The 72089-nt window shown below is 37.8% G+C and overlaps 1 protein-coding gene across 1 annotated transcript; it reads right to left on the bottom strand.

Moving 5' to 3' along the window:
* Positions 1-42676: 42676 nt before the first annotated feature.
* Positions 42677-63759, bottom strand: LOC118858334 (p53 apoptosis effector related to PMP22). The gene is made up of 3 exons (XM_036768830.1): positions 63345-63759; positions 47566-47706; positions 42677-44204 (listed from the first exon to the last, which is right to left on the bottom strand). The coding sequence occupies exons 1-3, from the start codon at positions 63535-63537 to the stop codon at positions 43981-43983; spliced, it is 558 nt and encodes a 185-aa protein (XP_036624725.1). The 5' UTR covers positions 63538-63759; the 3' UTR covers positions 42677-43980.
* Positions 63760-72089: the final 8330 nt, after the last annotated feature.

Raw genomic sequence — 72089 nt, 5'->3', positions numbered from 1 at the left:
AACAGATATTGAAATATAAAGGGGGAGTTCTCTCAGATGTAGAAGAAACCTCCCATACCTTAGAAAAGGTCAATTCCATGTGAAAAGGCCAGGGAGACAACGAACTTGCATTTAGGTAACAAACTATGAGCTCTGAAGTCAGGAAGGCTCATCTTCTTGAGTTCAAACCTGGCCGCAGACTAGTTGTGTGACGCTGGGAAAGTCATTTAACCCTGTTAAGTAAAATGATTTGGAAAAGGAAATGGCAAACCATTCTAAATCTTTGCCAAGTTGGACAAGAGTGAACAACAACAGAGGGGATTTGGACAGCAATGGGTCCCTGCCCAAGCACCACTTACTAGATATATTTTGGGCCCTCCTGGCTCAGGGTGAATGTAAATAATGACTGTGTCTCTTTTAGCCAGAAACCCTGAGGGTCTTCCCCTCCCAGGTTGATTTTTTTTTCTTTTAAATTCCAAGGCTTGCTTCCCCTGAGGGAGTCTTATGAAAGGCTATAGCAATCCAAAGTCATTGCTTTTGCTGAAACAGAACAGTATCCGTCTAATTGAATACTGTATAATACTGCAAAAATACTGTAACACTTTAGCTGAAGAGTGTACAGTATCATCCAACCAAGCAAGTGGTCCCTCAAAAGTGCACCTTAGGGAATTTAGCGGATTAACCCATCCAGTAGAGACCTCATGCCCTCTGAAGAACACAGCTCCTTATCCAGCTCAGTAGCTGCTTCCCAGTGGCCAAGTGACCTGCCTGGCTCACTCTAGTAGCAGTACAGCATCTGAGTGATCTACATCCCAGAGTGGAGTCAAACAAGCAACCAAACAACCAGCTTGACCCAGTCCAACAACAATAAACCTGGACAGCTAATATATTACAGTCTATGAGGACCTAACCCAGCAGAATTAACTCATCTATCACTGAAACCATACCCTACAGTAAACATCGTGAGAACCTTCCAGAAAAAGAAAGAACACTGAAGCTTTACAGTTCTGGAGCTGTGAATTGCCTAGGCCATGTGTCCCTCCATGAACATACCTCACTAGCATTGCAGTATAAGCTGACAGCCACTCTTTCCCCCATGGATTCTATATATATTTAGAGAAATATGCTATGACATTTGAGTAATTGCCCTAAGTAAAGAACTGATAGACTCTACTGACTGATTGTTAAGGAGAAGCATGCTAATGGTAATTCATGAGCCAAGAGCTTGCCTTGACAGAGTTACCCCTAGAATCTTGGAAGTAATAGTAGCCACCCTTCTGGGGAAACAGCCCTTCAGGGCCAATGCAGGTTAGGAGAGTGAGCCCAGAGGGATTATAAAAAGAATTTGGAGAAACATGAGAATGAACTGATGGAGAAAAATCTGTATGATGCCTACAATAATATGATATGAATAAAAAATATTAAAAGAAAATCAAATTCTGAATAACTTGAAAATCAATCCTGGTTCCAGCAAACAGATAATGAAACATATTGCCCTTCTCTTTGCAAAGAGATAGAAGATTATAGGAGTAGACTATCACAAAATTGTCAGATGCATTTACTTAACTTGTTTTTGTTTAACTGTTATTCTTTCCTACGAGAGGGTTCTATTTCAGGGGAATATATCGAAAATGGTAATGTTGTAAAAATAAAAGCTTATTAAGGAGAAAAAAAAGGAAGAAGGAGAAGGAAGAAAAAGGAGAAAGGAGGAAGGGGGCGAGTCTCCAATGAATGTGATATCCAAACATGTTTTTGCTACTTCAAAAAGTCATAAGGCTCCTGTGGCCAAGGGGTCAATGCATGCACTAGCCCAGTGAGTCACAACATTTTTGATTTATGAGAACTTCAGAATATTGCAGGGATTCTCACATAATAATAGATGGATAAGAAAATATATGATGACTAAATGCTATTGTGATTTCAGAAAAAATTATATTTTTTATTTTATAAACAGCAGCAAACACATAAAATTTTAAAAATAGCAATAAGTATATGTAAGACCTACATTTTCAGTATAATAATAATAATAATAGCTTACATTTATATAATACTTTAAAGTTTATGACATGCCTTCCAAACATTATCTGATTTGATCCTCCCAACGACCTACAACATTGGCACTATCTTTAGTTCCATTTTACAGATGTGGAACTGAGAGGGTCAGAGAGTTTAAGTGACTTGTTTATAGTAATAACACAACTGGCATTTACCTGGAGAAAGATTTGAACCCAAATTTTTCTGATTCCTTTTCACTATGGAACACAATGTATGTTTTTTACACTGAATCACACTGCATATTGAATTAGAATGAAATACAAATCACAGTGATAATGCGCGGTGACAGGTGACATTCAGAGACTTCTTGAAATCCCTTGGGTTCTGGACACACATATTGAAAACTGCTGTACTAGCCTGAAGGTTTCCAGGTTTTGCCATGAGATAACTCGTACCATGTCCTTATTCAAGTCAACTACATCATTTATGGAAGAGCACAGTGGAAAGAGTGATGGATTTAGAGCCAGAACACATAGGTATGAATTAGAGGTCTAGTAGTGTGATCTGGGGCAAGGCACTTCCTCCCCTTGAGCCTCAGTTTCTTCATCTGTAAAATGAGGGAGTTGAACCAGATTTCAAAGGTCCCCCTAAGTAAATAAACTCATATTAAATACCAGGAATGCAAGGGTGGTTCAATGTTATGAAAATTATTCTATTAAAACAATAGCAAGCATAGGAATAAATAGAGCTTTCCTTAGCTTTCCTTTCTCAGGTAGCATACCAAGATAAGGTCAAAATAGGTACAGGATTTAGATATAAAGGGTAATACCATAACCAAATTAGGAGAGCATGGAATAGTTTGCATGTCAGATCTGTGGATAAGGGAAGAATTTATGACCAAAAAAGAGATGGAGAGGATTATGAGATACAAAATGGATAATTTTGATTATATTAAATTTGAAAAGTTTTGCACAAACAAAACCAATGCAGCCAAGATTAGAAGGAAAGAAGAAAATTGGCAGCAGGTCAGGGTGGGGGAGATGTGAATTTTAAAGCAAATGTCTCTGATAAATGCCTAATTTCTCAAATATATAGGGAATTGAATCAGATATACAAGAATACAAATCATTCCCCAACTGACAAATGGTCAAAGGATAGAAATAGGCAGTTTTCAGATGAAGAAATCAAAGCTATATATAGTCATATGAAAAAATGCTCTAGAGAAATGCACATTAAAAAACTCTGAGGTACCACCTTACAATTATCTGATTAGCTAATATAATAGAAAATGAAAATGATAAATGGTGGAAAGGATGTTGGAAAACTAGGACACTAATACACAGTTGTGAACTGATCCAACCATTCTAGAGATCAATTTGAACTACAGCCTAAGGGCTCTAAATCTTTGCATATACTTTGACCCAAGAATACCACTACTAGGTCTATATCCCAAATACACACACACACACACACAAATAGCTTATGTACACAAAAATATTTATAGCAGGTCTTTTTGTGGTGGCAAAGAATTAGAAATTGAGGGGATGCCCATCAATTGAGGAATGACCGAAGAAGTTGTGGTATAAGATTGTGATAGAATGCTATTATGCTACAAGAAATGACGGACAGGATACTTTGAGAAAATCCTGGAAAGACTTATGTGAACTGATGTAATATGAAATGAGCAGACACCAGAACATTGTACACAGTAGCAGCAATATTGTAAGATGATCAACTGTGAATGGCTTATCTACTCTCAGCAATATAATGATCTACACCAGTTCTGAAAGACTTATAAAAAATGCTATCCACCTCTAGAGAAAGAACTGATAAAGTCTGAATACAGATTGAAGTATATTTTTTTTTTACTTTCTTTGTTTTCCTTGGGTCATTTGTTGGTTTTGTTTTGGTCTGTGTTTTCCTTTACAACATGACTAATATAGTAATGTGTTTTCAATTACTGCACATGTGTAATCTATTTCAAATTGCTTGCCTTCTCAATGAGGGGGTGCAGAGAAGAGAGGGAGAGAATTTGGAATGCAAATTTTTCAAAAACAAATGTTAAAAATTGTTTGTAAGTGTAATTGGAAAAAATAAAATATTAAAAAACTCTTTAAGTAGAAAACAACAGAGAGCATGAAAAAGATATAAAAATAAATGAGAAAAGTTCTCTGCCCTCAGGGAGCTTCCAATCCAATAAGCTTATTTTGTCTTTGTAACCCGGAGTTGCCAGAGTGGAGCTCCTGGATGGAGCTGTTGCTTTCTTTCTGACTTTGTTGGCACCTTTCAACACCTGAATATTTTCCAAGTATCTCCACCCACACACACTTAGTTTGATATTATCATCAAATGGAGATTGTTTTGAAAATAGTCTTCACTATTACTCTTTTCTTATGAATCAAACAAAACAAGAATGCAGATGATTCCCTAAAACCTAATTTTATTTCAGTACTTGTAGGTACTGTTTAGTCTGTGACATAATGAGGCTACAAACCTTGTTTCTTGTATTCTCTAGTTGAATTCCTATGGGTTAAAGACAAATACAGATGTATAGCAAGAAAAAGACTGTAATCAAAGCTAGGCAAGTTTATTAAGGGTATGAGTAATGAACAAGTTGGGACAGAAATTTCACAGAGTAGTGAAGAAACTGTTGTTAAAGTAATACTTCAAACAGAGCCCTGGGAAAAGAGGCAGAAAAGCAAGGGATCTGAACTCTCCAGTGTTCCTCTACAAATTGGGACTGAGGGGCTTTGCAAAAACCTAAGTCTAAAGATGGATTTTTACTATATAACAGCACTTTCAATGAGAGAGGAAAACCATAGACCTTACCTACAACTCAGCAAGAGGTTCTAAAGGTGGGGGGAGGGGGGAACATTTTCAAGTTTGTGTGGCTAACACAAAGATTTGATTTCAAGCAACATTTAGGTGCGTACTTAAAGGAGATATTTTAACAAAAGCAAGGTCTTGAGTAGACAGCTAGGTGGTTCAATGGATAGAACAATCTCCATCCAGGAGCTCAATATAATGCCTATCTGAGGCTGAAATTGAACTCAGGTCTTCCTGAATCAGTTCAATTTCAGCCTCAGATAGGCATTAGCTATGAGACTCTGGACAAGTCATTTAACCACTGCCTACCTCAGTTTCCTTAACTGTAAAATGGGGATCATAATGCCACCTACCTTCTAGGGATGTTGTGAGGATAGAATGATATAATATTTGAAAAGCACTTTGCAATCAAAATGGTCATCATTAATCTATTCTGAACCACTGGCTCCTGGTGTAACTATGAGGGCTTCTCACATGGTGAATAAAACAGCAACACAATTAGTAAATTTAGATTTAACTGGAAAGAAGACAGATGATATTAGATTTAACTGAAAGAAGACAGATGGTAGGAGAGTTCAAGGAAATATCTAGGAGAAAATATACCTCAGTATGAAACTCTTCCTATGAAGTCACCCAAAGCTGGAAGCAGAGACAAATTAACACCTCACTTAGAATTATCAAATCACAGGACAATAGATTGAGGGAAAGTTGGAAGAAACTTCGAAGGTTATGGAGTCCAGATTCTTCATTTTAAAGATGAATAAATTGAGGCTCAGGGAGATCAGCGACTTGCCCAAGGTTATACGTAGTTATATTGCATCAGAGATGGACTTTGAACCTAGGGCGACAGTGTGCTGCAACCACCTGAAATTGGCTCTCAAGAGATTATTCAGTTTTCAGTGTGAGCATTTACAGCTGGGAAATCAACATATGCTACAAAATAGGGCTCGATTTGTTGTTTTGTTGATTGTTTACACTTAAAGTGATGGAGAAAATGTTAATAATACAGATTAAACTTATAAGAAAGCCTGGTGCTAAACATTTACCAGCACAGTGTTGACCTAGGTACTCTGACTCCAGACTCTATTTTCTGTCACTATCCTACTTTCCATTCCTTAGTTTCAGAGTCACATAATTTCAGAACTGTTCTCAGACTTTCTCCTTCCTTCCTTCCTTCCTTCCTTCCTTCCTTCATTCCCTTCCTTCCTTCCTTCCTTCCGCCTTCCTGCCTTCCCTCCTTCCTTCCTTCCTTCTTCCTTCTTCTTCTTCTTTCTTCTTTCTTTCTTCTTCCTTTCCTTCCTTCCTTCCCCTTCCTTCCTTTCTTCCTGTCCTTCTTCCTTTCCTTCTTTCTTTCTTTCTTTCTTTCTTCTTCCTTCTTCTGCCTTCCTGCCTTCCTGCTTTCCTGCCTTCCTGCCTTCCTTTCCTTCCTTCTGCTTTCTGCCTTCCTTTCCTTCCTTCCTCTTCTCCTTCCTCCTTCCTTCCTTCCTTCCTTCCTTCCTTCCTTCTTCCTTCCTTCTTCTTCTTTCTTTCTTTCTTTCTTTCTTTCTTTCTTTCTTTCTTCTTTCTTTCTTCTTCTTCTCTTTCTTCTTCTTCCTTCCTTCTTCCTTTCTTTTCTTTTCTTTTCTTTTACTTTCTTTCTTTCTTCCTTCTTCTTCTTCTTCCTTCCTTCCTTTCTTCTCTTCCTTCCTTTCTTTCTTTTTCTTTCTTCTTTCTTTCTTTCTTTCTTTCTCTTTCTTTCTTTTTCTCTTTTTTTTTCTTTCTTTCTTTCTCTTCCTTCCTTCTTTCCTTTCTTTTCCTTTACTTTCTTTCTTTCCTTCTCCCTTCTTTCCTTCCTTTCTTCTTTCCTTTCTTTCTCAATTTCTTCCTTCCTTCCTTTCTTTCTCTTTTTTATTTCTTTCTTTCTTTCTCTCTTCCTTCCTTCTTTCCTTTCTTCTCCTTTACTTACTTTCTTTCTTTCCTTCTTCATTCCTTCCTTCCTTCCTTTTCCTTTCTTTCTTAATTTCTTCCTTCCTTCTTCCTTCCTTCCTCCCTTCCTTTCTTTCTTTCTCTTTCTTCCTTCCTTTCTTTCTCTCTTCCTTCCTTCTCTCCTTTCTTTTCTTTTACTTTCTTTCCTTCTTTCCTTCTTCCTTCTTTCTTCCTGTCTTTCTTAATTTTTTCCTTCCTTCCTTCTTCCTTTCTTTCTTCTCTTCTTTTCTTCTTTCTTTCTTCTTCCTTCCTTCCTTTCTTCCTGTCTTTCTTAATTCTTCCTTCCTCTTCCTTCTTCCTTTCTTCTTCTTCTTTCTTTCTTTCTTTCTTTCTTTCTTTCTTCTTCCTTCCTCATTCCTTCCTTCCTTCCTTCCTTTTCCTTCCTTCCTTCTTCTTTCTTCTTTCTTTCTTTCTTATTTCTTTCTTTCTTTCTCTCTTCCTTTCTTTTCTCTTCCTTCCTTCTCTCCTTTCTTTTCTTTACTTTTTTCCTTCCTTCCTTCCTTTCTTTCTTTCTTCCTTCCTTTCTTCTTCCTTCCTCCTTCCTTTCTTTCTTTCTTCTTTTTTCTTTTTCTTTCTTTCTTTCTTTCTTTCTTCTCCTTGTTTTCTTCCTTCCTTCCTTCCTTCCTTCCTTCTTCCTTCCTTTCTTCTTTCTTTCTTTCTTTCTTTCTTCTTCTTTCTATCTTTCTTTCCCTAGAACAGAGGATTATAGATTTAGATCTGAAAGAGACCCAAGTTCATTTAACATGACTCCCCCACCCCATTTTATAGATGATGAAATTTAGAGGTTTTAAAACATATGTATCATATTCAATTTTCTTGTAGTAATAACATTAGAGTCTCCATATTAGAGAACTAGAAGTTAGCATTGCATTGACCCATCTTAGACCCTGTCCAAAGTGAGATAATTGCTAAAAGCAACAGAAAGACTGACTGTAATGGCCATTTGCAGATCTCAGGAACAGGAGACAAGCAAATGATGTCTTGATTTTTGAAAATGGAAAGAAGATAGATATTTCAAATTATAGACTAGTATGCTTAATGTGTATTTGTGGTAAAAATTATATAACATATTTAAAGGAACAGTTTATGAGCACTTAGAAAAGAATACGATTACCGAGAGCCAGCACGGGTTCATTAACAATAAGTCATGCCAGAATAACTTTATTTCCTTTTTTTATAGTGTCATTATAATTTTAAAACTGTGAAATACCAAAGACAAAGTATATATGGATTTTTGTCAAGCTGTTTGACCCATCTATCACAATGTCCTTGTGGACAAGATGAGGGAGATATGGACTGGATTAGGGCTTCTTAAATTTTTTCCACTCATAATCCCTTTTTCACATTTTGGCAGCATCTATTGGTGTTACATGGCCTGAGGGTATGCACAGTGCAAAGTGCACATGCTTTGTGTTCAGAATCAAGACGGCAGTGAAGTTGCACAATGGAAGATGGGCAAGCACTGCCAGAAACACCTCAAATTCATTATGCATTTGATTTTAAACTAATTTTTGGTTGTTGCACATTCAGATAACTTTTACCCCATATGGGGTCCTGACCCAAGTTTAAGAAGTGCTGGACTAGATGACAGTTTTGTTCTTCAGTCATTTCAGTTGTGTCTAACTCTTTGTGATTCCATTTGAAGTTATCTTGGTGAAGATATTGGAATAATTTGCCATTTCCTTCTCCAGCTCATTTGACAGATGAGGAGGTTTAAGTGACTTGCCCTGGATCACATAGCTAGTGTCTGATGCCAAATTTGAACTGAGGTCTTTCTGACTCCAGCCCCAGTGTTTTATCCACTGTGCCACCTTGCTTTCCAAGATGACAGTACACTTTGGTAGATTCAGAACTTGATGCCCAGCTGGACCCAAAGAGAGTGGCTTAATAGATTACTATCAGACTAGAGGTAGATAATGATATTTCTGTCAATTAGAGTTAGGAACTAGATCTGTGATTTTAGTAATATAAAGAATTCTCAGGTGAAGAAAGTCTCTCCACCAATTCAGGTTGGCATCTTCTCTGTAACTTATAATCTTAAAATTGTCTAGATCATTGAGAGAAGTGACTTGCCCAAGGTCACATAGCCACTGTGTGTCAAAGGTAGAACTTGAACCCAGGTCTTCCAGACTTCAGGGACAGAGTTCTATCCACTATACAACCATGCCTATCTTCATCAGTTATTTGAATTAATGAAATTCCATTTAATAAACATTTATTAAGCCTACTCTGACGCTCACTGTGTAGATGGTACGCATATCAAATTGTCAAATGACACAAAATTGGGAAGGATGGTTAAACTATTGGATAGTAGAATTGAGATCCAAAAATTGAGATGGAAGAGTGGGTTGCGCTTAAGAAGATGAAATTTAATGGGGATTAATTTAAGTCATACACTTGATTTCAAAAATTAAGTTATGCAACTATAAGATGGTAGAATTGTGACTGGAAAGCAGTTAATGTAAAAAAAGTGTCTAGGTATTCTGAAAGACTGCAAGTAAGTTCAACATGAATCATATATGTGGTTCAGTTTTGAGCAGGCCATTTGAGAAGGGACAATGACAAGAAAGAGAGTTACCAGATTAGAGTGAATGGGATAGTAAGGGGAATCAAGACCATACCGTATGAAGACCAGCTAAAGGAAAGGAGATATTTAGACCAGAGAAGAGAATATTGCCCTGGTTGGTCCCAGAGAATGCATCAAAGACCACTGAGTTGAAGTTAGAGGGAGATAGATGGCTAATTTGTGGGTCTCATATACTCAAATAAACAATTGTATCTATGAACTAATTGATGTGGATATTCCCTCTAATTATGCAGATAGAAACCTGTTTAGACCTGGCAATTCTGTTTGACTCTTATTCATGTCCTCCTATGAGTTTCCCACAAGGGGTCCACCCAATGTATTGGGGGCCTTCTTTGTTTTCTCTTGACATTATGAAGAAACACATGGACCATCCATGTCCAATGGTCATCCCTCTCTATGTTCATATTATTTTTATTTCTTAGATTTCTTTATAGTTCCATTTTTCTCATGTGTTTCAGCCTGGTCACATGCACCTTATGCCTTGCCATTTTCCTCTGAGTATAATTCAATTTCAATTCTTTAGAAACTAGTATTCAATGAATAAATATGATATAATAGAATATTGATTATTTAAAAGATGACTTGGGGGGCAAACAAAATATTTTTAGGGCTTTCCCCCGAGAACTACATTACAAAAAGTTTTGTCTTCATTGTGATTGAAGAATTATCTCATGTGAGAAATTCAGTACAACTCAACAAATTTCTATTAAAAATAACTGCTGTCTGTGCTAGGTGTTGGGTAGATAAACATTAAAAATGTCAAACCTTCAAGGACTTAGGTTCTATTACACAAGAAATAGCATGTACACAGAAAGAATGATATAAGTTGACTTTTTGGTAAAGGCATGGGAAAGATCCAAATGAAGTGCTCTAGAAATATTTGAAGAGAGACAGAGCTCTTTTGGTCTTAGAGCACTCATGAATTAGGGCATCTTCTTAGAAAAGATGACACCTGACCTGAACCCTGAAGAAACAGAAGGATTTTGACAGAGATGATGGAGTACTGTAGTCTGGATATGGCCAGCCATCTAAAGACATACTGAGAGGTAAGAGATATCATCACCAATTTGGGGAACAGCTAATAGTCTGATATGGAGGGACAAAATATATATAGATACAAAATGAAAGCTGGAGAGATAATTGCTAGGAATGCATGTTATACTGTGAAGCATTTAAGTTAACAATAATGTTCCTTGTGTATTATCTTATTCAGGACAATTGATTTCAAGTTTTGTAGAGCAGCTAGTATTTGAATCGCCTCTCTTGACATCACCATTCTGTCATTCATTAACTATGCCTAAACTGCACTTCACACTAGACCCAAATTGTTTTCATTGTGCTGGACTTATTGTAATTGTAAACACTAGATGTCACTAGTGTTCAAAGTTGGCTGAGCACACCTTTTTTAGTCCAGCTCCCAACAGGGAAGAAAAGGGGGAGGAACTAATTCTTCCCAGACCCCACCTTTCTCCTCCCATCGGGTGGCTCCCTTTGGTTCTGTCCTCTACTCCACCCTTCCTTTTCACCGGGAGGCTGGAGTCTAGCCTGAGGCTTGCATAAATCAACCACACCTGGTTACACAACCACATAGACAGCCAGAAATTTCCCATATTGTAGTTTTTCAGCTCTCTCTCTCTCTCTCTCTCTCTGCCTCTGTCTCTCTCTCTCTGTCTTTCTAGTATCTTATCTTAAAAATTTCAATTGATGTTAATGTTTATTTTGTTCATTGTGTTGTTTTGAAGCCTTGTATCACCTTAACCTGTTGCTTTCACTGGCAGCTGTTGAGTGAGGGTGTCTAAAATTTCTCCTACGCTTTTGTTTTCTAAGTTTCATTCCACACATTTCTTTTTTGGTGCCGTTAGTCAAGTGATATGGCATTCAAATCTTTTAGTGCATGTGCCCTCTTACTATTGATGACATCTTCCAGTGTCTTTCTGAAGGTCTTCAATGGCTTTCTGAAATTACATCAGCTTTGCTGGTATTTGACACCTATCCTTCAGAGGATATCACCTTTCCTCCAGTTTTATTATCATTAATGTTAAAAATCATTATCAGGAAGGCACTGATCTGGGAATCAGTTCTTCCGACTCTAAACTTTTGGTGACATATAGATGGGTTGCTATAATAGTCTGGATTGGCCTCAGTTGTTACAAGAGCACTCACTACACCTCGAAAGCTAAGGAGTTGCTATATTTATTCCCCATACTTCGCAAAACCTCATCACTTTTGGAAAAATTGGGTCATATATTTAGAGTTGGAGGGGACCTCAAAGACCATCTAGTCTCGTTTTATAGATGAGGATACAAGGTCTCTCAAGTAGTAATCATCACAAGTGGGATATGAATGGAGGTCCTCTGGCCAATGAACAGACCACACTGTGCCTCACTGTCTGCCTTGGCATCACTGACAGCTGTCTCACTGCAATCCACACACTGGCCCAGATATTTGCTGTGGCAAATGGCCTAATCTTGAGTTATTAATGGCTAGTTACTAATGGCTAAGTTACTAATGGCTAGTTACTAATGGTTAAATTCTCTCAAATGTAATCCAGATCTCTTGTGGACCTTTTGAGATCTTTGCAGCAATATGCATCTTACCAAGTAAGAAAAATAAATATTAATTGCTTGGGTGTTTTTTTTTTCCTTTGGAACTTGTCTAAAGATTTGCAGATTATGGAGCAATGCCGTAAACCGAGAAGAAATACGACATAATAGATTGAGAGCTAGACTTGGAGTCAGGAAAACCTAGCTTTAAGTCTCCATTACAAATACCCTTAGTTAAATTACATAGTCTTGCCCCAAGCTACTCTCTAAGACTTTAAGTAGCTGACCAGGTGCTGACCTGCACTCATCATAGAACCATAGATTTAAAACTGGGAGGATTTAGAGGTCATTGAGTTCAACGTCCTCATCGTACAGATGAGGAAATCAAGACTCAGAAAGTTTAAGTGATTTGACCAAAATTAGACAACTAGTAATTTTGTGAGACAGGGTTTGAACATTACTTCCTTATTACAAGGTCAACAGTCACTCCATGCTTTTTTTAAAATAATTTTTAACCAATTACATATAAAAACAAGTTTTAGTACTTTTTAAACTTTGAGTTCCAAATTCTATGCCTCCTTCCCCTCCCCTGTCCCTGGGACAGCAATTTGATATGGGTTGTACATGTGCAGTCATGCAAAACACATTTCTATATTAGTCATATTGTAAAAGAAAACAGAACAAAACAAAACAAAAAGCCAACACCCCAAGAAAAACAAAGAAAGTTTAAAAAAAATTCTTCAATCTATATTAAGACTCCATCAGTTCTTTCTCTGGAAGTGGATAGCATTTTCCATCATGAGTTCATCCATTCACTCTTGATCATCATACAATATTGCTATTACTATGTGCCTGTTCTCCTGGTGATGCTACTTCCTTTTACATCAGTTCGTATAAGTCTTTCCAGCTCTTTCTGCAAGCATCCTGCTCATTTCTTATAGCACAATAGTATTATAGCACAATCCATTATAATCATATATCACAACTTGTTCAGCCATTCCCCAATTGATGGATATCCCTTCATTTTCCAATTTTTTGCCACCACTGAAAGAGCTACTATAAGCATCTTTATACAAAAATGTCCTCCCCCTCTTTTTATCTCTCTAGGATACAGACCTAGTAGTGGTATTTCTGGATCAAAGAGTGTACACAGATGTATAGCTTTTTAGGCATAGTTCCAAATTGATCTCCGGAATGGTTGGTTCAGTTCACAACTCCACCAACAATGCATTAGTGTCCTTATTTTCCCACATTCCCTCCGTTTACTATTTTCCTGTCCTATCTTATTAGCCAATCTGATAGATGTAAGGTGGTATCTCAGAGTTGAGTTTTTTAGTTTGTTTTAGTGTATATTTCTCTATTCAATAATGATTTGAGCATTTTTTCATATGACTATAGATAGCTTTGATTTCTTCATCTGAAAACTACTTATTCATATCCTTTGACCATTTATCAATTGGTGAATGGTTTGTATTCCTTTTAATTTTTTTTTATTTTCACATTAGTCATGTTGTAAAGAAGAATTAGAACCAATGGGAGGAACCACGAAAAAGATGAGAGAGAGAGCGCAAATAGTATGTGTTGATCTGCATTCAGACTCTGTAGTTCTTTTTCTGGATGTAGATGGCATTTTCCATCATTAGTCTTTTGGAGTTGTCTTAGATCCTTACATTGCTGAGAAGAGCTAAGTCTATCAAAGTTAGTCATTGAACAACGTTTCTGTTACTGTGTACAATGTTTTCCTCGTTCTGTTCACTTCACTCAGCGTCAGTTCATGTAAGTCTTTCCAGGTTTTTCTGAAGTCTATTCACTCATCATTTCTTATAGCACAATAGTATTCCATTACATTCATATACTACAACTTGTTCAGCCATTCCCCAATTGATGGGCATCCCCTCAATTTCCAAATCTTAACCACCACAAAAAGAGTCGCTATAAATATTTTTGTACATGTGGGTCCTTTTCCCATTTTTATGATATCTTTGGGATACAGAACTAGAAGTATTTTTTAATAGGAATGGATGTTGTATTTTGTTAAAAGTTTTTTCAGCATCTACTGAGATAATCATACAATTTCTGTTGGATTTGTTATTGATATGTTGATGTTATTGATTATGCTGACAGTTTTCCTAATATTGAGCCATCTCTGCATTCCTGGTATAAACCCCACCTGGTCATAGTGCATGATCTTTGTGATATATTACTATATCTTTGCTAGTATTTTTGTGTAAAATTTTAGCATCAATATTCATTGGGGAAATTGGTTTATGGTTTTCTTTCTCTGTTTTTGCTCTTCTTGATTTAGGTATCAGCCTCATACTTTGTTGTAAAAGAAATTTAGAAAAACTTAGTATTGGAATTAATTGATCTTTAAATATTTGCTAGAATTCACTTATGATTCCACCTGTTCCTGGGATTTTTTTTTAGGTAGTTCATTGATAGCTTGCTCAATTTCTTTTTCTGAGATAAGATTATTTAAATATTCTTCTTCCTCTTCTGTTAATCTGGAGAACTTATATTTTTGTCAATATTTATCTTTTTCTCTTAAATTGTAAGATTTATTGGCCTATAAATGGGCAAAATATCTCCTCATCATTGCTTTAATTTCAAATTCATTGGTGGTAAATTCATTCTTTATATTTTTTATGCTGGTAATTTGTTTTTCTTCTTTCCTTTTTTACAATTCAGATTAACCAATGGTTTATCTATTTTATTGGATTTTTTTTTATAGTAAACCAGCTCCTAGTTTTACTTTATTAGTTCAATGGTTGTCTTACTTTCAATTTAACTAATTTCTGCTTTGATTTTCAGGATTTCCAATTTGGTGTTTAACTGGGGATTTTTAATTTCCTTTTTTCTGGTTTGTTTTAACTTTTAATTCACTGATCTGCTCTTTCTCTGTTTTATTGATATAAGTGTTCAGAGATATAAATTTTCCCTGTTTGACCACATCTCATAAATTTTGGTATGTTGTCTCAATATTACCATTCTCTTTAATGAACTTATTATTTGTTTCTATGACTTGTTCTTTGACCTACTCATTCTTTAGGATTAGATTATTTAGTTTCCAATTAATTTTGAATGTATCTTTCTACTGCCCTTTACTGAATGTAATTTTTATTTCATTATGAGCTGAAAAGAATGCATTTAATATTTCTGCTCTTCTGCATTTGGTTGCGAGGTTTTTGTGCCTTAATAAGTGGTCAATTTTTGTGTAGGTGTTACGTGCCACTGAGAAAGGGCATATTCCTTTCTATTCCCATTCATTTTTCTCCAGAGGTCTATCATATGTAACTTTTCTAAAATTCTATTCACCTCCTTAACTTCTTTCTTGTTTATTTTTGGTTAAAATTATCTGTTTCTGAGAGGAGAAATTTGAGGTCCCCCACTAATATAATTTTACTTCCAGTTCCTCCTCCAACTCATTTAACTTCTTTAAAAATTTGGATGCTATGTGATTTGTTGCATATATATTTAGTATTGATATTATTTCATTATCCATGATACCTTTTATGCTTTTGCTTTGTCTGAGATCATAATCCTGACCCTCTTTTTTTTGAATTTCAGCCAAAGCATAATAGATTCTGCTTTAGTCCCTTACCTTTATTCCATGTGTGTTTCTGTGCTTCAAGAGTGTTTTTTGTAAACAACATATTGTAGTATTCTGGGTTTTAATCCACTTTGTTATCTGCTTCCATTTTATGGGTGTATTAATCCCATTCACCATCACAGTTATGATTACTATTTCCCTCCTTCCTATTCTTTCTCTCTCTCTCTCTCTCTGTCTCTCTCTCTCTTTCCCCCCACCTTTCCCCCCTTTTCACTCTGACCCTCCTCACAAGGGATTTGTTTCTGACCACTGCTTCCCCAATCCACTCTCCTGTCTATCAGTCCCACCACTTCTGTCATCCCCCTCCCCTCCTATTTCCCTGTAGGGTAAGATAGATTTCTATCCTCAACTGAGTGTGTATGTTATTCCCTCTTTGAGTCAATTCTGACGAGAGTAAGGTTCAAGCATTGCCTGTCACCCCTCCATCTCTTCCTCTACTGTAAAAGCTCTTTTGCCCCTCTTTTATTTACCCCATTCTACCTCTTCCCCCACCTTCTCCCATTGAATCCCTTTTTCTCATCTCTTAATTTTGTTTTTTTTTTATATATAATCCCATCATAGTCAATTCTTACCCCTGCGTTCTCTCTATATATATACATGTGTGTGTGTGTGTGTGTGTGTGTGTGTGTGTGTGTGTGTATGCCTAACTGCTCCAATAGTGATAAAGTTCTTGAATTATAAGTATCATCTTTCCATGTAGGAATGTAAACAGTTTAACCTTATTGAATCCCTTGTGATTTCTCTTTCCCTTTTTATGCTTTTCTTAGATCTTGTATTTTGAATCAAATTTTCTGGTCAGCTCTGGACTTTTCATCATGAACACTTCAAATTCCTCTACATTACATTAAATATTCACTTTTCTCCCTGAAGGATTATACTCAGTTTTTCTGAGTAGGTGATTCTTTTATACTCCAAGCCCTCAGATCCTTTAATGTAGAAGCTACTAAATCTTCTATTATTTTGACTTATGGCTCCACAATATTTAAATGGTTTCTTTCCAGCTGCTTGCAATATTTTCTCCTTGACGTGGGAGCTTTGGAATTTGACTATAATATTCCTGGGAGCTTTATTTGGGGGATATTTTTCAGGAGGTGATGGGTAGATTCTTTTAATTTGTATTTTACCCTCTGGTTCTAGAGTATTTAGGGGAGTTTTCCTTGATAATTTCTTGCAAGATGATGTCTAGTCTCTCTCTTTTTTCTTATCCTGACTTTCAGGTAGTCCAATGATTCTTAAATTATCTCTTAGTTTTTTTTTCCCAATGAGATATTTCATACTTTCTTCTTTTTTTCCATTCTTTTCACTTTGTTTTACTGTTTCTTGATGTTTCATGGAGTCATTTAGCTTCCACTTGCCCAATTCTAACTTTTAAGTAGTTATTTTTTTATTAAACTTTTGCACTACCTTTTGCATTTGGCCAATTGTACTTTTTAAAGGGCTGTTTTCTTGAGTGAATTTTTGTACATATTTTTTCCACTTTTTTGTGTTTCCCTTATCAAGCTGTTGAGCCTTTTTAAAAGATTCTCTTGCATCACTCTCATTTCTTAATTTTTTCTCTACCTCACTTATTTGATTTTAAAAATCCTTTTTGAGTGCTTCCAATATCTTTTTGGGCCTGAAACCAATTCATATTTTTCTTTGAGGCTTTGCCTGTAGTCATTTTGACATGGTTGTCATCTTCTGAGTTTATGTTTTGATCTTCCCTGTCCCCACAGCAAATTTCTATGGTCAGGTTCTTTTTTGTTATCGTTTGGTTTTTGCTCATTTTCCAAACTATTTTATGACTTTTAACTTTATGTTAAAGTTGGAATTTGCTCCTGGAATAGAGGGGGCACTGTCCCAAGCTTCAAGTGTTTTGTGCAGCTGTTTTCAGAGCTAATTCTGGGGGTCTCTAAGTTTTTAGTTCTTCCAAGGTAGTATGATCTAAGAAGAGGTGTGGTCATTGTTCTCCTGGCCTGTACTGTGATCTGTGAGCAACCACAAGCACTCTTTTCTGCCCTGGAACTGTGACCATGATCCCTGTTCCCCTGCAGTTGCAGGATCTAGTTCTCCTCCTCACCCTAGCATTGTAATTTGGGCCTGTGACTATAATCTCTGTATGGGCAATGCAACTGAAGCCTACTTCCAGTAACAATAAAGTGTCTCTTGCAATCTTCTTCTGACCAGTTGTCTGGCTCCCTTACTTTTTGTGGGCTGAGAGTTCTGAAAGTCACTGCTGCTGATTCAGTTGACCCCTAAGACCTGTGCTAGCTGGGGCAGGGACTCTCTGCTGGGTCTCACTGCTGGCTTGCTCTGGACTGCGGAGAGACCTGCTGCTCATTTACCTGGCTGCTGCCTGTTCTGGACTGTGCTCTAGTTTCACCCCAGTGAAATAGACCTTTTCTGTCAACCTTCTAAATTGTCTTGGGATGAAAAATTGTTTCATCCCATCCTTTTGTTGATTTTGCTTCTCTAGAATTCATTTGGAGGCATTATTTTACAGTTGTTTGGAAGAAAATTTGGGAAAGCTCAGGCAAGTTCCTGCCTTTACTCTGCCATCTTGGCTTTGCCTCCCAAACTGATATCTACTTGATGTTTTCTTACCAGGAGTATCTCATCACCCATAAAATTGCATATCTAGTAAAAAGACATGAATTTAGCTTAAATAGTAGCCCCTTAGAGATCAGAAACTGGATCTTTCTGAGTTAGCTATAAATATAATATCTAGCATAACACTATGTATAGGTGGGCTAAATTCTCCTGGAAATATAATTCACAGGTAGCATTTGAGGGGAGGCAGCATGGTGCAAGGAGCACTATACTAGGAGGCAAGAAACCTAAGTCAAAGATGCCTCCACCATCCCTTTTTCCTGCTAAACCCTTCCCCATATCACTTAGCAGGCATGGAAACAGAGGCAAATTATTCAACCTCCCTTGGCCTCAGTTACCTCATCTGAAAAATGGAATGGATAGAACTACAGATTTAAACTGGACAAAACCTCAGAAGCCTTCTAGTCCAACCCCTCATTTTGTAAATGAGGAACTGAGGCCTAATTCCTCAAATGAACTGTGAAGATATGTGTGTTTCATTTCATCCTGTTGGTTAAAAAAAAATAGGATAATGTTGGTGGAAAATATATATGAAGTTAGAAGTTGTTTTTTGGTTGGCCTTTGTAGTGTCTCCCAAACACACTCCCCTTTCTCCTCTGATATGGCCACTACTCTGATGCAGGTGCTCATCGTCACCTCCTGCCTGTACTATTGTAATACCCTATTGTTTTGTCTACCCACCATAAGTTTCTCCCTACTCTAGTCCACCTGCCACTCAAACACTAAAGTAGTTTTCCTAAAGTACAAGTATTACCATGTTATTCCCCTACTCAATAAACTCCAATGGCTCCCTGTCACCTTCAAGATCAAATATGAAATTCTCTGTTTGGCATTCAAAATCCTTCATAACCACTACCATCACCATCCACCTTCTTTACACCTTATACTCCTCAGCACTCTTGTAAGCACTCAAAGATCCAGAAACACTGGCCTCCTTACTGTTTCTCAAACAAGATCTTTCATCTCCCAACTCAGGCATTTTCACTGGCTGTCCTTGAGAGCCAAATGCTCTCCCTCCTCATCTCCTCCAAGCTCTGCTGGTTCCTATAGGAAGCCTTTCCCAATCCCTTTCCATTTAAGTACCTTCCCTCTGCTGATTAGTTCCTATTTATCTTGTATATAAGTTTTTTGTACATAATTGTTTATATGTTATCTCCCTCATGAGAACGTGAGCTCCTTAAGAGCATGAACCATCTTTTGCCTTTCTTTGAATCTCTAGCACTTAGCACACTGCTTATCACACAGTAGGTGTTTAACAAATTTATTAATTTGACTGACTAGCTGGTTTGTTTTTGAAAACACAGGGAAAATTAGGGGCAAGTAGGAGTAGTATATCAAGAAATGATTATAATTTTAAAAAAATTAACATGACAGCATGGGGGGGCGGTGCTTGGGGTGGGGGCGGGGAGAGGGAGGAGGAAGAGATAAGTGATTAGTTATGGACATGAGCATAGCCACCCAAGTATTTGGTTTTTTGCAAGGTTATAGGATAAGGCTGCTCTTTAAGTTATGATACCAGTTGTTATTACTTGAAATGACATTTGCCCTCAGCAGCCTACAGTACTCATGAGATCAGTTTCCAGCTAAAGGAGACACATAATTTTAGCCTGTGTGAATACTCCCAATGAGTGATTGTTGATTTCGTCTTTGAACTCAATTGATGGGGAAGAAGGCAACAAGACACACCGTGTCATACATTTTAAAGGTCTTTCAGTCATCACTCCTCCTGTACAATAAATGGGCACAAATGTTTTCATTAGAGGGAGTAAGTAGCATTTACTGTAATTGTGTGTACAGAAATAATGTATTCAGAAATATAACAATGAGGCACATAAACATTATACAGCATGCTTTAGCTTCTTCTTTAATGATGGCAACTTGAGGGCACCAATTATATAAATGACTTTGTATGAATTGACTTCAGCTAATGAGGTATCAAAGCCCCAGACCCTTTATAGAGAGATGCCACCTCATCTCATATAAATAGCACTTAACATAAGGGCTAAGCGAGTCATCTACCATTGCAGAAAGGAATAAACGGCTCAACCCCAATTAAAAACCCTTTTCTTATCTTTCAAAGAATGACAATAGTCACAATTCCCATGGGCAAAAATGTATTATTATTTGTTATCAAGCTATTTAGCCTCAATTTTGCAGATAAATTCTATCTTTTTAGGTCCGTTTATTATTAGTTTCATATTTCCATGTTTTCATATTTGCTGTCTGATGGGGGGGATGATCTATCTCAAAAAATGAAGTTTTGGAAATTTTGCCCTCATAAGAAAAAGTAAAATTATACCTCTTACTCATAAGATAGATTAATTTAATAATTAAATATCTGAAATTGGAAATTACAGAATCCTTTTGTTTCTCACACTTAGTCTTTCATTGTTTTAATTTGACGTTTACCTTATAAACATTAAGTGCTTTAGGACTTGGCATCAGGTTGGGAAGACCTGAGTTCAAATCCTGTCTCAGATATGAGCTGTATTAACCATGGTCAAATCTCTTTATCTCCCTGAGCCTTAGTTCCTTTGTTTGAATAGTAGTTGCTGCTGCTGCTGCTGCCTGGCTTAGTGGATAGAATCTTGAACCTCCAGTCAAGAAGACTCATCTCCCTGAGTTCAAATCTGGCTTTAGACACTTCCTAACTGTGACCCCTGGCAAGTCATTTAATCCTGTTTGCCTCAGTTTCCTCATCTGTAATATGAGCTGGAGAAGGAAATAGCAAACTGCTATAGTATCTTTGTCAAGAAAACCCCACAGACAGTATTGATATGCTATGGTCATGGAGAGTCAGACACTACTAAACAACAACTAATGATAACAAACTACTATTTCTGTAGTATTTTAATGTTTGCAAAATGTTTTATATATGTTATCTCATTGATCCTCACAATAACCCTGTCAAATACATGTAAAATGCGGGCAATAATTAAATTGCATATCTTTCAGGGTTGTTCGTGAAAGTCATTGGTCTCATTAGATCAGGCATATAAAACACTTTCCAAACCTTAGTATACTTAACATGTCAGTCAATAGACATGTCTTAAGCACCTACTATAAGTTCCAGGCACTGTGCTAAGTAGTGGGGATATAAAGAAAGGCGAGATGTCATGCAAACAACTACGTACGAAAAAGCCATATACAGGATAAATTGAAGACAATCAACAAAGAGGAGAGACTAGTATTGAGGCGATTCTGGAAAGACTTCTGGTAGAAGTTGGGCTTTTAGATAAGACTTAAAGGTAGCCAGGACGCAGAATTGAAAGGAAGAGCATTACAGGCATGGAGAGGGGTGGGGGGAGAGACAGCCAATGAAAATGCCTATAGGTGAGAGATGGAGTGTGTCTTCCTCAAGGAACAGCAAGTAGGCCAATATTACTGAATCTATGAGTATGTATGTTGTGGGTGTGGGGACAGGAGGAGAGTAAGGTGTAAGAAAACTAGAAAGGTAGGGGAAGGGGGGAGGAAAGGCAGGTTGTAAAGGGCTTTGAACACTACAAAGAGGATCTCACATCAGAGCCTGCAGGTGATAGGGAGCTAGTGGAATTTATTGAGTAGGAGGGGAATATGCATTAGGAAGATCCCTAACAGATGAGTGAAAAATGGACTACATTAATACCAGATGATCATCAACTTCATCTGGGGGAAATATATAGACTTAACCTATTACAAGGAATAGTGACTGAACCTGTGATTTCATTGGAACAGAGGACTCCTAGATGAGGATATAAGTCAGTACCTTTTCTGTAACTTACAGTCTTTGAGAGCTGCCTGGGAAGGGTCCATGATTTGTCCATACAGTCACTGTAACAGGAGGACTTAAATTCTGTCCAGCTTTCAGAGTGTCTCTCTATGTGTGCGGAAAATTACAGAACTATAATATGAAGCAATGCCATACAGCAAGTCTTTGCTAAGCATCCATCATATCCTGTGGGAGTATATAAGAATGTCCAGACTTTGTCTCTGCCCCCAAATAAAATGTCATCTTGGAGAGATAAGAGTTACATACATGAAAATTAAAGAACAATAGAAAGCAGTGTGTAATTAAGTTGTTAAATTACATATAGTCAAAAGTTCCAAATGCATGGTATATATAATTAGTTCTGTGGATCCTCAGAAAAGGGGGAAGTCAGTGTTGATTTGGGTAAGTCAATTAACCTTTCCGACCCTCTTTTTCATTATCTGAACAGGGTGGAGCTCAAAAAATGCTTGTTTTGTATTGAATTGTTTTACCTTTAAGAGGATCTATGGGACAGAGTTCTAAGGATCACTTGAGGGATTTTACGTCAAAGCTATTTGAAAAATATAGGGTACTATGCAAAAACTACCTCCTGTTGATTCATCTTCATACCAAGTCATCATGATGGTTAGGTTTCATCTTGGCTCATCCACTTTATGAACCTCAAAATCAGATGCAAATCAGAAGGAAGGAACAACATTTATTAAGCATTACTATATGTCAGGCATTGTGCTAGGGTCAGGGGGAACCTGTTGCCTTGAGGCCACCTGTGACTTACTAGGTCCTTGCATACAGCCTTTTGACTGAGTCCACATTTTATAGAACAAATCCTTTTATTAAGGTGATTTGTTCTGTGAAGTTTGATTCCGTCGAAGAGCCACACTTGAGGACCTAGAGGGCCACATGTTCCCCACCCCGGACTAGGTGCTTTATAAATATTTTGTCATTTGATCCTCACAGCAACTTTGGCAGATGCTATTATTATTCTCATTTTACTCTTGAGGAAACTGAGACTAACACAGGTTAAGTGACTTGCCCAGGGTTACTCAGCTAGAATCTAAAATAAAATTTGAACTCAGGCTTCCTGACTCCAGCTCCAGTATTCTAGCCACTGTCTCATTCAAACAGAAAAGGATAAAACTGTTCCTTGTGCAATAATGCAAAATATTCCTTGAACCTTCCCCTAGAAATTGGTGTATTTCAGCTGGGCCTTTTTTGTTTATTTTCATTTGCTTGTCCATAGGAGCCAGTCTGGTGGAAGGCACACAAGCTCTTAATGGGTTTTGGTCAATTGAGGAGATCAGTCTCTCAACTATATTGGATTACTTTACTGTATCTGTTCAGTTCCAGATCTCTAACAAGTCAACTTGGCAGCAATTTCAAGCTTTGATAAACACGAACAATGCTGTAACCTCACTACTGGGAGGATACAAGGTGAGAGAGACTCTAAACAAAGCTCCCTTTGAAGCTCCATGAATTTTCAAGTGGAAAATCCCCATCCCCCTGAAAATTCTACCAGAAGCCTAGAGAGGCAACAAGGCACATTGGATGGGAAGGTGGGTATGGAGTCTAGAAGATCTAGGTTTGAATCCAGTCTCAGACCCTTAGCTATGTGACTCTGAGTAAGTCACTTTATCTCCCTCTGCCTCCATTTCTCCATATGTAAAATGGGGTAGTTAGACTCAATGAAGGGAATAAGCATTTATTAAATGCCTACTACATGCCAGGTACTATGTTAGGCACTTTGGAAATATTATTTCATTTGATCCTCACAATAATCCTAGGAGATAGCTGCTGCTAACCACATTTTACAGATGGAGAAACTGAGGCAAACAGAGGTTAAATGACTTGCCCAGGATCACATCCTAGTAATTGTCTGAGGCTAGATCAGAACTCAGGATCTTCTTTAGTCCAGGCTCTACACTCTATCCATCACCCAGCTGCCTCTAAGATTCCTTGTAGCTCCAAATCTATGATTCTGTGAAGAGCTTGGATCCTCCTCCCTCTACATCTCTCTTATTCCCAAGGCTGTGGCCCCTTAATACCAGTGTATTAAAGATTAACCCCATTGTACATTATTGTGGCCCTGTCTCTGTCCAAATCCAAAGGGGTAGGGTGGGGGAGGAGACTTGGAGGAGAGAATTGGCCTTTAGAAAAGGTAGTAACCTAGATGTCTAGTTCTGCTCTTTACTTGACCTTGGGGAGGTAAAGGTAGCCTTAGGGTAGGGGCAAAAAACAACAACAAAAAACCAAGCAAGCAGCAGGTGAGAAAAAGCAGGAGGCCATTGTAAGATACACCAAAGCAGAGAGTACAGAACAGAGGACAAGCTAACCCAAGAGGCTTCAACAAGTCTGGCAGCCTGGCCAAGGGACAGCCCAAGTGCCAACTAGGACTTAGATGAAACCTGCAGTGGTGGTCAAACACTGGCCCTCGATCCACATTATATGATTTCGTGTCCATTTCATGTCCCTTCTCTAGTTGTTAGGTTCCATATGGGCAGGTATTGTTTTACCTAAACTTTATAATTCTCCCAGCCCTAATAATGAGTTCTCCATATCCAGAACACATTTCTTCCTCACCTCCAAGGAGCCTGGTTTCATTCAAAACTAGGCTTTAGCATCCTCTTCTATAGGAAGCCTTTCCAAGTCCCCCGGCTGCTAGTGTTTTCACCATAAAATCACTTGGCATCTATTTTATATATAATTTTTTTATATGAAGAGAGCCAGTGTGGTTTAATGGTTACAGATCTGATCACAAAGACACAGATTCGAGTTTTACCTCTGACACACAGAGGCCGTGTGAACCGTGTGAGCCTTTGAGAAAGTCACTTAATGTCTCAATTTCCTAGGCTGTATTATGGAGAAGATGCTGACCTACACTAGTAAAGGCAGTTTTCTCCTCCAGGAGTTCCTTCTGTCAGTGAAATCACTGGTTTCAGTTTTATCCCCTAGTACATATGTATATTTTGTCTCCTCTGATAGAAAGAGTCCCTTGAGAAAAGTTTCACTTCTGTCTTTTGTTCCCCAATGTTTAGCACTATGCCTGATACATATGAGGTCCTTAATAAATACTTATTCATTGACAAATGTTATTTGATTGAACTGATTTGAATTCTAGCATAATCCCATTGACCACCTACCTGCTTGGAATTATATCTACTAGGACTGCCAGAGACCCTTGATGCTTTGCTTCACCTTTTACTCCCACAAGGGGCCATCCCTTGATTAACTTCTTAAAGAGGCCTATTCAACTGAATGGGCATTAGGTCACTCAAAGTGAGAACCTGAAAAGACCTCAGCCTGGAAGAGCCAGGGTCTCCCGATGCATCCTGGGCCATCTCCAGGCATCCTGGTGAATATCAGGCCACTGGACCCAGATGGCTCTGGAGGAGAAAGTGAGGCTGGTAAACTTGCACAGCTGTCTCTCACTCAAATCAAAGTCAACTGCAAGTCATGTCATCATTTCCCTGATGTCATGGTCCTCTTTGAGAACAAAGGACAAACACAACCTACCATTACAGACATCTGCTGCCCTTGACAAACCTCTTTGATGCCATCCACCTGCCTGTCTGGACCTCCACCTATTGCCCTTTGCTGTTCTGTCCTGGTACTCCACCCTTGTGTCAGACTCCTACAGCCCACTGCTGGGAACCTTCCCTGATCACCTACCATGTTCTAAACAGGTTTATCTAGTCTCTGGACCCAGCCCTCTGTTGAATGACGGGCTCCAACCCTGTCTGAAGCCTACAGTATTAACAAAGGCCCCAAGGGATAGGTGGACCTAGAACCCTTAAAGGCAGGGTAGGCTTTGGATGGGTAGGGTATAGAGGAGAAGGTCTTCTAAGAAAAGGGAAGAGTGTGAGCCAATGTGCTGGGGCAGAAGTAAGCACAGAGCTTTTGAGAACCTATGAAGAATTAGTTTCTTCACAGTTTAGTTTAGAATGACAACACTTGACTAGACAACAGCAAAGTTGGATAGGTTGAATAGCAAGATGAGGAATTTGGGTTTGATACCTTGAGAAATGGGGAGTCCTTGTAGCTTCTTACTTACATGACTAACATGGGGGATGTTTTAGGAAGACGGAATGCCTATCATGTGCTAGGAATTATGCTAGATGCTAGGATACAAATGCAGAAAGAAAATAGGTTTTGTCCTCAGAGAGGATACATTCTACCAAGGTAATCCTTCAAATACACAGAAGTGGGGGGGGGTTGTGTTTTTTTCTCTAAATTTAGATAAAAAGAAGGAAGAGTTTATTAAAAACTAGGGCAACAGAGAATGCTTCCCTGAAGGACTGATACTTAAACTGTTGCTGTTCTTCCTTTGTTTTAAAAGAGGACCAACAGACATCAGGAGGGCAATGTCTTGACTTGCAGGTGAATTGGATTTAAGTGAGGCAGGGCTGGGCAAAGTCATCAGCTCCACTCTCTCCTCCACAGTCATCAGAGCCCTTTGGCAAGATAGAGATCAGGACAACCGGAGATGGCCCTGGATGCAGTGAGAACTTTGACCTTTTCAAGCTAAGGTCTTTCCCAGGTCTCAGTTTGTCTGAGGCAACACCCATTCAGTGATCAAAAGTTAGGTAAGAGGAGGCAAAAGATGGCCTAATTTGCCTTCACAAAAGAATCAATTTAGGAGGGGAAGACCCTTAGAGTTTCTTGATACTTGAGCTAAACCTTGAAGAAAGAGAATAATTCTCAGAGGTGCAGAGGAGGACCAGTGTATTCTGGGCACAAGGCATGGCCTGAACAAATGTTCAGAGGTGGGAGTTTGCTTGGAATATAGATTGCATGGAGTCATATAAAATAAGACCAGAAAGGTAGGTTATAATCAGATTCTAAATGGTCTTAAGCTCTATACTGTGAAGGATTTTATATATTTTATCTTTTATCTTAAATGCAGTATGGGAAGGAAAGAGCAGGGAATAAGTATTTATATATATAGCACCTATTATGTGACAGGCACTTTGTAAAGATCTTTTTTACAAATATCATCTCATTTGATCCCCACAACAACTCTAAGAGGGAGGTACAATTGCTTGTCAACTAAGCCAGGTAGATGGCAGATCTACTCCCTTTCCAGGAGATTTCCCTGCGTTAGAAAAGCTTCCTGAAAATGGCTTCTTGGCTTCATGGTGATAATTAATTTGCCTAGAGTAACTTATTGAGTAAGGGACTGGAGCAGGAGCTGGTGAGGGAAAGGGGAAAAATAATGCTAAAACTCTAAGGAATTTTTGATTTCTTATCCTATGCTCAGTTACTTAATCACATCCAACTCTTCAGGACCCCATTTAGGGTTTTCTTGGCAGAGACACCAGAATGGCTTGCTGTTTCCTTCTCCAGCTCATTTTATAGATGAGGAAACTGAGGCCAACAGGGTCACACAGCTGATGTCTGAGGTCAGATTTAAACTCAGGTCCTCCTGACTCCAAGACCAGTGCTCTCTCCTCTGTGCCATCTAGCAAACTATCATTCTATAAGGTGGCATTACACTTAAAAATCATAGAAGCAGTAGCTGTAAGAGACCCTAGTGATCATCTAGTCCAATCCCTCCATATTTTAGATGAGGAAATTACCTCAAAGAGGTGAGGTCTCACAGAACAAGTAGCAGAGTCAGGAGGATTTGAACCCAGGTTTTCTGGCATCAAATCCAATGTGGTATTTTCCCCCTCTACCTAGAGCAAAGTCAAAAGAAAGAAAAGACACATAAAGGTCAGACCTTGTAAATAAGCTTGAGTATATAATAGCCTTTGTAGCTTTCATTTAGAATGATCATTTTTGCAATTGAATTCCATTTTTGCAATTAAATAAGAATAATTGTTTTTATTTTTCTCTTCATTTTTTAGTTAACTTTCTAAGCAAAATGGTGTTTCAAGAGAAAAAAAAAGGCCCCAGTGAGCTGTCTATGCTTCATGTGCAGGATCCACCCAACATTTTAATGACTCACTCATCCTCCAGGGAGTTTTCATTGCTCAGTTACCAAGATAAACAAATAAAACTCTTCCAGCACCTACCTCATATACCAATGGAAGAAGGAGTATCAAAAAGAGTAACAGAAGCAAATTCTATTTGTGTTTCACATACTTGGGGGCCTCATTTACCAAATAAAATATCATCTACATATCTTTCCAAAACTAAGGGAAAAAATTCCTTTTCTCCACTTTGCTTAAATATATTGAAAATCACTCCAGACTCTTCTTAGAAATAAGCACCCTTGCCTGAAGAAGAGTCATAGCTTACACTGATCTGAAAAACTCTTTAAGGTTTGCAAAGAAGTTTACACACTGATATCATTTAATCAAAAACCCTATCCTATAGACAATATTCTAACTCCCATTTTACAGGAGAAAAAAATGAATAATAATTACTAGTCCAGTGTCATACGTAGTGTGTAAAATGAGATTTGAATACTAGCCTTTTTCATTGTCAGGTAAGATACCCCACCTACCACCACCATGCTCTCCGTCATATGAAACCTGTATGTCACACCGTAAATACCAATGAATTTAAATTGTGGTGGCTCAGACAGGTAATTTCTGTCCAAAATGTGTTTTCTCTACAAATTCAGCATCACTGAATTCTTCATAATTATCATAAAGAATTACTCCACTGTCCACAGATCCTTCACTAAACAGGGAGGGACCATTTAGGATGAGACAGATAATTAGCCAGTTGCAAATGGAAGCCAGTCATCTACAGCCCCAAGCAGAGGGGGAAAAAAGGATTCAGGACAATAGAACATTTGGTGCATTGTAGTTTATAAATTTAGAACTGAAAGGAACCTTAGAAGCCATGTCCAAGTCTTATTTTTACACAATGCAGGATTATAATAAGCTTATTCAGTTTCTGAGGATATACAGGATGTGTGTGAATAAGAAAGGAAAAGTATTATTTAACCCAGCCCTAGTTAATGGGTTTTAGTCTAGGAATCCTCTGAATGTACTCTAAAACAGGAAGTCTTGTGTGTGTGTGTGTGTGTGTGTGTGTGTGTGTGATAGACTCCTTTGACACTCTGGTGAAGCCTTTGGAATCCTTCTCAGGATAATATTTTCAAATGCAAAAAAAAAATACATAGGAGTTACAAGGAAACTAATTGTATTGTGTTATCAAAATATATATGTATTTTAACTCCAAGTTCACAGAGACCATAGGTTAAGAACCCACCTTCTTTGGAATACACATGCGGATTGTGTGTGTCAGAATCCCTGATGCTGGAGATGAGACAGAAATTCCTAAGATTCTGAAACTGATAAGGAGAATGGGGAGGGAGAGAGGGGAGGATATGGAGTCCATCACTTAAGTGTGTAGAGATATCTGTTTATCTTCAAAAGTGCTCCTTTCTTCTGTTCCTTGAGAATTTATTTTAAAAAATATCCAAGGTTTACCTCGGGGTTTTAAAAATCTTCGTGAGGGGACAAAAGTGATAATGAAGACAAACACAGTTATTTTTGCAACAACAACAAAAAAATTACAGAAAGAACAACTCTCTCCCTTCTTCCCTTTCCCTCCTACCTTCTCTCTCCCTCTCCCTTTCCCTCCCAACTTTTCTCTCCCCTTCTCCTTTTCTGTCCCACCTTCTCTTTCCCTTTGCTTCTCATATTCTCTTTCTTTCTCCCACCCAGTCTCTCCCTCTTCCTCTTCCTCTCCTTTTCCCTCCCATTCTCTCCTCCCTCTTCCTCTCCCACTCCTTCCCTCTCCCTAAACCTCCCTTCTTCTTCTTCCTTTCTCCTCTCCCTTTCCATCTGTCTCTTCCCCCCCCCTTCCCCTTTCCCTCTACATCTCCGACCTCTTATGATTTCTTGTATCTCCTCCTCATTCAGCTCCTCTTTATCTCATTCCTTCCCCACCCCCACCCCGCTTCCTCAGCTAGAAACCGGTATTGCTAGGAAACAGCCAGAGGCTCAAAGATAAGCAGAGACAAGGAACAGACATCTCGGAGGTGGAGCCATACCTTGATACTTGAACAAACATGTACTGCCTTCACTCTCCCCTCCCTGGTAGCCACCAAGACCTGTTAAAGTATCTGGTTACTGTCATCAGAGTGAAAAGGGCTAGAGGAACCCATATGATAGAATTTGGTGAAACATAACCAACCCTCTTTTTGGTTTTCATTGATTTTAGGGAAGAAGGGGTTTAACCAATAGAAAGAACAACTTCGATAAAATGAATTTTTTTCCCTTTATTCAAACTTGATTTGTGGGAATGTGGAAGAGACCATCTGGTTAATTTGTTCAACTTTCATCTTTTTTTAAAGCTTATGACAATTTCTTTTTTCTTTTTTTTTTGTTTCTTTTTTTCTTTTTCTTTTTTTGTCCATTTGATTTCTCTGGGAATAGGAAGTGGTCCCACCTCCCTATATTAACTGCTCTCATAGCTAAATTGTCCAGGAAGTTCATTAAATCTCTTACTTTCAGTTTTTTCTTTTCTTCAGAAGGGATTAAGCCATGAGGTGTTGCTTTCTTGACTTCAGAATGCAGGTGGGGGTGACATTTAGAAGTAAAAATTGCTACTGAATCATAACCTACAGAGAGAAAAACCATGCAATGACTGAATATTGAGTAGTGTGGATGAACAATTAGAAACAGAGGAGCATTATGTGGGACTTGTTTTCAAAATTTCATAGGGTAAAGTAATTTTTTTTTCCAGAACTAAATCTTTCAACACTTAGGTCTTCATGCTCAACAATAACTTCTTTGACTAACCATAGGTATTAGCAAATTAATTACCTCAGCTCTTTACACAGGAAAAACTTGCTAGGCAAACCATTATATGACATGCCTATTATTGTTGTAAGTGACTCATTATCATTAAGACAATCTCCTGCCACTCATGTCAGCCGGGAATCTAGTTTCTTTAGCTGGGTACTAAGTTTGAAGACTCAAGGAGTTCCATTTGCTTGAGTTAATTCTTCAGTTAAGCAAATTCTTGAGGCTCTTAAGGATAGAGCCAAAGGAAGGAACATCGCTAGGTTGAAATGGGGATCCCTATGATCCCTAGAAATTTTTCTTTGGCTCTTTCCTTTCCCAGCCCTGGGTTTTTTGGGTTTGTTTGTTTTTTGTTTTTTTTAACACCCTTCACTGCCACACCCAGGGAATGCTCACAAAATGATTTCTTGCCAAAGTTGCAAAATTCAGCTTACCTGATTACTGCTAATCCAAGTTTCTCAATTCTTTACAGGAAAAGCATACAGTACATCAGGACAAGCCTTAGCACAGTGCCTGGCACATAGTAGGTACTTAACAAATGTTTATCGACTGACTGATTGACAAGACAGACCCACCCAAGACAGCCTGAAAGAAAAGAGCTCACAGGTCTTGAGGCAGGCTACTGACAGCCATGCCATATGAACATCTATGTCTTTCAGAATTTTTCCAATGTGAAAATCCAATACGCAGAGTTAGGGTAAAAGAACTGACAAACTGAAGAAAGCTAGGATTCAAATTCTCTAATAATCACAACAATAATAGCTTTATATGGAGCAGGAAAGTTTGCAAAGAACTTTACATATATTATCTCATTTGAACTTTACAACTGTGAGGCAGGTGTCATACTTTTTTTATTTAAAAAAGATCTTTATTGACATCTTTTATTTTTGTATCATCTAGATTTCCCCCTTTTCCTCCTTCCTGAGAGCCATCTTTTATAATGCAAACTTTTTTAAAGAAAAAGAAAAAAATTCAATAAAATCAATCAATGCAATGACTAAATCTGACGTCACGTCACGTACAATGCCCTGCACCTGTGGATCTCTCACCTCTGCCAAGAGCGGGGCAGATGCTATTATCTTCCTCATTTCCTCCATTCTACTCAGATGGGGACCAGGCTGAAACAGGTTAAGTGACTTGCCCAGGGTTACATAGGTATTAAGCCTCTAAAATAGGATCCTAAAGCAGGTTTTCCAGAGTCCATGTAGATCACTTTCTGCATGACTCCGCCTACCAAAGGCATTCCAGAGAAGAGAACAATGAGCTAGCTTCTAGGTGTTTCTGGTTTAATCACCGAATGGGTGTTGCCTCAGTCAAACTGAGACCTATTAAAAACCTTAGCTTAAAAAGGCCAAGGTCTCCCATTGCACGGGACTTGATCTATACCTTGCCACTGGAGCCAGATGGCTGCAGAGGAGAAAGTGAGGCTGGTGACTTTGCACAGCCCTCCCTCACTTAAATCCAATTCACTTGCACGTCATGGTATCACCTCCCTGAAGTCATGATCCTCTTCCGGAACATAGGACAAACAAAAATAATAACAACAAGGAAGGACTGCTGGGCTGTGAGCCTGTTGGGTTCACTGGGAATTGGTTTTCTCCTTCCTATCTTTCCATCCAGCAAATGGGTTATGTCCTGAGGCTTGCAATTTGGCTGTTAAACACATGTATACCAGCAAAGTTGCACAAAGCCAACTTATGTAGACCTATGTCATTCATATTAATGAATATTTCAATGTGAGTCCCAGATACAGATTTATATGGAAGATACCTTGGAGTTCTCTCTTTAGAAGAGAATTTTAAAACTAGAGGGTTATAAAAAAGCCATCTCTGACTTAAATAATTGTGTTATTGACTTCAGTTAAAACTCAGTATCTTCCTTTTATTTGCTTTTATTTAATGTTTAAATCACTATCCTAGACAGTATGCTCTAAAATTCATATACACACTCATATCAATTTAACCATTCAAAAAGGAGGGAAACATACATTTTTGCATCCTATACATCATGTACTTCTGGTCTTCCCAGGTTTCTCTGAAATCGTATCATTCTCCCTCTTTTTTTCCCCCTCCCATAATACGGACTGGTTCGGTATAGGGTTGGAGAGTAGAAAAGGAACCCCACTCGGTGGAAGAAATGGCACTACAGAATCACAAATGGGGCATTAAAGGTCATCTAGTCCAGTACTGTCTTTTACAGATGAGGAAACTGAGGCACAGTTTGATCAAAGTAGGGATATAAAGTAGGGATATCCGAAGACATGGATATAAATAAAACTCAAAAGCCATCTAGTATAACCCTCTCATTTTATAGATGAAAAGTACAGAGGCTCAGGTAAGTGACATAACTTCTCATGGGCAAGTCACTTAACCTCTATTTGCCTCCATTATAAAATGGGGAGAATAATTAGAATAGCACCAACCTTTCAGCATTGTTGTAAGGATCACATGAGATAGTAATTGTAAAAGAGCATAACACAGTGTCTGGAATATAGTAAGCATTTCATAAATATTAGTATATGTGTATGTGTCTGTATGTATATATGTGTACGTATGTATAAAAACTGAGTTAAAACTTGAATACAGCCTATAATTAGGTTGTTGAGTTTTTTCAGAGTATACATATATGTATGTATATATATTATATATACATACAAATATATATTACATATATACATACACAAATATGTGTGTGTATTCTTCTCAAAGAGACAACATTTTTAGGGTTGCAGCCTCTGAGTGGGGGAGGGAATGAGAGGAAGGTCCTATATATGTATCAATAGAAGATATCCTCACAGCACTGTTGATTAGAGGCCTCATGGTCTTCCATACTCTTTCCCCAGAAAGTTGAATAGAAGAAAAGGAAAAATAAGAAATATGACTTTTGGGGCAGAAGAAAGGGGTGGTGAACTGGGTGAATCATGGGACTTGCCTCAAGTGGTACAAGGCTATCGCTGTCCCAAGCTAGGCCCCTCAGAGTGATTCTCTGCTCCATAGCCATTGGCTGCCCCACTTCAGGGCTCTGATAACACTAATCTTCAACCCTGCTGCTGTGCTTAACACCAGGCTTGGCCTGGTTTCTAACAAGCCTGATCATTACATAGCAATGCCTGCATATGAGCCCACATCAGATAAGGAAAGGGAAAGAATTCCTTTCCCAGTCCTGTTTATATCTCTGACCTTTTATTTCTCTTCTGTGATGTAACACAACCCTGAGAAGAAGATTTAACTAATACCTTGTTTTTATATTTTTCCTCTCTATGACTCAGGCAGTCTTTTTTCTAACAATACCTAAGCCTCATAATATCCATGAAAAACATATAAAGGACGTACAATATATGGAGAATGGGAAGCCCCATAGATTGACTAACACCAGAAAAGTCAACTCTTAGAATTCTACATGGGCTGCCCTTTTTACAAAGCATTCAACTTGCCTATAATAGATAAACTTCTGTGATATTCTCATCAGAATCTAGCAAAGGTAACTGCAAGGGCTCAATTCTAGATGTAAAAAGCATATCTCTTTTATTGTCCACACTATGGCTTACACATCCTGAATGCAATTTTGGAGACAGCAACTCCAAATCATAAACTCTTCAGATCATTTTGCTGCCACCAGAAGTTGCCTCTGGAAATTTTCAGAATACAGCTATACAACTCAAATATTTCTGGTGTCTAAGTTTCCACAGACATAGATGAAAGGATCTCTATATCTCATACAAGCGAGCAGTTTAACAACACACATTGGATATAGGGTAGTCTTTAGTCTGCCCTACAAAAAATGCAGGATTTATAGAGCCCATTAAAATGTAGGGAATATATAAAAGATTTGTAGTAGTTAGTAATTTGTCATTAAAATTTCTCTTCCCTCTCTAGATTATGCCCACTGTGGATTGAACTTCCCTTTCAAAGGGAAATGAAGTAGGAGTTACTAGTAGGACAGCTCTCTGGCACCCTCGTGAACCTAACTTTTCACTATAGACAGGAACCCAGCCTTTGCTACTCTGAGGGCCTGGACTTCCCTCAGAAGAGAAATCCATTTGAGGTTACTAGATCCCCCTACATTAAGTCCAACTTTTCATCCCAGAGAATCCTATAGGGATTTAGTTTTATGGTATAAAAACTTGAACTCCTTCAGAGGGAAATATATGTGTGGTTGCAATCCCCTTCTCATTTGACTTAAATTGATTAGATAACTCACAGTAACAACAGAAGGCATATTGGTCACTTGCTCTACCATACCATGATGTTAATATCTAACTATAATTCTTCTCTTCTTTGTGCTATCCAAAAACTATATCTTGCTAATATTCCAGCTTTGGAAACCATATACCCAATCCTTTTCTCCCTCTAATGGCTGATACTCCCTAGCAATTTCCTTTTCTGTTGCTGAATTCTGGGACTCTTAAACTTGTTGTTGTCAGTGAAGTAATCCCCAAGCCTTGTGCTGTCCAGCAAGTTTTCCCTTCCTGGAAACAGGAGGCTAAGTTCAAGAACTCTTAACACTTGCCCATGTGGACCCCTCTCTATGGCCTTTATCTTTCAGGCTGAGAAAGGATGCTGCCTATCCAAAGTTGATGCCAAGACCTTGGGATCCAGAAATGCTTGGGCTATGTGGAGAAGAGCACATGTAGGTCTTGTGTCCCTCTGCCCCAATGCAATGATTAATGGCTGACCCTGGTGAGAGTGGAGTGAGGAGGGCGGATCTCCCTATCTGCTCTTAGCTCTATTGTTCTCTCAGATAAAAAGGCAAAAAGATCTGAGCTTTGGGTTGGCACATAGTAGGCACTTACTAAATGTTTACTAAATGAATGAATGAATAAATGAATGAATTAAGACTTTTTTAAAGGCCAGAACAAAGGGTGGCTCTTCTTTGACAGTCTATCACACAACACCATGAGCACTGAACAAAACTTAATCAAGATATTGGTTTCGTTTCTTCTTTCTCATGATTCATTCCATTGGTTATAATTCTTCTTTACAACTGGACTATTATGTAAATTAGTTCAGTGTGAAGGTATATGTAGAGTCTACATTGGATTACATGCTGTCTTGGTGGGGAGGGGGGAGGAGAGGGAGGGAGAGAAAATTTGGAACCCCAAAACTTGTGGCACTGAGTGTTGTAAACTAAAAATAAAAAATAAACCTATAATTTAAAAAAAAGAGATGTCTATCCTAAGTCTTCTCAACAAGGAGCCAGTGGGCATATCTATACATTCCACAGGGAGATGCTTTCAAAATACCAAACAAAATCTGACCATTGTGAAACCTCATTAGTTTGACCATGTAGCTTCCTGATCAACCTTCCAAACCTTGATATACAGTCTGTTATTGTCCAGACTGTAACAAGCAAGTAGATGGAAAAAAACAGAGCTCATTAATGGCTCCATGTATCTCAGATACTCCCAATGGGCAATTACCTAGGCATAGAATTAAACAAAAGAAAGAAGGCCAGATCACAGGAGAGAACTGCATTGTTCTCAATTACCCCTAAATTTCTCCCTACAGTGAAATCCCATCCTTTTAACATGAATATTGTTATGGATACTGGAATAAATTGAATATTCTTCTGATGCTGAGAGGTATGAAGCACCATAGTCTTCAAAGATGTCAGATAAAATATACACTACTTGGGTTGACATTTTGTTGTTGTTTAGTTATTTCAGTTGTGTTTGACTCTTTCTGACCCCATTTGGGGTTTTATTGGCAAAGATACTGGAGTGGCTTGCCATTTCCTTCTACAGTTCATTTTACAGATAAGGAACTGAGATCAAACAGAGCTAAGTGACTTGCCCAGGGTCACACAGTTAGTAAGGGTTTGAGGTCACATTTGAACTCAGGTCTTCCTGATTCCAGGCCCACCACCTAGCCTCCCTTTCCTGCTGTTGAGGGATCAGAAATTAAAGCCATTTGTTGGGTTCTAGATGAGTTAATGTCTCTGTGCAAATGAAGAGCTGTACTTAAAAATTTTCTCCTTTCAAGAACATTTTTACATATTTACATTCTCTTTAATTAAGCTTCATGTCTACATTGTCAGCATAAACTGTTTTATATTTCTTTTAATTCTCTCTTCTTTTTTTGTTACTGACTGATAAACCCAAACCAATTCTTACAAGAGACAGAATTGCATTTCACTTTATAGTGATTTAGTATTTCACTTTCCTTCTACTATTGTTCATTTCTTAATCTTACACTTCTCTTTTAAATTATGTTTAAAATTGCATTCCCAGATCTAGTTTTATTTTTCTTTATTGAAAATGTCTTTTGCAAATGAACAATTTTCTTACGCATATCAATGCCATTGCATAATTTGCAGTCCCCTCCCCTCCACCCTCTCTGCTCCTTTTCCCTCTCTTCTACTTATCCTCTCTCTTAGCTCTACCCAATGGAAAACATTTCCAATCTGATTTCTTACTTAATAACTTTCAAATATATGGTCTACTCTAATTCCTTTTATGTAATTTAGTTTCTTATTTACTAAGCAATTAAATTCTGCCATATCATGCACAGAAGCCTTCTGTGGTCAGACAAATATAACACTTCCTACGGAATGAGATATTTTGCCTTCTTGCTACTTTTCTGAGGCAATGTTTTTTCTCAAGAAGACTTAAAGCCAAGCTTTTTTCTCCAAGTTGGAGAGAAGAGAAATGTTAAAAGGGTATTACCTCCAGGACAGGGCTCTTTGGCATCAAATAAGGCTGGAAGCTGAAAACTGCTAAACAGCTTTAGAAGGTTCTTCCCCCCCCTCCCCCTTGACTTTTAGGGGTACTGAAGAGAAAAAAAAATTTTAATCTGGCTTCTATCCTATTAAGGACTAAGCATCTTTATTACTGAACAAATATCAACGCAGAACTCACAGAAAAGATAAGAGCACATTTTGTAGCTATATATTCATATCTCACAAGAATCAATTGGCCCATGTGAAATATCAGCTCCATATCCAGGGTGACTGATCCAGGGAGACCCTTGTGGTGAACAGGAGGATGGCTATACTCATTCACTCCTTCACTCTCCTAGCTCCAAAAGGGTGTTGAATTAAAATTATGTCTATCTACTACACGTTGGATATTTGCAGCCTGGAGGTATGATGCTCTTTAGGACGAGGGTAGAGGGTTTTGGATTAAAGCCACTTTTCATGGTTCCTCCAGGTAGAAAGTAGCCCTGCCCCATACTGGGAGAGCAGCAGCTTAAATTGAGCCAGATTCCTACCAAAAGACATTCATGGATAGTGAGCAAACATATTTAGCCAAGCAAAGAGTAAAACAGTAGTCTAGAAAGTCACTCAGATTAATTTGGTGATGAAATACCTGAAAACAAAATGATTATGTAGCTCTTCTATGAGATGAAATATCAGCTCAGCTAAGAGTCCATTCTTAGCAGTTTCTCAGAGTGCAGGTGCTGAGAATCAAAGGGCATGTTGGTGTGCTTATACCATTTAAAGTCCGTGCCTCACTCTCTCACCCCATCCCTCTTTTTCTCCCTTCTCTCTCCTTAGCCTCTCCACCAATCCTAAGTCATGTCTCCTTCCATGTATGATGCATAATTCACACAGCATCATAGGGCTGTCCTTCAAGGAGCCAACCCAAGCCCGTCTGGGAGGCAATAGGAATACACACACAACTACACACTAATTGATGGTGGTCTTTTTAAAAAATATTTTTATTGCTATCTTTTGTTTTTATATCACCTAGATTTCTCCTTGTAACTCTCCCTCTCTCTTCTAGAGAGTCATTCCACTATCACAAACACTTTTTAAAAGAAAGAAAAAGAGATTGAAGAAAAAAATTAATCAAACTCAATCAACACATGTAAAAAATCTGACATTATATGCAATATTCCATATCCATGAACCCTGAATTCTGCAAAGGAGATTGTTCTTTATAACTTTATATTCTTCAGTTTCAATTGTCTTATAGCTGTTCCTTCCATTTATTGCTGTTGTCATTGTGTAGATTCTTCTTCTGACTCATTTCAGTTTGTATCAGTTCATAAAAGCCTGCTTCTCTGTATTCATCATAGTTTTTTTTTTTCCCTCATGGCACAACGATATTCCATTACTTTCATGTACTACACCTTGTTTAGCCATCCTCCAATGAAATATACATGTACTTTGTTTCCAGGGCTTTACTACCTCCAGAAGTGTGGCTATCAATATTTTGATGTATATGGAGATTTTCTTTTTTGTCAATGACCACCTTGGGGGATATATCCATCTAGCAGTTCATTCTTTGGGTCAAGGTATATGGACATTTTAGCCACTTTATCTGCAAAATTCCAAATTGCTTTCCAGAATGATCATACCAATTTATAGCTCCACCAACAATGCATGAGTGTTCCTAGTTTTTCACACTTCCTCCAAAAATGACTACTCCTATCATCTTATCACTTTTGCCAATTTACTGGGCATTGGGTGAAACTTTAGAAGTCTTTTGACGTGCATTTTTCTTATCATTAGTGATTTAGGATAGTCTTTAATATGATTTTTAACAGCTTAAAAATGTCCCTTCGAGAATTGCTTGTTCATTTCTTTTCACAACGTAATTACTGTAGTGTGGCTTTTGATCTTTTATATTTTTGTTGTCTATATCTCAGCTATTAAGCCCTCACCAGAAATAATTGATACAAAGTTTTTTCCCAGTCAAACACTTGTCATAGATGCATTTTGTTTGTACAAAGCTTTTGAATTTTATGTAACCATAATTAGTTATTTTTCTTTTGCAATTTTCCTCTATCTCTTGTTTGGTTGAGAGTTCATCCCTTACCCTTAACTGTGAAAGGCATGTGATCTACTTTTTACTGTTTTTGTTAAAATTTTAAATATTCAGGTTATGTGTCCATTTAGAATTTATCTTAGAAAATGATATAAGATGTTTTTCTAAAGTTAATTTCTGCCAGACCAAAAAAAAAAATTAATTGGGCAAAATTGGGTTTCCTCCCACCAAGTTTCAGTGATACATACCAAGTCAAATTTGCTTAGTGCTTTAGACCTCCATTTCCTCTTGCTTGTTGCTTAATCTCTAGGAATTTGTGAATAGATGCTTGAGGCCATGGGTTTTACTATTGATTCTTTTCTTGGATTTTGCTTATTATGAGTTTCTGGGTATCTTAGCTGCTATTCTTCCAGATTAAGACCTTTTCTGTTCCCCAGTTGTTCTCCTTCTTTGTGTACATATTGTATTTCCCCTCCCCATCAGCAGAATGTAAACTCCTTGAAGGCAGGGACTGTTTCTTTTCTTTTTTTTTTTTAAATCCCCAGTGCCTTGTAAAGACTAGGCACTTAATAAACACTTGCTAAATTTATTTGAATTTCTTCTGCTACCTTCACTTGGGTCCAAACCTAAGAAACAGAATATATACTTGAATTGTATTTTTCTTTCTTGAAGACTGAAAAAGTAATGTAATTTCTATAATTGTGACTCCCTCTTAATTCTCAAGGAAATGAGTCAAACCTTTATCACCAAGGTATAATTTGAGGGGGCAAATAAGGTCCCTACTGTTCCAAACTTCTTTTCCTGACATACCTAACATTTTTGAGACTTTAAACCTTCACAATAGTACTTGAATGACAGAATGAATGAATAAAACATTTATTAGGCATTTACTATGTGGAACTAGGTAGAGTACCAGGTCTAGAGTCAGGAAGACTCATCTTCATGAGTTCAAATCTGGCCTCAGAAACTTACTAGCTGTGTAAGCCTAGGCAAATCACTTAACCCTGTTTGCCTCAGTCTCCTCACCTATAAAATGAGCTGGAGAAGGAAATGGCAAACCACTCCAATATCTTTGCCAAGAAAATCCCAAAAATGGGGTCACAAAGAGTTGGACATAACTAAATGACAACAAAAACATGTGCAAAACATTATGCTAAGTGCTGGGGATACAAATAGAAAATATGACAGTCCCTGCTCTCAAGGGTCTCATATTCTAATGGAAGAGACAACACATATTGAAGGTTTCAGCTGCAAGTCAAATGGAAAGGCCCCATGGACCTTAGGCTGCAACAGCCAAGCAGATGGCGATGTGTCTTCTTTAATGTCATTTCTATGGTTAAATCATATTAGTTTCTGATGAACTGTTAGATAGTGCCAAGGACTTTGGTGAAAAAAAAACATTTTTTCTGGTTCTTTAGTGGCTGTGAGTATAGCATCTGCAAAAGCAGTTGCCAGGTTAGATCTCTACAGGGGATTTTTCCCAAGATATAGCAAAAACAAAAATAATATAATTAAAGTTATTATACTAATGTTCTCTCTTTGTTTTGATTCTTAAAAAAATCAAACAATGTCATCACATTTAACTGTCATCCTTGCTGTATATGGTTTTTAAAGTTAAGGTTAATTACACCATAGAATTCTATTGTGTGACGACAGAAAAGTTTGACATATTTTTTCTTTGTTCCATTCATGGTAAATAGCACCAAACATACTGGACCATTTAACAGCTTGAGCGTGAGATAATTGTTTGGGAAACCATACCTGCTTATTGAAAGAAAATAAAGGGAAGAGGGTGGGGACTTGTACAGTAATGACAGTGTTACTGGCAGCTCAACTTTACCATGGGAAAATTACGTGAATATATTCTTAGTCTTGAGATGGCTTCTCAGCTAAGTACTTTATTTCCCTCAGGCTGTTTCCAGGTTATTTCCCTGGATTTGACATAGGAGTATCTACTCTACTGAGTCTTGCCCATCAAGGTGTGGAGGACCCCAGCCCTTGCTTTGGGCTAAAAGAGCTTCCAGCCAAAGAGATGATGATTTGTGTGTCACCATCCCTGGAGTGTCTGGTTGGAAGGTTTCAGACTCATCAGCTCATAAGGAACATGAGAGTTCTATTTGTCAAACCTTGTGCTCCCATTATCTCATGGAGCTATATTAGTTCAGAAGAGGTGTGGTCAAATTGGTCATTGCCCACATTGCAGGTCCTACCAACAATAGAAGAGTAGTTGTTTATTTTGTTTTCAACAAGATTCACTTTGCTCACATTCCTTTGAGCTTATTCTAGGAAGCACAGGACATATTGGGATACAAAGCAAAGTAACCAGCAAGGTTTGAGGTCCAAGGCACATAGCTTTGGACAAAAAATGTCTCCATTCTCTCCCTCTCACCACTATACAGTTAATCCAATTCAGTTTGATTCAACCAATATTTACTAAGCTATTATTTTTGACCCACTAATATCTGATGACCTACATTAGACTATTTCCTTATATGTAGTAATTGAGTCTAATTCAGTGAGGATAATTTGAGTTCAAGTACATTTACAGGATGGAGAGGAAGGGGAAATACACTAACATAAAGGAAGGAAAAGGGCAAAAGAAGTGAGGAAAGATAGTTCAGGTAAAATAAAGGGAGTGAGAATAGCAAGGTGTTGAAAGCTTCATTTATCTTTATGTCTAGTACAGCAGCAATTCTCAAGGTGTGATCCAGGGATCCCTGAGGGTCTTCAAGGTTAAAATTATTTTCATAATTAATACCACCAAGATAGTTTAATTTCTAATACCAATAGATATAATCTACATAGATCAACGTTCATTGGAGCAAATGAAGACATTTTCACAAAGAGGAAATGTAGTATAGTACATAAAGGACTTGACAGAGTCAGAAAGACTGAGGTTCAAATCCCACCTCAGACATTAGGCCAATGTGTAACCCTCAGCAAGTCGCTTATTCCAATTCAGTTTCCTCATCTCGAGAACGGAGAGAATTCTTTCATGTGTTCCCCAAGGTTGTTGTGTACATGTAAAGTACTTTGCCAGTCCTATATAGATTTCAGCTATTATTATTATGAAATGTCTTTGCATAGAGCAGAACCCTGATGTATTTCCCTTTGTGGCAAAACAACATGGAAATGATCCCATATTTATGACTGTCAGTAAATCTTTTAATCTCTCCATGCCGCAGTTTTCTCAACTCCAAAGAGAGGATGGGGTCAGATGATCTCTAACATGCCTCTCATAAATCTATGAGTTAAGCAAAAGGAATTCTGAGTGAGTCATTAGAAGAGATCCAAGTTTGTGAGAAAACCAGTAATAATAGAGCAACTTTTCACCTTATGCAAAGTTTGCCCTAATATCTCCAAACAAATATTTATTCATAAGGTTTCTTTTTTTTTTTTTGGAAGTAAACACAACAATCATACTAGAAACAAGTAACAGGCGGCCTGGTTTATTAGGAAGAATTCATAATGAAAACATTTGCATTTGCTTATTCTGCAATATACAAAAAGGACAATTTGATAAATACAGTTTTTATTTTCAATCTGTTGGCTAATATAAATGGTAAAAAACCAAATACATCATGGTGTGGTCATCTGTAGAAATAGCATTTCTTATAATACTCTTCTATTCAGTGCATTGTAATTTTTTTAACTTAAAATTTTAAACCTATATATTACTTACCAAGCACCACCAGACTTTTTGCTGCGTTTTAGGCTTTAAGGCACAATCTTTAGACTATTTTAGGCAATAGCAATAAGAATGCAGCCAAATCAGACTGGAACTGAAAAATTCAATCCAATTCATGGGGGCTGTGTGCATGGTATATGCAGCACAAGTAAAAATAACCCCCATTTTTCAATCTGGTCTAATCTGGCCAGAGTCATATAGACAAAGAAATAATACAGACCAATGAGCATAGTGCTTTTACCTTAGCCCAACCCAAAGTACTACTTAAAGGAAAAAAAAAATCTTAACATTTTACTCCAAAATGAGAGTTTCAACTGCAATAGGCCTGTTGGCCCACTAGGAAGAATAACATTGATCGTCTTCTGTTTTGTTTCCCTAAATGATATTTTAAACACAACATTGCATTTGATAAAATTCATGGATTTGTAAGGTTAATGAGAAATCATGAATAATATTAGGGATGCGGGTTATCACCATGCTTTTTAAAGAGACAAAAAGGTGAATTGGAAAAAAAAATACTTTGCATATCTTAAAATATTCAGCTGAGAACAATTATTGCTAACTTAAAAAAGTATCTTCTCCTCTTCCCTTGGTCCACCTTAGGAAACCCAGTCCATTAAATAAAGACAAACAGAAACTTGACCTGTCTAAAGCAATTCCAGTTTCTATTTTATACAACAATTACTTTAGGTTTATAATTAGGTTTTTACAAACTGCATACTAATTTTAAAGGCATTTTTTTTTTAGAACTTTGGCATGTTGTCAGCAATGAATTAAAAGGAACAAGGCATATTTAATACAATAATTCCCTTGAAACATGAATATAAAAATATAAAACCATTTAAGGTACTTAAGGTAATCTCAAATTTTTATGACATTTAAAAAATTTGCTCAAAAACAGCTGAATCCTTTGCATATCACCATAAGTTCAACAGAAGACATATAAGTTCAGTATGGTCTGGGAAGAAATGAGTGTCTTTCTGTCTCTGGAACCCAGTTGTCAAAGTAGTATCCATATTCCTTTGCTTTTGCTCTCTCTTAGGATGAAGTGTAGAAATACCTGGGTTTAGCATTGCCCAGGAGATCATCTTCATAGTTGGGGAGGCAGCAGAAGAAGAAGGAGCAGCCTATGAGGATAATGGTAGCTGCCCAGCCAAAACCATAAGCCCAGTTGTAATAATACCTGGTAGTAATATCACCTTGAAGGAATTGGCGAGTGTACATCACTGGATAAATAACCAGAGAGATGATCTGAAACACAGCTAAAGGCAGGGGAAAAACAGAAAAAATGAATAAAAACAAATACACTTTTTTATCTTTAATATTTCTTTCTCTATATAAATATAAATTCCATTCTAGGGAGAATATTAATCACTCAATCGTCCTTGATTGAACATATCACATGCCTAGCACTAAGTGATAGAGTACAAAAGAATTATTGGAGAACAGTGCTTTATACATAATAGGAACTCAGTGAATGTTTGTTGAATTGAATGACATGCAGACATGAAACAATAAACATGAAATGATTGGAGGGATACTTATGAGTTCATGTAGTACATCAGAACTTTCTCATATACTATATACTATTTTCTAATTTTCTATACCTAAGGTCCAAACTTTTTTGATCAATCACTCCTATTTGTTAAAAAAAATTTAGAACATAGAATCATTTCTAAATTACATACATGTACATATGTCTAAGTTTAGTTTTAATGTCTCTCATAGCTGAAAAATATATAGACTTAAATATGGAAACACATCATTGGCTTCACTTATCAAATCATGATTATCATTATTTAGTCTCATCTACCAATTATTTTTGGATGGATACATAGAATACAGAGAAGCATGAGAAGACTTTTATAAACTGATGCAAAGTGAAGTAGACAGAACCAGGAAAACAATATACATATATAATGTCTACAACAGTGTAAATGGAAAAAAGTAACAAAATGAAATGAAATACTCTATAATTGTAATGACCAAATCTGGTCCCAAAGAACAGACAGGAGAACATACATATCTGTCTTCCTTCCTTGTTGAATCAAGGCATAGATAATTGTATATAATGTCAATTTTTAGATATATTGGCTAGTTTTGCTAAGCCATCTTTCTTTCTCACTTTTTATACTTTGTTACATGGGATGGCTCTCTGGGTAAGGTAGAAAAGAAGGAATATGGTAGGAAATTAAGGTGGTATTAAAAAAAATCAATAAAAATTCGACCTTTACCTCGAAGGGACAGATTCAGTGTGTTTATTTATTTATTTTTTAAATATCTGCTAGGTAGAATATTTCCAACAGCTACTTCTCACAGAATAGCTCAGCAAATATGAGACACTTGCAAAAGAAAAATGGATAACATCTTTAATTTTGATAATTCCTATAAGTATTTTGCCAGGAGAATACTAGATTTTGGCATATGAAATTCTTTTGGGACAAAGTCTTTTTGGAGGCTTTTTGTTTGTTTTGGAAACTCTTGTCAAATAAATGCTTCCTGAAGGGATGTTTGTACTTTTCCAGTACCTGAGACTAGAACTGTGCAAATATTTTTGTGGATTATTACGTATCTTTCCATATGTATAGATATCTATATATGGAAATAGAAATAGATGGATCGATCTATAGATAGATTGATAGATGTCTATATCTATATATTTTTTTCTTGTACCATGAATTTGGGTATTCAGCTAAGTTTTTAGATGATAAAACTAAGTAGGTAAATCTCTCAAATACTGAAATATATCTGTGATCTTGAGAACTTTTCTCAAATACTAAAATATATCTGTGATCTCTAGATCACAATGATAAATTTACAAGCATGTATCAAATAACGACCATGTGACAGGTTTTCTAAGTATTGGAGATACAGTCAAAATTATATAGTCCCTCTCCTCAAGGAGCTTATATTCTACTGGAGAGATAACATGTACATAAATATGTTTAGAATACTCACACAGAAATAAAAAAGGAACCTGGGGAGGGAAGCAAGTTTGAGATGGGGGATCAAGAATGACTTCATGTAGAAGATGGTACTTGAGTTGAGCTAAGTCAGGAAGGAAACTAGGGATTCTAAGAGGCAGAGGAGGAGGCAGTATGTGGAGCAAGAATACTCAGAAATAGGAGGTGGAATATCATCTATAGGGAACAGTAAGAAGGCCAATATGTCTTGTCTGTGGAGTGCTTGAAGGCAAGTAATACGTAATAAAGCTGGAAAGGTAAGCTAAAACTAAGTTGCAAGTTTTAAAATCAGTTTTACTGAATAGTGGAGTGATATGGTTTTTAAAAAATAGCTTTATAGAAAAACCAGCTTAGCAGCTGTATGGAAGGTATGTTGGAAAGAGAAGAGACTTGAGGCAAGGAAAGAAAGTAGGAGGCTTTCAATGGTACAGGTGAGAAGTGATGGGGGCCTAGACTAGAGTATTGGCTAGATGAAAAAAGAGGAGGGGATAGAAGCAAGAGATGTTGAATAGGTAAACCTAACAAGATTGGCAGCTGATTGGGTATGTGTGGTCACTGAGGGTGAAGAGTCAAGGATGACACCAAGGTTGCAAACATGGATGACTAGAACCATGACAGTGCCTTAGACAGAAATAGGAAGTCAGGAGAAGTGTAGGTTTGAGGGAAAACCTCTCATTTTCCATATCTGGAAAATGGGGATGATTAGACATTCCTTACTTCACTGGGTTGTTCAATTAATTCACTCTTGAATAAATTTAATATAAATTAAATTAAATCTACTATGTGCCAAGCACGTAGGCCAGTGGGATGATGCAATGGATAGAATGCAGGGCTTGGAGTCAGGAAGACTCATCTTCATGAATTTAAATCTCAGCACTTACTAGTGGTGTGACCCTGGGCAAGTCATTTAACACTGTTTGCCTCAGTTTCCTCATCTGTAAAATGAGCTAGGGAAGAAAATGGTAAACCACTCCAGTATCTTTGCCAAGAAAACCTCCAAATGAGGTCATGAAGAGTCAGATGTGACTGATATGACTGAACAAGAACAAATAGGCCAAGCACTGTCCTAGAAACTGGAAATATAAAGACAAAAACAAAAGCCTCTTCTTTCCAGAAGGACCTCATGTTCTACAAAGTGAAATAATACATACATAAGTAAATATAAACTATACGCCAAGAAAATAGCAAACAGTTGGGGAGGAAAGGCACTAGTACCTGGGGGATTCAGGAAATGTCTCATGTCACTGCTGCCATTTGGGCTACTTTTTAAAGAAATTCAGCATTCTAAGAGGCAGAGGTGAAAAACAAGTATATTGGGAAATCATTTTGTAAACCCCAAAGTGCTATATAAATGTGTGACTATTCCCATGCCCCCCATGTTTTTTCCAAAAACAAAATCGTAGATTTAGAGCTGGAAGAGACCTTAGAGGTCATCTAGTCCAACCCTTTTATCTTACAGATGAGGGAACTGAGGACCCAAGAGGTTAAAGAAGCACAGGGCCTATGTGGCAACTGGCAGAACTGTGACGTTCTGGCTCCACAGCCAGAATACTCTCCATTGCACCACCCCACTGGCCTATGTGCTTGGTCAAGAGACACATTGTGTTGTTGATGCTCACAGATGTTAGGGAAGAAAATGACTTTTCAAACACGGTCTTACCAGCAAGGGCCAGCAGTCCTCCAATCACTCGCAGGAAAACAAGCATTTGCGGTCCACAAAGAGCAAAGAAGGAGAGGATGAAGCAGATCACCAGGATGATGCAGCCGCACATGAGCATGGCAGCCGCTGCTCTTCCCCAGGCTACCCAAAAAGAGAAAGAGAGACAATATTAAATAACAATTAAAGTTGAAAGAATATCAAGGACAGCTTGTTGAAGCACTGGCAGTAATGTATGTTCTTTCATTAGATTTTTTTTTGGAGAGCAAAGGGGTTATTTTCCTTTATTTCTTCATTGTCATTCCCACACCTCCCCATGCCTCCTTTAAGGAGAATAAGATTATCTTCACGCTGGTTAGAAATGTAAACACAACAATGAAAAGCAGTCTAGGAAAATGGCATTTCCTGTAGTTCCAATCCCTTGTGTTGGACCTGTACTCTATTGCCAGAGATCATAGCCACACCCCTTGGGAATCCAGAGCCAAGAAAGAGAATATTGCAACCTTTGTTTCGTTGAGCTGGCAGGGTCTAATAGAACAACCTGCGGCCCCATCTGTCCCAACCTCAACAGGTGAAGGCTCAATGATTTCATCAGTGTGGGGAACAAGGGCATTGAAGCTTCCTTTATTCCTTTATATCCTTTGTCCTCAGACCCTAACCTGTCTATGACTCAGTAGAGGTGGACTAGGGAGTTGCCCGAGGCACAAATAAGTTAAGTGATTTGCTGGTGGTGACACCTGTCCTCCCCATTCTAAGCCTTGCACTCTATTCATTCTACCCTGCTTTCGTTTATTGCTCCCTACCTCCTTTGTCCCACCCACCGCCCTCAATACTTATGATATACCAGCTCTCCCTTTTAAAGATTTCCTAACCTACCATAGGTCTAGTTAATAAGGTCAAACAAATACTAGGTTCTTAATCTGCATAGGCCCTGTGCTTCATAAGCTGGATTTACAGAGCCACAAAGGGAAACAATCTTAAGGACTTTGAGGAAACTCTGTGGAAAAAACCACACGTGAAAGTGATATTAGGACGGAGTTGGCACTAGCAGCTGGCAGATCAGGCAAAGTCTAATGGAAGAGGTGGCACATCACTGAGTTTTAAATGAAGCTAGATGTGAGGTGAAGGAGTACATAGATACATGTACATATACATGTATATGAGGTGAGGATGGAAACATATGATCTGTGCTAAAGCATGGAGATAGGAGATGAAATATTGTGTGAGTTACTAACACAAAATGAAAACCACTTTTTTTTTCATTATGAGTCAATTTAAAATGGAGTTGGACTAATTTTTTTTTTTAAATTATCTTCACATGCATAGAAGCCCAAGTGTCTTCAACATGTAAGCTGCCTTTCTCTGCTTCCTTTTAGACTGTTTTATCTTTCTGGAGGTTTAATAACCAGAACAGTATTCAGTATTCTAAGTTAAGATATTCTTGGGTTTGGGATAATGCTTCTGGTTGTACACACCTTTAGTGAGGACTCATATGGTGTGTATGTTGCAAACTGTACCCTAAGTCTTGCTATTCCAGCTGGCATTTCCTAGGGCAGGCTCTACGGCTACAGTTGGTAATAAATAGAAACTTACTGGCCTCATTTCCATTTTTAAAGTAACACCAGCTTACAAGAATGGATATAAAAGCCATTAACACTTTGAAATAAATAACATTGGATTTCCAGCAATAACCCCAGCAATTGTTATCATTTCCTATGCGCTTTATCAAATTATCAATTTTTCCCGCAGTAGAAGTGTGGAGTGCATCATGTATAAAGGCCAATGAACTCCCCCTTCCATCTTTGATTTTTACAAGGCCCTCTATATCCAAAGAGAAGGAGAGAAGTGGTGAGGATATAGCAAGCCACAGAAATTGTTAAAGTGATAACTAATAAATCCTTCAATAAAGCGACAATGAATTATGGCTATTGAATGTGAAATAGGTGAGCCAAAGAGGTCACTGATGATTGACTTTGCTTGCCAGGCATTCAGCATAGTGCAGCAGAAAGCAAGCTGGATTTGAAGTTAAAAGATCTAGCTAAGTTCAAGCTCTGTCTGTGCCACTTACTACCTATGTGACCCTACATAAGATATTTCTCCTCTCTGGGCCACAGTTTCCTCATCTACAAAATGAGGGGTTGGACTCAATGACTTCCAAGGATCCATTTAGTTCTATTCCTATGAACCTCCGAATACTTACTTAGGGAATCCTGAACTTAAAGAATTCATGCATCATCATATACTTACTCTAAGGAATAATACTCTAAATTTAGGCTAGTGGGGAGTCCTGTGACCGCACTCTGTCCCTACCCACTGCTGTTAGTTGTAATATTGCACACAAATTCTGCCAACTGTTTAATATCCTAACATTATGAATACATTTTGAGGCTCCCAAACCCCCATTTTGGTTTGCTAATATTTCCAAGGAAGGCATTCCCAACTTTGGGGTTGGGAATAGATACAATTTATTAATTTTCTGACCATTGTCAGATAGACTAATGTCAACCAACCACATATTCCGACATACATGGCTTCCATTGCTGAGCAAGAGCCAGACATTCCAATCTGCAAAGTTTTACTTGATGCTCTTTGGCCCCAAGGAAAGCAAAACAAACTACACAGGAGTTACCAGGCAACGATATCTGAATAGAAGACAAAATTAATCCATGGAAAAGTGTAAAGAGCTACCATTTTATAGTGGAAAAACATTCAGAGTCAGAGGATCTGGGTTCAAATCCTAGCTCTGCTACTTGCCTTTGTGACCTTAGGCAACTTGCTTCACTTTTCTAGACTTTACTTTCCTTGTCTGGAGTGGGAGGGAGGGTAGAAATGGGGAGAAAATTTGTAATTCAAACTCTTGTGAAAATCAACCTAAATATGTTAAATAAATAAATTTAAATTGAAAAAAAAATGAGGGAGGTAGGTGGGTTAACCTCTAAAGTCTCTTTGTTATGTGGAGGAGTAATTAGACCAAAATCAGAGCAATGGAGGAGAATTTAAGTTTGAAGTTGGAAAAAATTCCCAACAGTTGAGCTATCAAAAAGTAGCCTGGACTGCTCTCCTTTGTTGTTGTTGTTGTTGAGTCATTTCAGTTGTGTTCAACTCTTGGTGATCCCATTCGGGGTTTTCTTGGCTGATACTGGAGTGGTTTGCCATTTTTTTCTCCAGTTCATTTTATGGATGAGGAAGCTCAGGCAAACAGGGTTAAGTGACTCGCCCAGGGTCACAGAGCTAGTAAGTATCTGAGGCTGAATTTGAACTCATGAAGAGAAGTCTTCCGGATTCCAAGCTCAGTGATCTATCTACTTAGCCACCTAGTGCCCTCTACTCTCCTTAGAAATCTTCAAATAGACATGTAATTCTTAAGTATGTTATGGTAGAGATTCCTTTTACATTTGGGTTGGACTAGAAGGCTGCTGTGATCTCTTCCAACTCTGAAATTCTGTGGTCCCTTCAAACTCTAAACCAATGATCCATCTGGGTATGCACTTGGAGATAAAGTCATTCTGAGTCTGGCAAAGAGACCCAATATAGTTGCAACAGCTTTAGAGACTGTTGCCTTTTCAAGGGGGAAGAATCTGTGAGATGATCACACTGCCAAGTTCTAATACTTTTCATATGTTTCATGTACATAAAAACATAACACACATATTTAAATGTGACTTATTTTAAGCCCAATTAATATTTAGCACAACTGCTTATATTTTGCATATACTGCTAATATTGGGTCTATGTGTTAATGTTTTATTAAAAACTTATTTTTCCTTTGCTTTCCCCAGTGAAATTCAGTTTACAGACATTTGCAATTAAGGAAACTGCCCAGAAAGCTATTGGAACATATCTATTTAGGTAAGTGAGGGATACCTCCCTCTGAAATGATTCTACAGGGAGGATAGTGATCTCCAGCCACAGAGAAGGACAAAATGGGTTTTTGGTGTAGCAAAAAGACTAGGTTGGAGATAAGACAAAATTTCTTAACTCTGAGGGTAACTGAGGCACTGACAACCTCCCAATGGGAAATAGTAAATGTCTTGACTCTAGAGAACTTACAACCATCAAACTTGAACGTCGAAGGGTGGACCTAATCCTGAGGAACTTTAGATCTTTTCTGCATGGTTCTGATTGTATGATATATACAAAGATTACATATGCACATGACTGTATGAAATAGAGCAATGTATGAGTACTTTGTAGACAGCTTTTTTTTTCAAGCGACTGCCTTTGTTAGATAAACACATACACAGAGGTTCAGGCACACATATAAAAAAATACATGCCTGTACACACACACACACACACACACACCCTTCCCCCCCTCCCCCACACCACATACAAATCCTACATCTTAACTTAAGGCCTAGTTAATGGGGCTCATTCAGCCAAAAAATGACATCATGACGGTTGACGCACATAAGAACTTGTGCTAACCACTCCTGAACCTCACAGAGCTCAGACCTTCACATCCACTTATTATCCAAAGAGAACAGAGCAATTAGCTGATGAAGTGGGTAGAGAAGGCAGCTAATTAAGGTGATTAGGCCCCAAATGTCCACTTAATTAGCTTAGTTGACCTAATTCATTAGATCAACTATATTCCACATTATGCTGAAATATTAAAAACAAATCAGGGGATATTTGCTTTTTTCAATATGGCTCATCCTAGGATTTCTTCAAATGACATATTCCTTTACTGTATTTAAAATAGTTACTGCTAAAAATTATATTTTTTACACAGCTTTAAAGGTGAATAAATATACATCTTATATATAATTGTTCAAATCTTTGCTAGGCTGTACTAATGGAGCACTGATTGATTCAAGGGCTGTCATTTTGACTTGTAAACTCTTTACTAACAAGGTACATAAACCAGATTGCTTCACGTGTGCAGGGAAATTGTACTGGCACAGATCAAACAGACACATAGACAAAGGGTGTGTGGGGTTAGGGTTCAAAGGGGCGTGATATGGAATCATTGATAACATTCTAAGCTTGACTCACAGCCAAAATCTACCAGTAAACAACAGAAAAAGGAACTTGGAATTATGTCCCAAAAGTGACTTAAAATATCTACTCCCTTTAAACATGAGATCTCAGTGCTAGGCAGATACCAAAGGGAGGATAATAAGAAAAAGAAAGGCCCCACATACACAAAAAAAATTTATAACAGCTTCTCCCCACTCTTTTTTTTGTAAGCAAAGACCTAGAAACAAGGTACTTGTCCTTCAACTGGGAAACAGCTAAAACAATTGTGGCACAGGAATGTAATGGAATATTATGTGGTCATAAGAAATGATGAATGTGAAAAACATGAAAAAATTCTTATGAAGTGAAATACCAGGGAAACCAGGGAAACATTATACACAATGATGATGATAGTGTAAATGGAAAGACCAACCAAAAGAAACCCAATATATAATTATAATGATCAAGCTTAGTCTCGAAGAGGAGTTGAGAAAATCTACTTCTCTCTCTCTTTATAGAGGTGAGGGAATATGGACACAGAACTTCAAGCATATTACAAGCCTTGATTGAGAGGTCGATTAGTTTTGTTTATTTATTGTCATAACCGATGGTTTTCTGGGTAGAGAACAACCCAGACATCTGTATACGGAAATACTGGTGATATAAAAACAAAAGCTATCCATAAAAAGGTTTCTTAAATGTCCTATAAAAAAGTGAAAGGGGAAAAAACAATTCCACAACAGCCTGCCACTCTTATAAACATTTACCTGAGATTCCCTCTTACCATTTGTCAAGAGGTTTTGTAGGCAAAGGTAATATGCTGAATTCTCTCTATTGAACTATATATACGTATATTACTACCATGCATTCACACAAATATTTTAGTTACTGTGACATTGGACCACCCTTTGATATGACCCATTTTTCATTTATTCAAAACTTACCATTCTAAATACAATTGTCATAATTAACAATATTCTAAACTGGTTGTTATAACATTTAAAATATTTGTGATTTTAAAACAACCAGTTTAACACATTCACATTCATAATAGTTAAACTGAAACATATTCCATAGTACCTTAAAATGATCTTCTCTTTTCTACTTGGATATATGGTATTGATTTATTAGCAAAGTAGTATCCAGTAAGTGAACATTTCCAATATAAAGTTGTTGATTTTTTCTTTTCTACTGTGAGGCTAAAATGCTACCACTGGGGCTATAGTTTTATTTAAAGCCCCAAGCATAAATTCTGCATTTAATTTGACAAACACAAGTATACATAAATGTACATACCCCCTCACTAATTTTTTTTAAAGTATTAATGTCTAGTAATGAGTTATTTTTATCAGAAATAACTCTAAAACATCAATGCAAATGATACTGGCTTAGGAACTATTTACATTTAAATTACCTAATCTCAATGGAAAGAATTTTTTTTTCAATCTTCTCAAAGTGCCTGTCAGTTTTCCTTGACCACTCTTTCTCAATCAATTTTCCTCACATAATCATAGCTAGTATGTATTTCATTGCTGCTTTTATTTTTTTTAAACTTATTTTGGATGATTTCATAAAGATATTTCCAGATTTCTTTGAATTCTTTATATTTGAACATATTAATTGCTTTCTAACATTAGCAATAAATCTGGGATTTCATCATTACAGGGAATCTCCAATAAAAAACCCCCTCTATCATAGCAGATCAGCACCAACCCTGCAATTTATAGTCTGAGAGCTGCCTGGGGAACTGCAGATTTAGTGACTTGCCCAGAATCAGAGCTAGAATTTGTCAGAGGTGGGAATTATTTCAAGGTCTTTCTGGCTCCAAGGTCAGCTCTGTCTCCACTATGCCAATTCATATCCCATTCCATTATATTAGTATGCTGCAGTTTATTTAACCACATTCTCCTGTTGTTGAATATTTGGGTTGCTTCTAGTTTTTTTGCAATTGAATATAATGCTGCTATGAAAATCTGGATGAATATCTCATTAATGTAACGGAAATAACACTGACTTTGCTACAAGCAGAATATGATTCTGAAATCTAAAGTATGATTTCTAATTAAATAGCTTTGGGTCAATTCAATAAAAGAATGAGTCCCCCCCCCCTCTCCTCCCCCCCCCCCCCCCCGTCCAAAATTGAGGGCTGATTTCATTGCCTAAAGGTAGGATGTTATATAGCCTCTCCTTGATTTCATGAATAAATTAAATACATTTTGTTAAATTCAATAGGTTATGATCTCTTTACACTTAAACTTTGAAATTTAAATAATCAATAAGCATTTATTAAGAGCTACTGCGTGCTAGGGACTGTGGGTACAAATATAGAAGTGAAATAATGTCTGTCCTGAAGTTTAGAATTGCAAATCTGGGTGAGTTGAAGATGGTAGTATCCTTGTTAGAAATACAGTTCATCAGAGTTCGTCGGAAAAGATGTTAAGTTTCAGTTTTGCACATATTGAGTTTGAGATGTCTACAGGACATCCAGTTTGACATGTCTATTTGGCAGGTCATGATTTGGGAATAGATCTCATCAGAGCTCTTAGCTGGATGGGACTAAGAATAATAATTAAAGTCATTAACAAAGATAATTGAATGCAAAATACAAAGAGCCTCTTACTCAAATGAATGTAGGTTACTATGCTACTACCTTAATCAACTTACAGCTCACACTCCGCCCAAGTTTAATTTTCTTTTCTAATTTCATAATGATATTTCTTCACTATAGACTAAGCACAAAAAAAGGCATCCACGTGACATTCTTAGATAATCTTACAGGACTAAATCGTGTCAATATCAGAACAATTTAAAAAGATGTCTATATGTAATATCAATAGACATTAATTAATAAAGATATGACAGCTTCTGGCATTGTTACTATTTAATTTTATGTGAGCATTTTGTTGTTGTTTAGTCATGTTCCACACTTGTGGTCCCATTTGGGGTCTTCCTGGCAGAGATACTAGAGTGGTTTGCCATTTCCTTCTCCAGCACATTTTACAGATGATGAACTGAGGCAAATGGGGTTAAGTGATTTGCTCAGAGTCACACAGCTAGTAAGTGTCTGAGGTGGATTTGAACTCACAAAGTTGGGTCTTCCTGACTTTCAGCTGGGAACTCTATCCACTGTACCATCTAGCTGCCCTATGAACACTTATAATATGTGAAGAACATCTAGAATGTAGAATTGTATATAGAGTCTCCACTAAAAAAAACAAACAAAACTGGATACTAGCTACTAAAAAAAATACAGAACCAACACACCAGAGTTTCAACACAATAGGAAAAGTGAAGTTACTTAATTTTTGGCAGGGCAGAATCCATGCCAGATCTCACAGATAGACATAGGCAACCAAGGAAAAACGAATGTTTGAGGTTTCAGAAGAGGATATGGCTTCATGGAGGAAATACAGGGTTGCCTGTAGAACACTAGGAAGGGAAATATGAGACATCCATCAATTTATGGACATCAATTTATGAGGACATTATCAGATTTACCAGTGAAGTTTTTAACCTATTAAGCACTTAAAAACTAAAAGAAGCAACTCATGATCATATGTTGTTGAAAAGCAATGGGATATTGGAGATGGAGGCCCAGCTTTGGTGTGAGTTCAAGTCCTGAGGCTCAGGTAATTTCCCCTTGTCACAGAAGTAGTGAAAATCGGAGGTAAGATTTGAACCCAGATTCTCTGACCCTTAAGACAGTGTACTTTCCACTTGCCATGCTGTGACCATGGGCAGGGGCAGCTAGGTGGCAGTGAATAGAGCACAGGGTATAGAGTCAGGAAGACTCATCTTCCTGAGTTCCAATCCAGCCTCAGACACATATTGGCTGTGTGACTCTGGGCAAGTCACTTAACCCTGTTTGCCTCAGTTCATCTGTAAAATGAGCTGCAGAAGGAAATGGCAAACTACTCTAGTATCTTTGCCAAGAAAACCCCAAATAGGGTCACAAAGAGTCAGACACAACTGAAAAACAATTGAACTGACTATGGGGAAGTCACTTAACCTAAGTACAACATTTCTGTAACATGCTTTCTAAGCCTTGCCATCCTATACAAAACTGAGTTAATGTTATTATTCTCTGACTTTCCCAAGAATACAAAAAGTCTTTATTAAAAGGGAGATTAAGTCTCAAGTCTGATTCCAAGTTTAGTATTCTTTAACTAAGCCACAATGACTCTCCATTTTCTTTCCCCATGAAGAGGGAGTGGTTCAAACTCCCTCCCTGACATGTAGTAGCTTGCTTAAGAAGCTAAATCCAACATTAATTAATTCCCCAGAAGGTATCCACCTGCTGCTCTTGCCTTTCTCAGAAGATTGGAAAGGGAGGAACTTTGGGTGGAGCAGAGTACTCCATGTATGTGCATGCTTGAACACTAAAATCTATCTCAGCAGTTTATCTACACAAACAATTCAAACCACCATTTGGATTTGTGTTGGACTAGATTTTTTTTTGCAAGTTTTGAGAAATGCAAATTATAAATCAGATTTTTTTGAGCGCTTTATTTTCATTAGCATCTTTGCTATGCTTTGCTTTGCCTGGGTAAACAGTGTATTTATCAGCAAATTCACCCCATTGTTGTAGCTAATAAAAGTGATGGTCAAGTATTTTGTAAATAAAAGGGTAGACATTTTAAATAATCACAACAATTATAGCAGCAAATTCTCCATAGAATGAATATTCCTTGAGTACCTAGACTTTTTTTGGTCTTTGTCTCTCCAAGGCCTTGTATATATGTAGTAGGTACTCAATGTTATTTGATTGAATTTCTGATATACATTAGAAAAAGTATTTATATTAATACTATATTATTTTAAAACTCTCTCGAGCTATCATTTCAGTTAACCAAATTAATCCTGGTTCTAATTTCTGTAAAGTAGTTGTTTCGTTTCTTTAAGTCATTTGCCTTGTTTTCAGTGGCATCTTATTCAGTTCATTTCAATTTAGCAAACCTTTATCGAGCACCTGTTACATACCATGCATGATCTAGGTCCTGGGAATATGGATCTGAAAGTGAAACAGTCCCTGCTTTCAGGTAATTGGATTAGGTATAATTGGCAATCTGAGAAATCTCGAAAAATGGCTCAGGTCCACTTCCCTTGTAGAAATGAGTTCCAGAGTCCCCCACAAAAAATTGTCATCTCAGGGAACAAGCTGGTGTAATAGAAAAGGTGCCATATTTAAAAACAGGAAACCCAGCTCTGTATCCTGATTCTATGGCTTAGTAGCAAGGGGACCTTGAACAAATAGCTTAACCTCTCTGGGTCTAAGTTTTCTCATTTACATGTAAAATCAGGAAACTAGGCTAGCTAATCTCTAACTAAACTCAACACTGCAACTCAAAATATTAAGATTTTGTATATAAGCTGACCTGCCCCGCAACACCTTCAGTTTCAAAATTATTTATAATTTGTCCTGAGAATGGAGATGGAGGGAGGGCTTCCAGGGGAGCGTGAACTTGCATAGTAAGGCAGCATTAAAACAGATTCAGTCCAAGACTGGGGCTAGATCCCAAAACCTGAGCTTCCAAATATAAAGGGCAAGTGTCATACAGTGGGAAATATGGTGGACTTAGAATTAAAGTACCTGGGTTCAAATTCCAGCTTTACCATTTACTACCATGGGCTTGGCTCCTCTGGGCCTGCTGTTTCCTCATCTGTAAAATGATGGGGTAGGACTATATGGCCTCTAAGCTCCCTTCAAACTTTAAACCTATGATCTTATAAAATGCACTGGTGTTTGCAGCAGACCCTTATGTCTCATTGTATCAGTTACAACAATTAATGTCTCTATTGACAGTACGTGATAAGCAGTTGTGACTTTGTCCTTTCCTTCCTCAAAACAGATTAGTTCAGTTGCATCAAAGAAAGCTCTGAACAGTTTCACAGACAGGTCCTTTAACTAAGGTTTGTTTCCCCCTCCCTTCAAAAAGCAATATATGTCTATCCCTTTAAGGTCGTTATTTTCATATTCTCACTGTAACATCATTCATAAAACCTTGGCCTCTATAAAAACTGAAACTGAGAAGGCAAAGAGTTGAAGAGCCTGCCCCCTTGGGAAAGTAATTTTGAAACTTTTTGATGCCATAAGTTCACAAATACTTTCCCCTAATACTACTGATTTAATTGTATAGGGCTGTAAGAAGTAATGAAACATCACCGCTACTACTTTAGGTTTAAATTCCAAATATTATGTGAATCATGCACTCATCCATGTTGTATACATTTCACCAGCTGAGTTTTAGTTATAATGATCATATTTAGAAAACAATGCTGTGGCAAATTTGCAGGCCAGTTCCTCAAGTAAAGACATACATATTTCCCACAGGCAGTTCTACTGATGTAGATGTTAAAGCAAGGATTCTTAGCTTTCTGTGTGTCATGTACTCCTTTGGGAGTCTAGTGAAGCCTGTTCCCCTTCTCAGAATAGTGCTCTTAAATTCATAAAATAAATAGATGGGATGACAAAGGAAATCAATTATGTGGAAATACAGTTACAGTTTTTTAAGTGTATAAACTTCAGATTTAGAATTCCAGGCAAAATGATGAAAAGCAATATTTTTTTCCTATGATTTCATTGGTATTGGAAACTCCAAATACAAAAATTCTTCCCATTACTGCAGATCAGCAAATATTTTATAACTTATAGTCTTTGAGAGTTGTCCAAGGCACCACAAAGTTATGTGACTTTCTCATTGTCAAAAACCTTGTATGTGTTAGAAGCAGCATTTGAACCTGGAGCTCCTTGATCCCAAGGCCAGTCATCTATCATTTATGCCAGTCTGCCTCTTGAAAACTTAATTGGAATTTCAAATAAGGAATAAAAAAGCACTGACACTTTGATTTTGTCTGTTCTTAGCTCTAAATCTCACAGAGATATTTTCAAAATTGCCATTTCCACAGATTTAGAAACCCTGACCAATGGAGTACATAGGTATGTTGGAATCATAGACTAGGAGAGATAGGTAGTGTTCTGGAATACAGAGTCAATATCCAAAAACTTTTCAAAGGGCAAAACAGAGCAGGCTGAATCTAAAAATCTAGAATTTAATTGGCCTAAGTCTAAAGTCTATCCTAAAGCAGCAACAACTATACAAGTACAGGATAGGGAAGATGTGAAAAAAAATCTAGGGAGACTTGAGGGTCTCAACATGCCAGGCAAAATAGTAATGCCCAAAGTGAGTAAAGCGATAGTCCCAATGAACTTCACTATATTCAGTTTTGGGAATCACTCACAGGTTACAAAGGATATTAATAAGCTTGAGAACGTCAGGAAATGGTCACTAGGATGGTAATTGGGCTGGACACCATGCCATAAAAGGACTGATTGAAGAGACAGAGGACATTTAGCCTAATGAAGACTTCCGTGGGTCATGACAGCTGGGTTGTTTTGCTTGGTCCCAGAGTGCAGAACTAAGGATTCCAACCTATTGCTCGGGTAGCTGGGGAGTTCAACTGGGATCAGTTTCAGGATGATCTTTCTCATACTATTAGAACTGTCCCAAAGTCTAAAGGGGGTGCCTAGGAACATTCCCTTTCAGTTAGAAGTCTTCAGACCAATGCTGGATGGCCACTTTTTAGGGATAATGTAGAGAGGAATTCCTGTTCAGTTATAGATTGTACTAGATGACTTCTGAGGTCCCTTAAATTCTAAAATTCTGTGGTCCTGGGAATGTTAGACTTGGGAGGAAACTTGGGGATTCAACACCCTTAATTTTATAGGTAAGGAAAATAAAACTAAGAGAAATTGTGACTTATCCAAGGTCACATACACAGTGGAAAAGTCAGGAGTAGAACTAAGTTGCCTGAGTGCCATTACAACACTCTTTCCATCATAGCACACGGTCTCTCATGTACCAAGATCTAAAATTAGAGGGAGGAGAATCAGAATAGCATCTTATCAAGACTGTTTCCTCACTTTTCTCTAATGCCTGATCTGATAGTGCTGTACCTTTGAAGTACCTTAAAAGAACACTTAAGCTAAGGGCTTCATCTCTAATCTGGGGAAAGTTGTCGATAATTTATATCTCATTAATAAAAAGAGGACACTTAACATGTTTATATGCTTTGATGATATGTATTGTCCCCCATGGCTATATTTTCAGGTAACTGTGAATTTAGGTGGGATGCCAAATGATTATGGGGACAGGGGAAGGCTCAGAATTGCATCAGAGCACAAGCAACATTACAAATGCTGTGACTAAAATGGTCAGAGGTTTGTTCTGATGAGTCAAATGAGCTACCTTCTCCTCCCTGTTGTTACCTCTTTCCCTTGGAGCATTTCTCTTTCCTTCCCTTAGGTGTGACTTGGTTCCTAGTCATGATTGGAAACTGTGTTTGGTACATTATTCACACTTAGCACCCTTTGTATAAGCAACAAGAACAACCAAACTTAAAAGCTTGTAGAAGTTATGCCTAATCTTGCAAATTCATTTTTGTTTTTCATAAAGAAAGGACTTTGACATACTTTTCCAAGACTGCATTGGAAGGAAAGTGGAGCTTTTTTTAAAAGAGCATTTTTTAAAGCTAAATCCAAGTATATTCTAAACATTTTCAGTTTTCCCTTTCAAATTAAAAAGGGAAAGGCTATAACCTTCTACCAATTGAAAAAATATGTATACATATGCTTGTACGTGTAATTTAAATTACTTATGCTCTCTCAAGGTTCAAGGTATTGAAAGTATCATTCTGTGGTTAGTTCAACCACACCCTGTTTAAAAAAAATTAAAAAGCGCTCAACCTAGCAGTACCCTAAAAAACGATAACCACCACCACCAAAAGTATGGTGCTTCTTTCATCAGAGGGGTATTTGCAAAAGCACGTCAAGCCAAGCCATGCTTAAGCAGGAATGAACCTGATGGTTTTCTCAAGGCTCCCACTGCCCCAATACCACAAATCTTCTCTGGCACATTTTTCTGTTTTTCTAAGCAGATTACTATAGCTTTTGATCACTATTAGCCTTTGTAGCTAAATATCTTTGAAAATCTTTTTGTTTGGTTGGGTTTGTTTTTTATCAATTAAAAATCTTTTTTCACTCCCTTCAACTTCACCACTGACCATCTTCCCAACCAAAAAGAAAACCAAAATCTCTGAAGCAAACAGGTACAGTCAAGCAAAACAAACTCCCACATTGTGCTATGGCAAAAAGTGTCTCCATCTACACTGGGAGTCCATTAGATCTCTCTTCTTTATCTCTCAGAAAGTTAAAATTCTAACGACAATATGGGATTATATTATTTCAAAGGAATTTATTCCTTTCTCTAAAATAGAGGTGCTAGTAAAGGTTTCAGTTTGTTTTTAGGAAAACATTTTAAAATATTTGTCTTAAAGGAAAGAGCACAGACATTTAGCAAAGGGCAGATTCCATTCAGTCCCTAGCTTTATCATCTTTCCCAATTTACCCCCTGCCTGAAAGATCCCAGGATCCCTTTGAAGGAATTATACAAGAGGGTATTCTAAATATTTGTATAGGGAGTAAACAAATAAGATCTTCAATAAAGATAATCTGGTGAGAAGCCCTGGTGTTAGAGTGGGGAAATCTAAATCGAGGAGTCACAGCAGGCAATGGAAAAGGACAGGGACACTTTCTTCTTCTTTGTTTTTTAACAGTTATCAAGCTATGACTAGGAAGGCCTTGTGTTAGCATTTAAGCACTATGACTAGGGCAGCTTGGTGGATTAGAGGGCCAGGCCTTGAGTTAGGAAGACCCCTCTTCCTGAGTTCAAATCTGGTCTCAGACATTTACTAGCTGTGTGACCCTGGCCAAGTCACTTACTTCTGTTTGCCTCTGTTTCCTCATCTATCAAATGAACTAAAGAAGGAAATGGCAAACTACCCCAGTATCTTTGCCAAGAAAACCCCAAATGGGGTCAAGAAAGTCAGATATGTCTGAAACAAATGGACAACAATAAGCACTGAGGCTGCTTTTAGACTGACAAAGTAAACAGTATCATCTTATAAATCCTTGGCACATATGGTGCTATTTTAAACTCGTAAAGTGAATGGCTTAGAAAAACACAGGTGTTGCTTCCTTTGTTACTGCAATCAATTTAGCATTCATTGTGATTTGCATAAGCTGGAGGGAATACTCACATTCAACAGACAATAGATCCATCTGAGTACTGAAATACTTGTATGTAGAAATCATATTGTACACCAGGAAAGAGGATGTCAGGGTATGGCACTGGAATGATTTCTGGTTTTCTGGTTCTGAAACTTGTAACCAGTATGACCTTGGGCAAACCACTGAAGTTCTCTCAGCTTCAGTTTTTTTCCTGTCAAACCTTTAGATGACTTCCAAACTCCACCACACCCCAAGCTCTGATCTGTGAACCTCAAAGTTTCCCTCCAGCTCTAAATCTATGATCCGTAAGCCTGCCATCACTGAACTTCTGGTCACCATTGTAGTAACTTTCCGAAAACTGCTTTACACAATTTATTAGCATTCCATTTCCTACATGAAATGAACATGCATTTATTAAGCACCTACTCTGTGCAAAGCATTAGGCTATGATCAGTGGATATAAGGACAAATCAGAAAAACCCAGGCTGCTCTGAAGGAACTCACATGCAAACAAAGAACTTGTCAGAAGTCAGAAATGCATTCCTAAAACAAGAGCTAACATGATCTCACCTTTTAAATTACTAAAGGATCTGCTAAAATTATACTTGTGAGAACTTGGCCTGAGAAAACATTTTGAAGAAGAAGGAAAGAGGAGAAAGGGAAAATTCCTGGAGCTGAATCTGTATCTCACTTGAACCAAGGGGCTATTCACCTGAACAATGGGCCATGCCTTCCCCAGCTACCTGCCCACTCACCAAAGTCCATAAGGCTTCTGCAGTTTTCTTCACCATTGAGACATTGCCACCAGAGGGAGGAAGTCTGAGAATTGTCATCGGACTCCAGCCAGCCTCTTCCAGAGAGGGCTATGATATCAAAGACGATGGCGCTGAGCAGAAGCAGGGGTAGGATCCACCGACAGCGCTCACAGGCCAGGCCACAGCGCATCATTTTGTCCAACACTCCAGGAAGCTGAGACCAAAGGAGGAAAGAACAGGATTCCAGAAAGAAGAGAGAAGTGGGCAGCTGAGAGTTCTGGGCACTACTGACAATGTTAGGTAAAGGGGGAAGTATTTAAGGAGGAAAGTGTAAGCAAGAAAGGCTTTGTGGTCAGCAACAAGGAAGCCCCACCTAGATTCCTAGTGACTAAGAAGAAGAGTGGCTAGAACCTGTAAAGCCAGAGGTGAGCTCTCACGCTGGGATAGGCTAAAGTCAAGCAGGGTTCAAATTACACTTCATGACGGGGAGAACATGATTTAATCTTTTCCGCAGTAAAATCAGGAGCTAAACCTGTGTTTTCACACACATGCAGACAGGTGGCAATGTAGGAACATAGATGAGGAAGGCTCTGTGCTATTCCTGATTAGAAAGAAAAGGTATTCTGTGACTACAAAAGCATAAAAGGGAGATTGGTTAGTTAGGCGGTAATGGTTTTATGAAAAAGCAAAAATGCCTTTTGTATTTCCTCAATAGCTCATCTGAGAACCAGGGAGCAATCCCATCACAGTTTGTGTTTCTTCACATTTCTGAGGCTGTGGTTAGAATAAGGGATTTATGCTCGTTAGTTTGGGGCTTTATTCTTGGAAGTGGGTCCTCCCATCCAGACTCTTCCCCCTTTAAATCCTTACTAAGGTCATGCAAGATCACCCTGCCGCCAAATTCAAAAGCTATTTTTACATCCTCATCTTTCTTAACCTTTCATTTTAATGGTATAAGTAGAAATAAAGGAGACCCAGATTTAATTAGGGGAGAAGAATCCTTCTCTGAAACATCAGATGAAACACCCATAATTAGAGTTATGGTACCACAGGCAGAATAAGGCCACCTGTTACATAAAACCCAACTTTCTTCTCACAAAAGCAAACCAGCATCTCAAGCTCATGTGTCCCCTTTGAGTAGTAAGCTGCCACCATGCCTCCTCATTTTCTGAGATTCCCTACACTTCAGACCCCTCTGCCAAGGAAAGTTCAATTGTTTGCATTCTTCTTCCTTTCTAACCCTGTAGTTACCTTGTCTAGCAGGTATTAATTAAAGAGATTTATATAAACATATATTTATATATAATATACTCATGCATATATGTATGTATATATATATATATGTATGTATGTATATATATCTCTCTGGGATGATGAAATGTAAATGATGTTAAAAAGATATGAATAAAAATGTATTTAAAATAAAATAAGATTTATTTTCAAAAATACATTTTGAAGTGTGGATTGGAACTGGGCATGTACTGTCTCTGAGGGTTTTGCCTCTTGTTATGGAAGATGTGTTACACTGAGATAATGCACCAACTCTACATTGGTCTTTATGACAAAAAAGGTTATGTTAGATAATTGGTGACTGAAGCAGAAAGAGTCTCAGGCAGCTCTGAGAATTGTAGATAAGCTCCACCTCTCTCTTTTAGAGCCATCCTCTCAAGACAGATTTAGCAGTAGTTTTCCCTTAGATTTCTAGGAATTTCTAGAAGGATTTCTAAAAAGGAATTTCTAGAAGGATTTCTAGAAAGGAATTTCTAGAAGGATTTCTATAAAGGGATTTCTAGAAAATCTCTAGGAAGGGATTTATCTTCCACCCCTAACAGCAATGACAACGAGAAGATGTCTCACCTCAGGGACTTTAAGACTAGACCTCCAGACCTGGCTGCTTCTTCAGTTTTGCACTGTTTTCTGACTGATCCCGAATAGCAATCATGAGAAACAGACATTTCCAACCATGGAGTTAACCTCATGAGTTCAAAAGGTCTAGAATTCCTAAGTGTCAGCAGCCCAGTGGGAGGTGCTCCCTTCCTTTGATTACACTGCTTTTCAAAGGAAAAGCCAAAAACTCAGAAAGATCATTCTGAACTTGAAGGAACCAAAGAGCTGGACCTGGCTGCCCAACAGGTCTGGATTTTGTGAATTGCCTTGATAAATAGTAAAAATCTAAAGTGAATGTGAAATATCTATTCAGAAGTCCCGTAAAATTGACTTTACCTCTTGGAACAGTATAATAGGTAAAATGAGTTATTGTTCCAAGAATATGTTAATTTGTGCTCCAGAATGAAGGAGGTTTATTATTAAATACTACAGGGCAATGTGAAAGGCACTTGAATCACCATATAGTGGTTAAACTTTTTGTTCTCAGTCCCCTTAAAAACTATTAAGGATTCCAAAGGGCAACTCATGGTAATTATATTTATCAATGTATACAGTGCTAGAAATTAAAGTATCTTAACATATTATGAAAAGTTTTGACCTCACAGACTCCCCCTGAAAAGTATGAAGGACCCCTCAGATCACACTTTTAGAACCGCTGGTATAGTAGATGCAGAGCTGGCCTCAGAGTCAGGAACAAATTGCTATCCCTTCTCTGATACCTGCTGACTATGATTGTGAGTCACAAACACATCCTTTTGGTGTCCCAGACCACTCTTAAGTTACAGAACAAGTCCTGAGCTGCATTGGAAGATGTAGTTTCCTCACTGGGCATTTGTTATATTAATGAAATTACAAGCCTAGGAAAAACAAAAACAAAAACAGGAGAACATATGATTGAAAACAGGAATAAAGTATAATCAATTTTTTAAAAGTGAATATTTTAAAAATTTACAAAGATTCTTACAGTTAATTCTGGTGCTCATTTCTAGCTACAGGATATTTAATATACTCTACTTGGATTCCTCCTGCCTAAAATTCTTATTCTGACTATATGCCTTGATATTAACTCATTCTGAGTTCCTTAGCAGTGAATCTGTCTGATTGGAAATGCAGTTCACCATCCTGATAGGTGACAAAGAAAGGTATAGAGTTAGGTAGGAACTTCATTCATACATCCTCTTATCTTGGCCATTTTGGAATATTAAAACACTGACTCATTCTCCATAGCCTGGGAATGTCTACCCTGATTCCCAAAATCTCAATGAAAAATGATTCTTATAAGCTTCAAAGAGGTCTGCCCCAAACTTCAGGACTTGCCCCATCTGGATGTCACTATGCTTTGGACTCATTCATCTTTCTGTTTTGGCAGATCCCCAGAAGAAGATTCTACAGACTAAATCTTTTGGCCTCGTTAGCCCCTAATGGAAAGCTCTCCTCTTCCATCTATGCTATTGTTATAATAAAAGAAGTATGGCTGATCTCTAAGAACTCAAAAGCTGAAGCTGATACAAATAACCCTAACAAGGGTATCGGCTTTTCCCTTCCTTTCCTTATCAGAAGCTACCTTGGCTATCAATGGCAAAAATATCCTCTCGTTCTTCGTGGTCTTCCTTTGCTCCCCATATCTGGTCTTCTGCAACTCACCAGGTGTCACACATAAAAATAGAGAGAACACAAGTCTCTTGGCTGTTGTTTCTACACTGGGCCATCTGTTGTGGGTATATAGTTGATTACTTTCTTTTAAAAAAAATAATAGTTTATTTTCCCCCAGTTACATGTAAAGACAATTTTTAATATTTGTTTAAAAAATGTGGATTCCAAATTTTTTCTCTCCCTCTCCCCACCCCAGACAGTATGTGATTTGATATAGGTTATACATGTTCAATCATGCAAAGCATGTTACCATAATAGTCATGTTGTGAAAGAAGCACAGACCCAAAGGGAAAAGAAAAACACAAAAAAAAATACAGAAAATTTTTTAAAAAGTATGCTTTGATCTGCATTCAGACTCCATCAGTTCTTTCTCTGGAGGTGGATAGCATTTTTCATCATGAGTCCTTTGGAATTGTCTTGGATCATTGCATTGCTGAAAGTAGCTAAGTCATTTTCACACAGTATTTCTGTTACTATGTTTAATATCCTCCTAGTTCCAGGTTTTTCTGAAGTCCACCTGCTCATCATTTCTTATAGTACAGTAATATTCCATTCCAATCATATACTATAATAGTTGACTATTTTCAAACAAAAGAGGGTTGTGTTTGTCCTTCCTTTTCAAAGATGACATCAGGAAAATGATGACATGACTTGCAGTTGACTTTGATTTGAGTGAGGAAGGGCTGTGCAAGGTTACCAATCTAACTTGCTCCTCCAGAGCCATCTGGGTCCAGTGGACAAATATTCATCTGGATGACTGGAGATGGCCCAGGATGCAATAGGAGACCCTGGCCCTTGTAGGCTAAGGTCTTTTCAGGTTCTCACTTTGAGTGAGTTAATGCCCATTCAGTGAAGAGTCCTCTTTAAGAAGTGGGTCAAGGGATGGCCGTTTTAATTTAAAGAAAAAAAAAAATCAAACTGGGAGGGGAAGACCCTCAGGGTTGCTGGTCAAAAGAGAGACAGTTACAAAAGAGGGAAAGGGAACCAGGTGACAACTCTTCCTTGCAGAAGAATGTGGTTCTAAGGAACCTTTGCAACTGAGTAGATTTGCTAAATATCTGTGTTTGTGCTCCTCTGTTTTGTACCTCCCTGTCTCATGCACTGAGTTCTAGTACAGGTTGTGGAGTTTGCCAAAGGGCTGGGTGGTGATCAATCAACAACCATTTTATTAAATACCTGCTATGTGCTAGTTACTATGCTAGGTGCTGGGGATGAAAAGACAAAAATGAATCAGATCCACTTTATTCCTACCTACAACCATATGTTTTGGCTTTTTGAGGAGCTTACATTCTATGAAGGGAAGCAACATGTACATAGATAAATATATTAATAAATACAAGGCAAATTTTTGGGAGAAGAGGACACTAGTGTAGCTTGGAGGATCAGGAAAGACTTTAAATGGAAGATTGTGCTTGAGCAGAGTTTTGAAGGAAACGAGGGATTCCAAAAATCAGGAGTGAGATGGGAATGCATTCTAGGCAAAGGGGACGTTCATAGAGATTAATTGTTGTATGTGAGGAATAGCAAGAAGTCCAGTTTTGCAGGAACTTTGAGTGCACAAAGGAGAGTAATTTATAATACGTTAAAAAGGGAGGCTGGAGCCAAGTTGTAGAGGGCTTTAAAAGTAAAGGAGAGGAAATTAAATTTAATCCTACTGGCAATAGAGAGCCACTAGAATTTGTGGAGTAGTGACATCATCACTGTACTCTTGGAAAATTCATTAACAGCTGGAGGATGGATTGAAAAGGGGAGAGACTAGAGAGAGAGATTAATTGGTAGACTGCTACAGTGGCACAGGCAAGAGATGATGAAGACCCTAACTATCAGAGTAGAATCAAGGGGAAAGAAGTAAGAGATACTGTAGAGACAGAAATGACAAGGGTAGGCTTCTGATTGAATATTCAGGGTCAGGGAGAAGGAAGAGTCAAGGAGAACACTGAGATTTGCAAATGCTGAGGGCCTTAATGAATGGTGGTGTAACTAATATAAATAGTAAAGTTTGGAAGTGATATGGGTTTCTTAAAAATATTTTTTATTAATTTCATTAGATATTTCCTAATTGCATTAAAATTTTTTAACATTCATTTTTTTTAAATTTTGAGTTCCACGTTCTCTCCCTCCTTCCTGCCCTTCTCCAATCAATTGAAAAGCAAACAATATGATTATCAATTACACATGTGAAGTCACGCAAAACACATTTCTAGGTTAGCCATGTTGGAAAAGAACACGAACACACACACACACACACACACACACACACACACAAATAAAGAAAGCAAAAAAACTGTGCTTCAATCTGCACTCAAGAGTTCATCACTTCTCTCTCTGGAGGTGGATACCATTTTTCATCCTGCTTTGGAATTGTCTTGGATTGTTGTCTTGATCAGAATAGTTAAATCTTTCACGGTTGATCATTGTTACAGTACTGCTGATACTTTGTACATAGTATGTACAATGTTCTCCTGGTTCTGCTCACTTCACTTTGCATCAGTTCATATAAGATTTTCCAGGTTTTTCTGAAATCATCCTGCTTATCATTTTTTAGAACACAATAGTATTCCATCACAATCATACACTACAATTTAGCCATTCCCCAACTGATGGACATCCCCTCTATTTCCAATTTTTTGCCACCACAAAAGAGGGCTACTACAAATATTTTTGCACAAATAGGTCATTTTCTCTTTTGTTTGATCTCTTTGGTATACAGACCTAGTGATGTTATTGCTGGGTCAAAGGGCATGCATAGTTTTATAGCCTTTTGGGCATAATTCCAAATTTTACTCCAGAATGGTTAGACCAGTTCACAACTCCAAGTGGTATGGTTCTTGGGAAAAGATAATGAGCTTAGTTTTGGATATAGTGAGTTTGAGATACCCATGGGACATCCAGCTTGAAATATACAATAGTCTAGCCATCTAGAAAGCAATTTAGAAAGATGCCCCCAAAATTACTAAACTGGTAATACCACTACTAGGTCTACATGTAAGTGAAAAGCTTAAATGACATGAGAAAGGACCCATATGCACAAAGATACTTATAGCAGGTTGTTTCTTTTTTGTAGTCACAAAAAACTGGAAACTAAAGAGGTACCCACCAATTAAAGAATGGCTAAACAAATGATGGCATGGGAACGCAATGCAATACTGTTTGCCATAAGAAATGACAAAAGGAATAGTTTCAGAGAAGATTGGGAAGACTGGGAAAGGATGCAAATTTAAGAGAGCAAAGAGAACAATTTATACAATAAAACACTATAAAGACAAACAATTTTGAAAAACTTTAGAACACTGAGAAATGAAATGACCAACAACAATTCCCGGGAACTAATGATGGAACGTACTCACCACATTACTCTCTCCTGGTTTTCTTCTTTCCTATATCGGTCCTCTCTTTCTCAGTCTCCTTTGCTAGATCTTTATCCAGGCCATGCCTGCTAACCGTGAATATCCCACAGGGATCTCTCCTGGGCTCCCTTCTCTTCCTGCTCTTGATGACCTCATCAGTTCCCATGGATTTAATTAAAATCTCTCTGCTGTTGATTCTCAAATCTACCTATCCTGTTTTAACCTCTTTGTTGACTCCAATCCAACTGCCCTTTAGACATCTTAAACTCAACATGCCCAAAACTGAACTCAATCTTTCCTTCCAAATCCTCCCCCCTTCTAAAATGCCCTATTACTGCTGAGGATACCACTATCCTCCCAGTCATCCAGGCTCGAAAGCTACCTATTATCCTCTCCTCACTCTCTCTTACACTGCCCACCCCCCCCACCTCCAATCTGTTGCCAATGTCTGTCAATTTTACCTATGCAACATCACTCAAATACACCCCTTTCTTGCCTTCACTGCTGCCACCACCTTGGTACAGGTTCTCATCACTTCATACATGGACTGCCGCAGTAGTGTGCTAGTTGGTCTACTGGTCACAAGTCTTTCCTTACTCCAGTCAGCTGCCAAAGTCAGGTCCAATCATATCACCCCCATTCAGTAAACTTTAGTGGCTCCCTGTCACCTCCAGAATAAAATACAAAATCCCCTGCTTGGGCATTCAAAGCCCCTTGTAACTAACAGGCCCACACATCCTTGCAGTCTTATTATACTTTATATACTTCCCTTCTCCTTCACACACACACACACACACACATACTCCTTGATCCATTGACAATGGCCTCATTGCTAGTCCTTGAACAAGACACTGCATCTCTTGACTCTCGGCATTTTCATTGACTGTCTCTCATACATGGAATGCTCTCCCTTTTCTTCTCCACCTCCTGGATCTCTAGCTTCCTTCAAATCCCAGCTAAAATACTTCCTTCTACAGGAAGCCTTTCCACACCTCTCTAAATTCTAGTACCTTCCCTCATTTGTTTGTTTCCTATTTATCCAGCTTAGCACAGTATTTGGCAAATAATAGACACTTAATAAATATTTATTGATAGACTGACTGACATCCTGACAGAGAGGTTATGGACTTAAAATGTAAAATGAGAGACACTTTTTGGGCACAGTCAAATGTAAACGAGTTATGCTTGACTATATATTTGTCAGAAGGGTTCAGTTTTTCCTTTTTTTTATTGGGGGAAGGGAAGGTGGGAAAGAGAAAAAATAAATGCTTATTAATTTAAACAATTAAAATAAAAAACTAGAAAAAATGTAAAATAGGTGGTTGGTGATACATGAACGAAACTCAAGAGAGAGACCAGGGCTCAGTATAGATCTAAAAGCCGTCTGCATAAAGATGATAATTAAATCTATTAAGCTAATTAGGTTGCCAAGTGAGAGTCCATAGAAGCAAAACAGCCTGGTTTATACCCGCAACCAGGGGGTGTGAGATGGAGGATGAAACAGCAAAGGATATTGAGAAGGAATGTTTAGATAGCTAGGAAAAGAACCAAGAGACAGCAGTTATGAAAATCCAGAAAGAGAGGTGATCAGTAATATCAGAAAAGGCCCCAAAATATTTTGATGTATATAGGATATTTGTTTCTAGTTCTTCTGCTGTAACATTGTAAGCTCCCTGAGGACAGGGACTGTCTTTTGCCTCTTTTTGTATTACCAGTGGTTAGCATAGTACCTGGCCCATAGTGGGAACTATCCTTTGTTTTTGTTATCTTTTCCAATCTGTTGGATCTGTAACAGAACCTCAAATTTGTTTTAATTAGCACTTTTCTTATTATTAGTGATTTGGAGTATTTTTTTCAT

The sequence above is a fragment of the Trichosurus vulpecula genome, chromosome 7 (assembly GCF_011100635.1).
Source record: "Trichosurus vulpecula isolate mTriVul1 chromosome 7, mTriVul1.pri, whole genome shotgun sequence".
NCBI classification, from domain to species: domain Eukaryota; kingdom Metazoa; phylum Chordata; class Mammalia; order Diprotodontia; family Phalangeridae; genus Trichosurus; species Trichosurus vulpecula.
Note: the sequence above shows the minus strand (reverse complement) of the source record. Positions and strands in the feature narration are given on the sequence as shown.

Excerpts from the sequence above, each read along its gene's own strand:
- LOC118858334 (XM_036768830.1), bottom strand. The coding sequence starts at position 63,537 with ATGATGCGCTGTGGCCTGGCCTGTGAGCGCTGTCGGTGGATCCTACCC. Across the intron at positions 47,707-63,344 it reads CAGAAGCCTTATGGACTTTG|CCTGGGGAAGAGCAGCGGCT; the intron begins GTGAGTGGGCAG and ends CTTTTTGGGTAG. Across the intron at positions 44,205-47,565 it reads AGGACTGCTGGCCCTTGCTG|CTGTGTTTCAGATCATCTCT; the intron begins GTAAGACCGTGT and ends CCCTGCCTTTAG.